This window comes from Amblyomma mixtum, chromosome 5 (assembly GCF_055824585.1).
Source record: "Amblyomma mixtum isolate Tamu chromosome 5, ASM5582458v1, whole genome shotgun sequence".
NCBI lineage: Eukaryota > Metazoa > Arthropoda > Arachnida > Ixodida > Ixodidae > Amblyomma > Amblyomma mixtum.
In genome coordinates, this window is record NC_143016.1 from 51,151,479 (window position 1) to 51,222,110 (window position 70,632).

The following is a 70,632-nucleotide window of genomic DNA, read 5'->3' on the forward strand; positions in this document are numbered from 1 at the left end:
TTTAATATGCGCACTTTTCTCCTCATTAAATAACAATGAAGGGGCCATCTTGAATACTGTTTCTGGCCTTCCTTGCATTCAGTCTTGCAGGGGTGTTTCGCAATTCAACAACTGCAGTTCGGCTGGTCTTTACCGTCGCGAATGCGGGAGAGAAGTGAGTATGAAGGGTCGGAGGAAAGCGACCATTGAAAGAGCTTGGATAGTACCACACCGAGCAGCCCAAGAACCAGGGTCACAGTACAGCAACTAAAAGACCAGAGATGTTGGCCACGGTATATAAGCAGATAACAAATTGCTGGCGCGCGCGCGCTTCACAGCCGAGCGGGTTGGCAGGCCGGTACGCATGCTGGCAGACAGGTAGGCAAGCATGTAGGCGGGCAGTGGTCACAGTGTCCTTCAAGACCAGGCTAAAGGAATCTGCAAGCAAAAAGAAAGACATAGAAAGCCACAATCTACAAGGAATATGGCGCGGAGGGATCCGACTCCATTCGGAAAAAGGAAAACACTAACTCCTCAGTATGTCACCGAGAAACCGGTCGACAACACGTTCCTACACTACAAGGAAGAAGAAGCGTCTGCTGCAAAGGTGGCGGCGATGCAAGCGTTTTCAGAGAGGGGAAGGGGGGGGGGGAGGGCACTTGGTTTCTCTGTATGTTTGCTGAATGTTGGTTTTTTGTGTTCACACGATATGTCGGCGCATGTGCCGGTTGGAGGCAGCGGTCGTCGAGCGCTCTATCTCGCATCGACCTTGAGTGTCGACAAGTGTCTCGGTCGTCGGGTCGCGTTTTTGCGGACCAGACGACCCCACGCGCCGTCGAAAGCTTCGGCGTGTGTACGGGGTGGAGCTCAGCGAAAATAGCTCCGTCGACACCAGCAGCGCTCGGAACCCGCGCGTGGGCTTTTTGAGTGTGCTTGGAGCCAGCAGGCGTTCTTGAAGGCCGGACACTTGCTCCCTTATTTAGAGCGGAGATGAATATTGGATAACCATGCCAGGTCGGCAGGCAGGGTTGTTATTTGGTAGCGCCAGCGCGACTAGATCTACGTGATTTTGCTGGCAGACAAAATTAGACGAACGTGAAAGAGTGAAAGTCTTCAGATACTTCTCTGACGTACAGTATGAGACATTTATTCGGTCGGGTCAGAAGCGCCAAAACGGCCTTAACATGTTAAAGATGTGCTTATCCTGGAAAGTCTAAAAGCGCTTCAGTTCGACTGCTTGATCCCTATCGTTCTTTCCACGTCACTAATCGTGACGAATTCCTGAATTGTATTACTGTATAAAAATACCCGTTTTGAGAAGCAATATCCCCTGTTAAAATGAAGAGGTAGGTCTGTAGTAATGCGCATAATAACGTCTCGCCGCTGCCTGGGTTTGGTCCAAAAGTGAAGTTTAATTTCTCATCCAAGAAAAATATGTCCATTTACACGTCTTCTTCACACTAAACAAGAACAATACAGGGCTAGTACACACATTTGTAACAGCTGTAAAAACCCGCGGCTTGTTGCTGTCCTTAGTCTTCATGCATTCAAAGCACATTCACAAGCACTCTCAGAAACCGTCTACTCGAACGGATGGCCAAAGGACGAGAAACTGAGAAGGCCCAATAAATCGAGTATCTATGTGTTCCTTCCCCCCGACAACATAACAGAAATTATAAACTATGTTTTGTTTCATTTTCCTCAAGTCGCATGGTTTATATTTGCGCTTGTAGATACGAAACGACGAACAGTGCTCGCTGCACATGGTGGTTTCAGCCATGCAAGGGTATTTATTGCAAATTCAGTACATTCCATTGTATTTCCTGAGGAACTCGTAATTTTAGATCAACTTCCACTTTAGAAAAGGAGCTGGGGAGAATACCCTACCCCTGGACGCCTGCGTAGATTTAGATTTAGAACACTTTTAATATCGGCTGGAGTAACAAGTTGAATATTTTATCTTGTAGTGTTTTGCGCGGAAAGAAGGTCTGAAAATATGCAAGGATTTCCGCTGGAGCGCACCCAACAAATCTGTAAGAAAGCACTTCTGAACGAGAAACAGTTTATGAACGCAATTTTTTCATATATTTTAAGGATTCGCTATAATGGTCAGTATATCCGCATATCTCCTGTCGACAGGTTTGTGTTTTGGTTTTTGTTTTTCATTTTCCCTATCGTCGAAAGCGTTCCCTGCTGGTTTTCTGGGCTGTCTTAACAGCTCGACGCAAGCGATGGAAAACCTTTAAAAGAAATATTTTGCTACAGATAGGAAGAATGGACCATTTCCTTCGATATTTTCCTGACAGTACCTTACAGTTTTCCAGAATTCAAAATTTTTGTTTATGAATGTTGCACATGAATCTGTGGAGCTATTGTACAGAAAAGCTTTGTCTAGTGATCTTAGAACGCAATACAAAATGAGCAAGGATCGAGGGAGCCAAGTCCGCTAGCCAACGTTTCCACAAGACAGGGCTTCTTGTCAAAATATTGGCTAGAGCAGTCGATACTTGTTCATTTCAGAATTGTGTTGAGAAGAATCCCATCTGCCTGCCTTCTTTCTATCATAGATCCTAGTACTAGATGTGCATGAAACGAATGACCGAACAAATGAACAAATGAATAAGTTAATGTATTTCCTGACTGGAAATTTTCATTGAATTATTTAATCATAATTACGTACTATCGACAGGAAAAGTGAATAGACCAAAGAACTGGAATAAATTTTAAACCTGATACTGTAATAACAGTCCACATGTCTGCAGATACGGAGTATTCTAGGCCGCGCCTGTTGCTCGCATAATTTTCAAACTGCAATGTAAGCTGTCCTGGAATAAACCATTAAAGTTTCTTTTGTGGTGCATTTATTTTTATGCCGCTGTTACCTAAATATATCGGCGAACATTTCTGAGTCCAACACCGCATCGCTAGATTTTGAGATGAGCAAAGATAATTATTCAGTCTAAGCTAAGCCGCAGATGAGCTCAACTTCTTTAGGGAAGTGCATCTTACAATAAATAGAGGAACACAAAAACGTCCACGGCCTAACACGGAGATACTGCCTGACGTGGCGACACGTACGAGCACTCCTCCGTGTGTTTCGTTCTTTTGTCCGAAGCGAATTTTAGCAAACCTGAAATGGCATTTCAGCAGCAATAAAAACCCGATCTACCGTTTGTCTAGACTTAATTTCATTACAAGCTAACTATTATTTTCCGCATTTGTTAGCAGCCGTTCTTTCAGTTCACTGCAGTTTCGTAATTAAAAAAATAGAACCCAAGGGACAGTTGAAGAGGTAAAAAAATCTCTGCCTCTCCCGTAACCGAGAGAAGAGTAAGCATGAAATGTTTACGGGCCTAATGTCATCTCGGTGGACACCCGAACCGCACCGTACAGGAAGGGAGGAACGCCACCACCCGTTCAGCGCGATGCCTTGCCATTTGAACGCAAGGTTTTTTGAGGAAAGGAAATGGCGCAGTAATTCTCTGCCATCTCGGTGGACACCCGAACCGCACCGTAACGGAAGGGAGGAACGCCACCACCCGTTCGGCGCGATGCCTTGCCCTTTGAACGCAGCGCTTCTCCCCCGGGCCCCTGTGCGCCTGCGCGGCTTTGCTTCGATGCGCGAAGCCCCTAAGAGATCACGTATGACAACGAAGTGTATCGTGGCATTTATGTGCTTTTCGCACGCGTTATTAGAAATCGGAAATTATAATTCCGTGCATTATCAAACGCACACCTACTGATATCTTGATAAACATTGCGAAGGCACTGGCAGCAGTTATTTTTTGTGACTCCTTTGGAGACCAACCGGCGCTTGCATGCCGGTCGCGTAGGAGGGCTTAGAGAGTCTCGTTAAGTCTCGTACGGTGCCCGGATGTTCTCGTTTCAGAGCCCGGATGACTGGAATTCAGTGCCCGTATGATGGCTCTCGGTCTCGGCGTGACGTCACCACACTGCCGACAACGGGTGCTAAAAGCATTTCATGCTTAAAAACCGCGCAGCGACGACGAAAAAAGAACGACAAGCGCTGAAGTGGCAGCGACGACAAATGGCAGTGCATTATACAGCTTCCATACCTTCTGTGGCCAAAGCAGTAGCTCTAATGTGAGTAACTTCCGCTACATTTTTCAGAATGAAATGCAAGTTTGACCCGTAATAAATTCATGCATTAAATATGCATCGGTTTGCACAAAACAAATACTTCACTGCCGTGGACCACACAAGAGGAATAAAAGATTTGTATTTATGAAATGCATTTTTTTTTATCGAAATACCTAAAAACCTGAGGGCGAAAAAAAAAGAACTGCGACAAAAAGTGCCTCCTATGCGGTTGGTGATCATGGTCAGAGTTCTTGCGCTAGCTGTAGTCCTTTCTTTGCCCCCAGAACGCTGCAGAGGTCTGGCATGTTCGAATCGCAGAAAGGGCACGAAACTACTTGTGATAACATTTAAATACTCTTCTTATGCTGACCAAGCCTCAATCTCAGCGTTCAAGTGGATTCATGGCCTTCATCACCTCTACGGTATGTTAGACTTCGGCTCACACTGTTTCGGACGACGTCACTTCTTAGACATGATGCAGTAATAGCAGAAATAAAGCGGGCAAATGAAAAAAAAAAGAACTTAGCAGCTATAAAGAAATTTACAGCACTGAGAGGAATGTTCTCGGGTTTTCAAAGTGGAATGTTCGGTTACTTTATTCAGTGAGCTCATCCAGCTGCTGTTCAAAGACAGCCCACTCCGCATCTAGCTGGAATTGGCGCCGTCGTTCACCTGTGGAATCGAGACAGCAGGACTGAGGGAAGCACTGTAGGCATGTCGGCGACGTTCGGTCCAAGGTCCTCAGCGTTCAGTGGCTTAGGTGCGCACGGCACGTGTCGCATTGGGCACTGCTGTGGCATCAGCACATCTCTTTTCTGGACGCTAAGTGTGTGCGCAATGTTGTTCCTTTACTCAGGGGTCGATGGATACGGTGCGGTCAAGGCGGCGGTTTATTTCATTTCTTTAAATGGCCCTACAAGACTAAAACGCATTCATATGCACTCTTGAAGGTCATTCGAGAGGTTTGCTTAATAGAGCAGCTTGTATGCCTGTGGCAAAAATGCCAGTTTTAAACTTATGCGCTTTGCAGTAGCTTTTTTGGATTCGTGGGCAACTAGCGTTCGCCGTACATTTCTGGCTAAAATAACGCTTCGATAGACGGCACAGTGAAATATTCAGGCTGTCCGCTGTTCTGGAATTAACGTTTTTCTTGTGGACCAAGGCAACCTGCACTGCAAAACGGTTTGTCTTATGAAAGCCTTATTATTCAATATCCTCACGTAGGTTCCTCAATATCTTCGAGCAGAACTTAGCGAACTACAGAACCACACGTAGACCTAGTCGCAATACAGCATCTGACGTGCACAATTCAACCCACGTACTGCTTTGGCAGCCTACCCTCGCAATACTTGCCTTTCGAGCCCAGCAGCAGTTTAGGCTGCGCAATTCCTTTACGCGACCTGTGACGGTAACTAAATCTGCGCACGTACTTATTCTTGTAATGTTAGCCTGCAAAAAACTGTGGCAGCAAAAATTTTCATGATGTTGAGTTACGACTAAAATAAGCAGTAGAATTTTTGTGCTAATGATAGTACATGGCGGCATCTTTGTAAGGGGACCATACTTTATGGGATTACAGGTATTCTCGTCGTTTCATTTTCGCCTGGTTTCTCATGGTAAACTGACATATCCCGAAGGATCCATTGTAAAATGAGGCACAGATAGTGTGAAATAAAATATGTTTAGAACGGTGAAGCAGCAATGAGCTGCTGTGTGTCATTTGGCGACGGGCGAAAATTTCTTGGCGCTAACAAGTTATACCAATGTCACATTTGTTTCGACAATAATTTCTAAACACTCCTCTGTGTGTTTGGTATTCCTTCAAGAGCACAGCGCGAGAGAATGCCAGAAACAAAAATGAAACTGGTCATGCAAAACAGAGGTAGAAAATACAAGAATATGAAAATTCGAGACGAAAAACAAATACAAGGTAAGCAAATTTCTGAACCGCATGTCTAAAATTCCCGAATGTGGCGCAGAACCACCCTGAAATGAAAAAAAAAAAACGGTTTTCCCAAATTATAACCCTTATATGCTGTTCTTTTATAGTTATTTATACACAATGTTAACATGAAAAAATAAACAAGAAAGAGTGCAATTCCAGAGAAATCCTCATGTTCTTTCCTTAGGCCAGCAAAGTTGCTTGCTCGTTTCTATTTTTTTTTCCTCTTAATGTTTTCTGTTTGCGCAAAGGGATAAAATTAAACAGGGCACACGGTGACGAGATTTCACAGGAGATGTCTGCCGGAACATCGCCGACTCTCTCGTTCCAAGGCCAAACCATGATAGCAAAGTGGCGCCTGCAGATGTTCGCCTCTTAGCGCCTGTCGTACACTCATTTTCTATTTCTTTCCGCCGGGTAAAAACTGGAATACCTACATTTAGCAACGAACAGTGCATTAGTGAACAGTATCAAAGTCAAGGAGTCAAAGCGCTCGCCTCGCGCGAATCCTACGAAGTATCGTAAGCATAACTTTCGTCGAGCAGCATTACAGGCGCAAAAAACCGGGCCCGACGACAGCTGCGTTCCGCTACGCCTCGCTTCGCGATGGAGTGCTCTACCGAGCGGTCGAAGGTGATCAAAAAAAAAAAACATTAAAGGAAAACTGAGAAGCAGAAAATCAGGATCGCACCAGCAATGCAGCTGGCCGCCAATGTGCCTTGGCGACTGGGTGCGCGGCCAGACAGAACGTGCCGGACATTGGAAAGTGGTCTCACGAATGCCTAGCGAACGCAGCGGCTGGAGCAGCAGCAGCAGTGTCTTATCTTCCTTTCTGTCTCTCTCTCTCTCGGCATAGCGTACTAGCCACTTCGAAGACTGGGGCAACTGTGAATTCTAGAGCGTCCAATTTCAGCCGGGCATTCGCAGGGCAGCCGATCGTCCTTGGGGCGCGGATCACGCTGGAGCTGGGCAGCGGGATGTGTCGTTTCGGGCTGCTTTTTGTTAATTTCACGACCGAGTTCGTTTCGCGGTGCCTCGCCTGAATAGGAATCGCACGATTGTTGGCGACACTGCCGGATGAAAGGCAGCATTGCTGATGCTGCGGTCTAGCACGCTTGCGAGCTTTCTCGAGAATGCAGTGACCGAAGGGAATCCGACCCGGTTCACGTTTGGGACACGTGCCTTCAGCGTGAGACGACCAGCTTAGCGCAGCGGGAGAAAATTATTCCGGAGGAAACTGACGTACGGACCGTCGGGTGCTATTCGCAGCCACGGGTCTGCAATCCACTGCGTGGACGAAGGGTGGCAACGTGAAAATATTAGCAATATGGTACAGGAAGGGGTGTAAAGTGACGAGCCGAAGTAGGCTCTCGCCCTTTCGAGACACAGAAGCGACGGACCAGCGTCAGTTGGCAGACTGCAGTGATGTAATATAAGCAGAGATTTACATCATCTCGGAAGCTTTTAGTGAGCTGCGTCTTCTTTGTAAGATTTATGGTTGCGAGTCTGATCAAAGCTATAAGTAATCCTAGTGACCTCGCTTTGTAAAAGATGGCAAATTCCTTCAGTGTTTCGAGGAAGTTCGGGCTGCTGAACATCAGGCTAAGACATGAGCGATAATGGCAACGCATCTACTGCAGCTTGAGGTTCGAGCTTGCTGCCATCGATAAAAAAGCAGCTCCACGTGCCTATCATAGAGGGGGTCGAGACATAGCAAGGCCGCCATCAGCAGTTTTAAATGAAGATGCGCTTTCTCTCATCGCAACTACGACAGCAGAAATAAATAACAGAAAAATGTGCAGGATTTTGTCCTTCCACAGGCACGTGTATAGACGCTGTAATTGAAGTAGCTTCGTCATGCATCTCTGTAAAAAATGCTCAGTCCTGCTAATTTTTAGTAAGCTAATACTACCGAAAACGTTGTGTACGCTGCACTTAGATATATTTTAAACATTTATTGAATGAAACCCCGTAATTCGGCTCTTCTGCAATCGTCCAAGGGACTCTCAGGACAAGCCTACTTATTCTGCATTAATAGACTGCTGGATTTCAATGACGACGATTCCACTCTCGCTAAAAATGCAGCTTTTATAAGCAACAAAAGATCATGAAACCAAAAAGAGATGTCGCCATCGCATACGATTTCGCATCTCAAATGCGGTCATTTACACCGAATTTTGAGTGCGTGGATCCCAGACGCTTTACTACACCGCCATTCATTCAAAATGGCGGAAAAAACTCCTTCTGGCCACAGACATCACAAGTTTGAATCAAGCGGCGGGCAGATTATTAAATTCAATTTCTTTCAGCCATAATTGCATCTTTTGCTGCCGGACACACGTTTCCACAGCCAGAAAGAGCAAGTTGACTATTTAATGACTGCGAACCATAATTCTGTGGAGTTCTCTTGAGTGCCTTTTTAAGGTATTCTTTCAGTAAACACGCAAACGATAGAAAAAAAAAAAAAGAGGACGCTTAAGCGCCATTTTAAGAACAGACTCAATAGCGTCTTTCACTTTTTAAACATTTTTTTAATTATTCTAAGAGCAGTACACATCCCCAACACACACTAGTCTCATACACACCACACCGCTTTCACTTGGTGCCACTCTGAGTAGCTAGATCTAACTAACCGTTGTGGCATATGCGTTGCGTGCCCGCCTGGCACGCAGAGAGACTGGGTTCTGGGCCCAAAGCCCGGAAACAACGGCTTTTGGACAGAACGAGCTGTATACGCTATCGGTAAGAGCTCGAGGAACTCTGCAACATAGCGCTGATGTGTACTACACGCGTCCCAGTTTCTTTTCTTCCTTCGTCTCTGCCTAGTGTGCGTCTATGAGCATCGTCATAAACAAGTGCCATCTCGCATGCCTTTTCGTGTTGCTGCAGCAATTTAAAAAGGCTTGGTTATTTAGAACCTGCTACAAAGATGTATTCTTCGCTGATTACTTCACGGTCAGTATTCCTGGCTAGGAGAGTTCATTCATGATTCATCATGAGTAGTACCGCTGTTAATGGTGGCCAGTAAAAGTGGCGGAGGCAGAGTGAAAAGGGCTCAAAAAAAAAATTAAGAAGGAAAAGATCGCATGTATGCAATACGTATAGCCCTTCGCTGGATGGAAAGCATCGACTATCCGCAGACGCTTAATCACGGCATGTTGTTTCCAGCAAAGTTCCACCATCGCAAAAGGTCCTTTCAATGGCCACCTTCCAAGACTAATAGATACACTCCTTTTGAAATGTGCCACCTTTTATCGCAATGACGCAGAACCCTTATCTTTCACTACGCATATTTTCTTGGCACAATGTTTAGGCTTTCTCGTGGAAGGTATGCCATCGCGCCTGAGCTGGCCGGTATGAAAAAAAAAGCCACACCCGTTGCACGATTTGCATCGTTTTACAAATGTAGTTTCTTTTCCATGGAAAAATATTTATTGCTTCTGAAATGCAAAAATTTAACTCTAAAGCTGACAAAGCCAATCGCTTGGACAAAGCGCTCCATATTCGACACATAACAAATCTGCGGTTCTGATGCCTTTCTTCTGATGACACCTTTCTTCACAATCACTCTTGAAAACTAAAAAAATAATGCACCAACCTTCATTAAAACTTTATTAACATTTACTTCTTTTTCAAGGAAAAGGAGGTTCGTTTTGTTGGCCAGTTTTGGAAATATTCTCTTGAGGCGGCACTTTGTGACAAAAATATATGACAGTGGAAAACCGAAATTTGCGTCAGGTCTCGTGCATCTATTTTTTTTCCTTTGTACGAAGGACTTTTCGCTGTCTACTTACTTCAGTGAAGCGTCATTCGCCGCTGGCATATGCGGCAACGAAATCTAGATTTAAACGTCCAAGCTCGGGATTGCAGCTGAAGCAGACCGGCTGATGTCGGAGTTCGGGGTGGTGTGGTAGTTACTCAAAACATAGGCAGTATTGGCCACCTCAGAGGAAGAAAGCAAACATCAGCAAGAAACCATCAAAGCGCAAGTTACGGAAATGTAAATGAAGAAATCCAGACCTCAGTCTCCAAACGCCTAAGCAAGAGTCCGGGTTCCTATGGAAATCTGAAACTGTAGACCGATACAGAGGATTTTCGGGAACGACGAATTTGGTCCTTTGCTTCCTGCGAAAAAAAAATAATAATGATATTAAAATTAGCCGTGGCTCGACAGCACAACACCCGTTTGATTGTTGAAACTAGGTCGCCCAATCAATCCATCGACTCCTAATATGAATTGGAGTGATCCATATACATTTTATGTAAAGAGATGCGTAATGAAACTTATGGTTCCTTTACAATCACCATAGCCAAAATGTTTTTCGTCCATCTTAGGCTGTGCTAAGGGAGCTCACGTGTGTCACGCATGTGTGCTAAATACCTGTCCACCTTGACTGCCCTGTCAAAATTACAATCATAAAAATAACATGTATTTCACCTTGCGGCGGCTACTTGAAGACGCTCCGCAGATGACTGTGTTCATGACCTCAGGGTGGACAGCTCTGGTTTCTTGCTGAATGCGTCTTTCGCAACTAAAGCTAAATCGTGAAACCGTCGTGTTCTTGAGGCGTTCAGAGTATGTGCTTCGCAAGATTGGTGATTCCAAAGCGCACCACTCAGAAAGTCCTAGAAAGTACATGACCTTACGCTTCCCACTAAAGCGAGATTATCATAATCACCTTTAGGGTGAGAATTAGTCTATTCACTGAATCTACCTTTATTCCCCAAATGACCAAGGCAATAAATAAATATCATTGCCTCCACATTACTTTATGTAATGTATCACATTGAAAAGGATTTTTTAAAAATTTGTTGTTGCCGATTAAATTATTTCGCGAATTCCCGATAATGGGCACCTGGTCCATTTTGCGCAGAAAATGTGAGTTGTTTAAGAGATCAGCTCGAAAGCCTAGGAACAGTAGACAATTTTTCACAACGAAAAGCTGCTACAGCGACCTCATGCGCGAGTTTTATAAACGCCCCAAGTACAACTGCGGCGGAGGCGCTCCTCACGCCGGGCGGCCGCTTCGTCGTCTTTGCGGCTGGGATCGGAGCGGCCGTGAGCGGTTGTGAGCGCGAGGCTAGGCTGTTTATGGTTCGCTTGCCGGTTGAGCGGTTATGCTGGCTATGGTACTCTAGCATGACTACATGACTAGGCCGTGAACACCTCTCGCACATATGGCCGCTTCGCATTTTCAGCGTATCAGAGCGGAGGTCACGAGCGGAGTTGAGCTTCATTGCTATGGAACCGCCGGTTTAGTCGGAGTCAGCAGCCGAGATCCAGCGTGTTCGCAATCCTGAAAAAAAAAAAAACGTCGACAACGGCAAAATCGAGTTTGGGGTCCGTGTTAATTTTTTTCAGTGCCTTTCTGTAGCAGTTGTGTCTAAATATTTGGTTGAAAAGCCAGCTGCTAAAAGAGCTGCCAAAAACGATTTTTGAGGGCTAAGTTAGAACCGAAGCTGATGAGGTTATAGCTTAAGTGTGTACTATAAAATGTGATCATTGGTTGAGTTTTCGCTTCGACAAAGTGAAAACCAACTAGTTAAGTGTAAACTGCTCCCACTTAAGCACGACTGGTATATAATCCCAACACTCGCGCGAAAGCGTCTTGACGTATGGGACACGGATAGCACTAGCTGTTCAGTGTTATCAGTGTAAGGTAGAGGTATTATGCTGCCCCAACAAGCACAGATGCTTGTATATAATGCCATAAAAAATGATAATATTCCAAGTCTTGTTTGTCGATCGCTTCCCTCCTTACCTACTTTCACATTTTTAGAGTGGCTGCATAAACTTGCTTCCCTGTAGGCGATATTGCCTTCCCTGCCCTTTGCTACTTTACTTATTTTCGCTTTCCATTATAGAACGAGTGCGTAACACCAGAGGGTGTTCTTTACGGATTTCCTGATAAGGAAGATCAATGAACTCTGCCACAAATTTGCGGCAGGGTCGTAAGACAAAGTTTCAATCGATAAGATTAGCGCAGCATTTGCTTCGCAACATGATACGAGACAATCAATCATTGCTGTAAGCAAAGGTTATGCACGTGCTTTCGGCCTCATTTATCGAATAAACAGCGCAGTGGCCACATCTTTCAAGCATAATTATCTGGTTGCTGTATCAATTGCGTTTATTTTTATTTAGTTCTTTCTAAAATTTCTGCTTTCCTAGCGGTCAAAACGAAAAACAAAAATAAAAACTTCAGAGTCGCGCTCACAAACGGTTCCGGAATAACCCGCCGACGTTGCGGGGTCGGCAACCTTGACACCGTATAGAGAGATTGCATAGTCAAGTGCTGGATGTTCGTAGACCCCCTCCTCCTAGACTTTGCCTCTCCGCTGCTGCTACGTATGCCGACTGAAGCAGGCTCGTGCTGTTCAATCAGGGCACGCTCGAGCGCTGGCTCGAATTCGGGCTCCGAAGGAAACACTCCATCATGGCCCACAACGCAAGGGAAGATTTACCTTCGCGTACATCTCTATTCCCCTTTCAGCATTTCACGGTCCACAGGATATGTTTTCTTTTTGTTTCGTGTTTTTGCTTTCTTGAGGTCTGGCCTACTTTGCGTACTCTCTCTCCGCTCTCGTGTCCCTCTCATAAATGAACTGGACACAAGTTGACTCCAACTTTCTGGTCGAGATCAATAAGGTTAACGCAGCAGGTATATAAGCGCTCAGCGTGCAGTAAGTGCGCGACAGGTTGGCCTACACGACGGTATACACAACCCCGGAAGAACTACAGCCATGCTAGCGAACGTGAGTGTTTCCTACAATGACCTTTGCGAAAAACATTTCCGCTTGTTCTCTGCAGCATTGTATTTCCTCCTAACCTAAAATTCTAGGCTTCCGGCACTTGGTGGCGCAATATATTCGAAGTATAATATGTAACACAAATAATATTGTTAATGTTGCTGTTGCAAGTTAACATATATTGAAAAATTAATTGGTCAGTCACTAGTGTTGCAGCGCTACATGACGTTTCGGAAGCATTGCTTCCTATTTCCCACAGGGGAGCAACCAACTGGACCCACGTAGGGTCTGTAGCACATTGTAATGTTGCATAATAAGGCCGGGTGCCTCCAGCCGATCGTTTCATTTTGAATAAGAAAGGCGTAGCGCTCCGGCAACGTACATCCTAATATAGATAGTGGTCAGTGTTCAATAAATTTCTTCAAGCTATTTTTCCTGGCCGCACTCTGTGCCGTCAAACAACCGACTAGTCATGTTAACTTGTATAACATATTGGCTTGGTAGATATGAATTTCTGAACACTTTATTTTGTTTGATAACCTAACCTTCCAACCCAGTTGATAATGACTTTATTGTTCCCCGGATGAGCGAGCATGTACTTAAACATAGGTGCCCAGGAAGAATGTCCAAGGATCAAATTCAATTCAAAGTCCTTCAAGGAGGAAGCTTCACAGCTCACATCTTGATTTTTCAAGCGCTGAATCCATAACCCAGAAAATATTTACTTTTTAACATGATAAGCAATACGTATATAAAATGGTTTGCTTAGGAATGTTTTTCTATTCAGGGCAAACACTTGCACAAAATTTATCAAGCACCAATTTATTCTCTACAAAATTATTCTCTTGCCCATTCGTCTTGTGTCAGAAAGTTGCATGGAACATAAAGACAAAAATTTTAGATATCACTAGTACTGAGATGTAAGCAAGAATACTGCGCTGCATACCTTGAAAAGGTTGTATCTATTGGCTTTGCATACAAAATCCCGGAATATTCGAAAGTGGCAGACTGTGCTCAGCCAGACTATGTTTACACAGCTAAAACTAAGTCGGCATTTAAAGAGACCGCAGAAGTTTTCGGATGCTTCAACAGCGCAATCAAATAAAAAAATACTAAATAATGCACTCCAGGGGCACAGTGAAACGCGCCTTGTTGAAACATGAAGAAGCGCAGTACAACAGATTTTGAGATAACCTTTACAGCCAATTTTACCGGAAATATCGACTGCAAAAACCGGCGTGTGTTAACAGGGTAGCTTTTTCGTAGTGATCTGTTGTGGAAAATAGTTCGTCTTCCTTATTTGGTTTGTCGTGTTTATAGCGGTGAAAAATACATTTACATTAGATATCTGCGCCGCATTTGACACGCCTGCAACTACCACAAACGGGGAATTGTTTTGTAGCCAAAACGTATCTTTCAAAATGTCTTCATCCTTCCACCGGTTGAATACTTGCATCAACATACACTAGATATCTTACAAAGTTAATCATATTTTCATGAAGGAGGCAGACGCTGACGTCAGAATGCTGCTTTTATGTAAGCTGAATTCATCACGTGTGAGTAATACGAATGTAATGTACAAGACAAAACTTTAAACAATAATAGAAAATTGAAGTAACCGGCTCAATCTTTATGTTCAACGAAAATCGTACCGTTTTGACAAGACAAAAAAAAGTGAGGACAGGACAGGCGGTACAACTTCAGCAGCTCCGTTCGTAAAACAGTAAGAATAATCACGAAATAACAGCGCACTTTCTTTAACACGTTTCTAATGACAAATCTTTAATTTGCACTTGCACTGCTAATGCATTTGTATCCAGTGATTCTTACAGTTCCGCCAGGTAAAAGTGAAGACGCATTATTGAAGACAGTTGCGATTATTAAATACAATGTCGAAGAATACCTCCTCTTAGCAGCATGGTTAGCACTAACACGTGTCGTGTTTTTTGCAGGTACTTCCTTTGTTTCTTGTAGCTCTTGCGGCTGGACAGCGGTTTGAAGATCCAGTTGGGGTGAGCATAGAAAAAAAGTTTGTTGTACGCTATTCCTTGATACCAGCAACGAAAGAGAGGGGGCTTTTTGTGCTAGTACAGTGTCCCACTTCCCGTGCTTATATATATTTCAGACATTGGTGAGAAAGGACGGCTGAAAATATTTGAAAAAAAGAAAATATATATTTACCCACCTAAGCACAAGTCCTCAATCAACTTCCATATCAGCCTTGTCAAAAATGAAGGCGCTTGCAATCACTTGCTGGAAAACCAGACACAAGTACTTTGAGCAGTATTGCGCCTGTGTAATCAGCAAAAGTACAAGATGACTATTTTAAACGCATGCTGGGCAGCCAACAAAGCCATTCGTAAATTTTCAGAAGAAAAGCCGTGCTCAAAAAATTGTCCTTCTCTGTCTGTGTGTTCGTCCTTTCTTAGCGCTGTAAGACATGATGTTTATCAATATCTTCCCATTTCGGGCCTAATATTTCTTCCTGAAATATGTCCAACAGCCTCCGCAGCCGTACACATTCTCGTATGACATCACGAACGAATTCGGCACACGCCTGAGCCAGACGGAGAACGGAGATGCGAACAACGTCAAGACAGGCACATATTCCTATTCCGAGGCTAACGGCATCTTCAGGAATGTCAATTACATCGCCGACAAGGACGGATTCCGTGTAACCGTAGATACCAATGAGCCTGGCACCAAGTCCTCGGCACCTGCTGATGTCGTCATTAACTCACAGGTGAGCAGTACTACTTTTAATATAAAAATATGTCGCTTCTATTAGTGGCAATGCATTGAACTGCGGTCCCACACTGCTTTAGTAAATGGGATGATTACTGAAATGTGGTGAAATGAAGTGTCGCGAGCCCTAATCAGAAGTCACTTATTATTTCGGCTTATTACTTCCGCAAAAGAATCAGTCGGTCCAAACGACATTAGCAGAGTGATCAACAAAAGTTATTCCGGATTACAAAACCCTGCACAGCTTGGAAGAACTTACGCTTGCTTGTACCATCAGCAGATGTTGTCCCTCGTCGTTAGTGGCCGAGAGCGCAAAAAGTGGGCAGATAACCCTCGTTTACAGAACCCTCCGTGCAATTTGCTATTTCTGAGCTTAATGCATGATAAATAGAACCTTGGAATGTAAGCTGCTTTCGCAGCTTGAAATGAAGCGAGCTATTTATGCTGGAGGAATTGTTTACAGGTGGTTACTGACACCTCAGTAGCCATTTTAAGACCTTTACCGGAAGCCTGTAAAGGCGGTCACCTTGCTTTATGCACTCAAGAAGTACGGAAAAAGAATAGCAAAAGAGACAGGATATCATTGTCTTGGTTTTTTATAAGCTAAACATATTCTTACAGGCCGCCGACGTGCCACCACCCGCGGTGACGGTGACAAGGCCCGCAGTGGTGCTGACTCCCCGAGCTCAACCTCCAAGGCAGACACAGCCACCACCTGCACGATTCCTGGCTCCCATCACCATCGCACGATCGGCACCGCTTCAGTTCAGAGTACTCCGCCCGGCCACCACCGTCGGTGCGGGCCCGGCAGCCTCTGCCTTCAGGCCTGGCGGCGCCAGCTCAGCGTCGTTCACGCTTGGCAACAACCCGCCGCTCAGCTACACGCTGGGAAGGAGTCCGTGATCATTTGCTTTACGCCCACATATCTGCCGCTCACCCAGCACACATCTCAAGCGACATCATACACCGAACATTGTCCGCCACCCACCGCTCATAATACGCTTCGCAAATTTCCGAGACCTAACAAGGCAGGGCGTCCAGCGACATGGGCTGTAGAATAATGCTGCGCTCGCTCATTTCCTTCAGTTATTCTCGACTTCATCGCGTAATAAGCTTTGCTAGAAAGTCATATTACCTAAATATGTCAAGGAAACGCGCTGACGAGAGGTGACTGAGACATTTAAATTAATTCTTTGGAGCTTACATTCTTACATAGGTGCAAGTCAGGCCAAAGAAGTAAGTTCCCGCGGAACTTACCTTCTACTTCTCGCTACATATGCATGAAACCTGCTGCAATAAACTGCTTTTTGCAAATGTTCGAGCAATATGTGCTAACACTGATGTTTGGTGAATACACATAAAGAAACATCCACTCCGCAGAGAAGTCAGTGCCGAAAAAAGGGTCATGTGTTTTGAATGCGATGTAAGCAATTCATGTCCCTGCTCAAGCACAGAAAAACTTGCTCTAATTTACACCGCCTGCCGACAAATGACACTTTCCAGATCGCGGATTACGTGAAAAACATTCAATGTCTCCTTGAAGTTCTAACGATTTCTGTGAAGTGTCACGGGGAGGGAATATACAAGCGGAATTAAAAATGGTGAATCTAATGTCCTGCAAACAGCAGTATACTAGCTTTATGAGTACTCCGCAGTCTACACAAAGTTATTTTTTCTGTGCCGGCTATGACAACAGCCATTTTATGAAACAAAAGCACTTGGTTTCATTTGTTTACCAAGAACTCTATATCAAGGGGTGTCCGGTTGTGAAAGCTTCCTTGATCATCCACCACCTCGAAGTGCTGGTAACTACAGCTGCAAAGATCGCAAGCACAAGATAAATCACCGGAAGCTATATATACTTGTAAGTAATATGCTTAACACTGAATGTTCAACAGTCTCGCGAGAGAACAGCACTTCACATTATGTAACAGGCCTCTGGAAGTGGCAAGGAGATATATCGGCTTAAGGCAGGCAGTGACTGCAGACCCGTACAACTATATTGAAATACTAGAACGATTAAAATGGGATGGAGTGCATTTGGCAGGCACTCTAAGGTCACAAATAGCAAATTACCAGTGTTCCTCTAGAAAGAAGTGTATGAGTGTATAACAGCTTTAGTTACCAGTAATCACCTATGGGGAAGAAACCTGTAGGCTAAAGAAAAAGGTTCAAGATGAAATGAGGACAATGTAGTGAGCTATGGAAAGAAAAATCATAGGTGTAAAGTTAGGACAAGAGGAGAGCTGAGTGGGTGAGAGAACGAACGCGAGTTATATATATCATGGTCGAAATTCAAAGGAAGAAATTGGCATGAGGAGGGCATGTAATGCGAAGGCCAGATAACCGATGGTCGTTTAGAGCAACGGAGCGGATCCTAAGAGAAGGCAAGCGGGGCAGAGGGTGGCAGAAATTTAACTGGTTGAATGAGATCAGGAAGTTTGCAGAAATAAGCTGGCCGCAGCTGGCACACTACTAGATTAATTGGAGGAATATAAGAGAAGCATTTCCCTGCAGTTGGCGTAGTCAAGCTGATGATGATGATGCTGGTAATGATGATGACATATACTTCCATTTTCAGCTGCCATATATATGGTAGTGCTACACTTGGACAAAGTTCGTATACACACATAGTCGTCCGCAAAATTGCACATCTTGACAATGATAGAAAGTAAATAGAAAAAAATGCTTATTTCAGGCAGCTAATATTAGTAAAACCGCACGGAACCGACCGCTGCGCCTCAGTGGCTCTGGCGTTTGGCTGCTGGGCATAGGTATTCGGGACCAAATATCGGCCGCGGCGGTTCTATCTTCGTGGAGGAAAAGTACAAATATGCCGCTGTCCTGTGCAATTAAGCACGCGTTAAAAAATAACGATTCTCAGGCTGGGATGGGGCGCACATAGAAGGAAATATCGGCCGCCAAGCCGCGAGGATCCTACGCAGATGCGGGGCTAACAATACAAACATTCCACACACCATCATTTGGGTCCCCGACGCGGGCGTTGAGAGCAATGTCATGGTAGACACCGCTTCCTAAGTGTTCGCGAACCGGAGAACGGCTTGGCTGGTCAAACCCTTCAGCACTGTAGAATCTTAAGGGGAGCAATGAAGGTGTTGTTGCGAGTGCGGAAAAACTACGTGGCTCCCGCGGATAACCGCAACAGAAAGCAGGCCACCACGCTCAGGCGATTGCAAACAGACACATATTCGAGCAGAGTCACGTGTCATACAATGTGGCTGACTAGATACATGAAAAAGTGCGTGTGGTTGGGGGGCTACGCCGCGACGTACCACATTACCTGGGGCTGCAAACAGAGCCCTTTTTTACCACATTAATAGCCCTGGTCTAGAGCACTGGGAGGCCTTCCAGATCGACTCCAACCCGAGCAGAGAGCTCAAGCTGGTGACGAGGGCCAAGCCGGCGGCGGAGGCAAACGGGATCCCAGACTAAGGAAGACTGACTATCGAAGCTCTATATCTCTCTCTCCCCCCCCCCCAATGCTCCAATTCTTTCTAACTGCCATAAATGTTTTTCGTGCTACTACTAAAGAACACCAGATACCCGACATAAATCCGCAACTCTCCATTTCGGCGTCCTGAAAAGGAAGAGTATTTTTACACTATTGTAAATGTTAAACAATAAAAGATATGGCGAAAATCTGCTCTATTCCTACGGCAAGGGTATCATGTCTCTATAAATGACGGCTGATATTCAGCATTCTCAATAAAGCCATAATAACCGCATTTTCATAAATGTTCTTGTGATTTTCACGACCGCTGAATAAATTGCGATCATACGTTGCTTATTCGGATTTTCCTTTCGAGAATGCAGACTTAAAATTCTTTTTTGCGGTCCACAATTCCTTTCTATCTTTGCACGGAGAAATATAATGGTAAATAACGGAGGACACTTAAATTGCGAGCCCGTGCTAGGACAGCGACGCTCAACTCGGTGACAAAAAGGCACATCATATCGCCTCATCAAGAAGTTCATTCTGTAAAGATGATTTTCTTGCGATTTTTTAACGACTGTATATTTAAAGCTAGCAAGATATTTATATACAAAATTTAAAAAAGCCACCGTCAGTATGGATGTCGTCAGGAACATGTGTACGGAGGAGCTCAAAACTGTATGAACAAGTATAAAAGTGGTAACTTAGTAGTATATTTAGACATATCAAAAGCTTTCGATACGGTTGATCACACAATACTACAACAGAAATTGGAAACCTACGGTTTAAGAGGGAAAATTTGTGATCTAATTAGAAGCTATTTTACAGGAAGGAAACAATATGTTGTCGTGAACAATTTAGCCTCACTACCACAAAGCATTAATCTAGGTGTGCCTCAGGGCTCCGTGCTTGGGCCGCTATTCTTTTCCCTGTATATTAATGACCTTCCATCAATGCTGAAATATTCGAAAGCTGTAATATATGCCGATGACACTGCATTACTTTTTACAGGGGAAAATTTAGAGGCACTTAAATGTATAATTAATGAAGAGCTTAGTGAAGTTTCGCAGTGGTTTAAAAGTAATCGGCTAACCCTTAACACTGAGAAAATAAAGTACACCGTGTTTCACTCGCGCAGGAAGAACATGAACTACGAACATATATCTCTAACTATCGACAACACGACTCTGCTGAGGGTGCCTCAATACAAGTATCTAGGTGTCCTGTTCGCGTCTGATATGCACTGGAAAGAACAAATTAATAATATTTGCTCCAAATTAGCCTATGGTTGTCATATTTTACTAAAGGCCAGGGACTGCTTTGATCTTCCAATTCTACGCATTCTGTATTTCGCCTTTGTGCACAGTCAGTTATCTTATTGCCTGGAAGCATGGGGTGGTACATATAAAACATATCTAGATCCTGTTTCTCGCCTTCAAAAACGAGCTATTCGTATGATAACTTATTCAAATAATACATACCCCAGCAGGCCACTCTTTCAGCAGCTTCGTATCTTACCCCTATCAATGGCATATAAACTGAAGATAGCTGAAATAGTAAACAATGTAATAAAATCTAACAACCCCCTGCCCCTTAGTTTATTTAGATTACCAATGAAACAAACAAGAGCTGCAACCAACAATCTATTTAATTTACCACCTTGTTACAATATGTACGGCCGGAGACTCCTAGAATACAGCGGAGCCCATGTGTGGAATGAAATCCCTAATGAAGTTAAAGAAAAAAATAACTTTTCGGCATCTTTAAAACACTATTTAATTTCCACAGAAATGTAGGAATGAATTCAATTGTGTGTGTTAATCTTGAAGTTTTTTTATTTTACACGTTCTGCAGTAATATTGTACTTGTTTTGTATTTGGACCCCTCACTAGCCGTAAAGGCTATGGGTCCAAACAACAGTTTGTGTACTGTTTCTGAGAATAAATAAAGAAAAAATTCAAAAAAAAAAAACTGCGGTCCTATTGTCGCGCGCAGCTTTCGTTGCACTTTGGAATAAATATCACCGCGTATGCAGGGGCCAAATCTCGAAAACAACTTTCATAATTGCAGCATTGATAACATACCATCTTCCTGGCGATCATGGTTTCAGCACTGAATAGTCTTTCGTGTCGATGAATGAGAGCCAACGAACGAACAGAAGAGGTGGGGGGGGGGGGGGAGGTGGCTAGATGCCAGGACGAGGCGGCACGTCCGCACGCTGCCGCAGCAAGGACACGCGCACAGCTATGGACCTTCAAAGACAGCCTGCGGTCCACCGGATCGGAAAAGCATCATCGCTTCCTTTCCCCAGCTCGGCTGGCACTCCACGAGGAGATATTCACGCGCGGCCACCCCCACCTCATTTTCCCGTAACCGTGCAAGCGGATACGGCTCTGTGTCATTTAAATTTTATAGTGCTGAAAAACTCAGAATGCAAACAAAACGTACGAACACTACGCCTGAATGCAATGGTCGACACTTTGCAGCCCGGTCACTTGGACCGATCGTTCTTTAGCACGGGGGGATGGCGCATGTGTTCTCCGGGTCTCTTTTTTAGGTAAGTACATCCTGGTCAGAAGTTGGCGCCTTCACATGCCCAGGATTACGATCTCTGCTTTCGAATCTGGATTCAGCGTGAAGAGGACATAACCACGGACGTCCTTTATCAAATGGGAAGGTGGTGGCTCGCATGCGAAATAATTGTGACTTACGGGAAGGCTTCAGCCCAGCGCGCAATACAAATAGCTGGCCGAATCAAAACACCACGCAGCCATAACATTTCTCGATGGTATCGTTAGGAAAATCTTCGCAAGGTATGGACCCCCGTTTTCCGCCATACATATTCTGGCAATGGATCCGTTACCGAAGTCACAAGGGGTTGGTCGTTTTGGAAAGCTTTTCTGTTTTGAAACACTGCTTTCCCGCACTTCCACCAAAGCGTTTTGAGATGAGCAATGGTCGGCATATAAAAAGAGCAGTAACCACGGACAGCACGAGTCAGTTCTCATCCGTGTGCGCCTCCAGGACGAACCCGTTCTCACTGAAGTCATGTTCAAAAAGGTGCCGGATATTTGTCTGTGGACTTCACAGTGGTGTGGTACATCGCAGTGTTGACAGGATATTTCTGACGTTGCAGGTCTTGATCCTAGCGTGCTTCATTGTCTACGCTGCAGGCCAAGGTGTAGTCCAGACGGTAAGTACACTGCACACGGTCCGTACTTCTATAATCATTGGTCTCAATACGAAAGCACCAAAGATCAACGATATCTCCGAACGAAGTGATAGCAAAATTATCTAGCTTATCAGAAAACGTTGTCCCTAATGTGCACAATTTACTAATTCACGGTAAATGAGAAGTAATAATTGAACAAGCTGACTGCCCTACCAATTTTTCAGAGCGTATAAATATAAAAAGAATATAACTTATGTTTGTAAGATAAATATATATTGTTCAATTTTAGTCAATTACTTGTCTTTCAAGACAAGGTCACTTTCAATGCGCGAGAAATCCATCCGAACTAGGGAACTTTCGTTGGCTCCTTACGCACTGCCGCTAACCTGCCATTTGGATTTATCTGTGTGAGCGTGCATGATGATTTTCGTTCATAATGGGTCTCAAGGCTCCTAAGAAAGCCTACTGGTCCCGGCCTAGGCTTGCCGGCTACAGCGAACAACCTCTCTTTGCAATTCTTTGGAGAAAAATTGGTTATCTTTAGAATTTTACGAATGCACCTCATTTTAGAAACACTGTCGTTTACACCCATTACAGGTCTCAGATGGCCTGTATATCGATGTTTCCGTTTTTCATTGTTCCTTCTTCATGCTCTTCCGGTGTTCCCAGGTGGACCCACCTCCACAGCCGTACAGCTTCAGATATGACACCACCGACGAGTTCGGCACCCGGACTACGCGAGAAGAGACGAGTGACGAGTCCAACACCAAGGTTGGATCGTACAGCTACACCGACCCTACCGGCCTTACCCGCATCGTGCGCTACGTAGCCGACGCCGATGGGTTCCGCGCCACAGTGGAGACCAACGAGCCGGGCACACGCACTTCAAACCCGGCCGACGTGCAGATAACGTCCTCGTACGTTGAGCCACCCCCTTCTGCGTTCCAGGCCCCTCGCGTGGCCCTGCAGTCTGCTCCTGCACTGGTAGCCGTCCACGCGGCGCCGGCTGGAGAAGAGCACCACGCGGAGCCAGTAGCGGTGCACGGCGCCGCGTCCGTAGCCCTACATGCAGCCCCGGTGTCTTTCGCAACGGCTCACCACGCGGTTCCCGTTACAGTCACCCCTGTTCCCGCGCGCAAAGCCAAGAGTCGCCGGTAAATTGGAGGTAGTCGGGGCCGTACATGTAATGTTTTAGAGGAAACGGCGCACACTCCTTTAGGTCTTGTAGTTATGCCAGTGATGCTGCTGATACCGTGCGTAAGTAGTGAAAGTTTTCGTTGCGCGCATTGCTTTTTGTTGCGTATGCATTCCGGAATGTGATGGTAGTCTTGATATGTGCTCGTGTGTCTCGTTACAGCATCGGTAAGTGTTCTTTTCGCTGGTCCCTTGTGCTCCCTGTGTTAACGTTGTCATAATAGCCCGTTTCTAAGTGAATTGTTTATTTGTGATGGTATATAGAATGGCACAGCCTCGAATCCTTGCAAAGTAAACGCGCACCCACACGAAGCACACTCTCGAGACCAGGCGAACTACTGTTGCTCTTAACGGTGCTTACCCGAAAGACATGAGAGCCGATTCGTTTGAAAAGATTTGAAGATGCTTTACCAGCGTAAGGTTTTTCCTATTAGTGGTCTCTATCCCATCGGGTGCGCTTCAGGCAGACTAGTCATCAGCAGTAGCCTGCTTCGGCCAGGTTATACCGCCAGTAAAGCAGAGGGCTGCACAACGCATAAAAAGTGGGCCGTCTTGTGGGACTAGTTTCGAGCGCCTAAGGCCCTGTAGAGCCATATTGAGAAGTTTGGTATGCGCGACGTAGCTCCATGGCCCCATCCCCTAAATCTCTACTCTATACTGCGCTGTAAAATTTGCCAAACTCCATCTTCCATATCATTCCTTCACTTTTACATTGATGCTTACCTTGTGCGAGCGTCTGGCCACGTGAAGTGAAGGCTGGATTCCGTAGTAACTACCTTAAAGGTAGGAAGTCTGGGCCTCTTCTCAACAAAGGCTGCTTTGCTACAGTATTTAACAAGTTCGAAAACAATGAAAGTGTGAAGGGAATTGGGTTTAGTCATTGGAACAAAAAGAAAAAAGAATGCAATTCCCCAGTGGGGTGCTAACTTAAAAGTCAACGCCGACTTTAGCGGAAGTAAATCTACACAGTTGTTTTTGTGCATGATTGTCTCTTTATGCGGTTTATAGGCGTTCTTCCGTGTTTAATGTGCGTCTGTTATTATTAGGTGTTATGTGTGTCCTCATTAACTTGTCATTGAAAGATGTGTTTGGTTTTGTTAGAACTACTAAAAAAGTTCGCCTTTGTTCTGCGATGCCTCTTTCGAAGTTTGTTTTGTGTCTTCCAAACATGGTGCTAGCATTTTTTATTTTGTATTCCTGATGTTGTGCTATGTACATGTGTATTCTCTAAAAGCAATTGGTTTTGAACCCGTATAGTTATCTGCATTAACTATACTTGCTAACCGTCGCCTATGAGCACAAGTACACGTCTGAAAAAACGCTACGTGATATACTAATACATGGCGTTTCTCTTCCTGGCTCTCCTAGTCCTCACTTCCGAATATCTTTGTTCTTATATGTCTAATGATACTAACACCGTAACTTAAAGAGACTAACACCGTAACAAAACTAACACCGTGGCAATGCTTTCCTTTTTCTAACAAAAATGTTTCCCTCTCTTAAAATAAAGTGTCATAATGTGTTCTCCTGAGATGAGGTATTATAGTTACCTCGCATTCACTTTACATTTTTGTCCAGTTGTTCTAAAAATTCTAACAAATAAAATTTTTACTGCGACGAGCTTACTCGCATCATTGCAGCAGTTCTTCGTACTCCACGAAGCAATTACAGGACAAAAGAGTGAAATACATAACATACTAATTTTTCCTCACTTTTATGAGTATATCTGCTTTATTAAATGGGCATCTTTCTTTCTACCCTACTAAGAGAGCTAACAAGTTAACACTTTTACGCCTCCATAAATTGGATCATTGCACATCTGGCGAGCAAGCTAAAAATGAGTTTTCGGCTTTTGGTGTGTGTAAATTCTGAAACGCATGAATAAAATCTTCTGAAGCCTGAAAATTATTTTTTTGTGTCTTTTATTTGGATGCAGGCACTGAAACATTGTTGAAGTATAAAACATTCGAAACACCAACACGCTTGATGTGCTTGAAAAGTTACGGGATAAAATTAGCAACTTGTGCATATGACGTTCCAGGTACACAACCCGCCAAAATATCAGAAAAAGTTAAATTTTTTGTTCATTTACTACATGTGCAGGCTCTTGGATGGAAGCAGAGGGCCATTAGAATACATAAAAACAATAATTAACTAATCAGGACAAGCAGGTACAAATTTCTACAATTTTAGTCCCACTATGTAGCTGCCAGTAAATCCCCTTTCAATTCCGATATATTCCTAGAAAAAGAAAAATTTTAACTTATCAATCCAGGCATTATACGGTGTCAGTGAATCAGTATGATGATGTCTTGTATGCCGCGTTATTGCAGGGGTTACATAACCCAGTGCTTCATTTCCTCCTGATTGTTAGAAGGCAGGGATATAATTTCAAACTTCAGCTTTTTTCAGCGCGATTCAACAGCAGTTATAGAATATGCTGTCCTAAGTTTAGGGGGAGAGACCAGTCTTGTGAATCTAATAAATATAAACCTAACTGTTTTTATTACTAATTTCTTTGAGGCACTTGATATTTGAGTTAGTGTAAGGATCTCATGTAATGCATGCATGCTCCACCTTTGGTCTAAGAAATGAAACTTTGGAGTGTTTATTTTCACATCACAAGGCGCACTTTAGAACTTTGGCCTGAGGAAGCACAGCTTAAGGAAAATATAAGAACAAATTGTATTTTAAGCCATGTTCCACAACCATGTAAAAGCCATGGTAACGCCCCAGTATTTGTAGTTAGCTTCACGCAGTGATGAAGAGAATAATACACACAGAAAAATGCGTACGGAAGGCTTTTGATGAGTGATACGGACAAATACTGATTTTACAGCGTTATTATGCAAGCCCCATTAACTGCAGCATTTCAAAATGCTCTTAAATTTTCTTTCATGAACAATCTAATAATTTGGGCAAGTTGCACCTTCATACAAATTACAATCGTCAGAAAACAATCCAATGTGCAATACGTTTACTCTAAAGCACATGTGTTATACAGAGTGTTTCACCTAACATTTTGCACAATTTTTAAAAATAGGGTTTTTGAGTTAGAGAAGTGCTTTTTTCGCCCAGCATTGTCAGTGGTGTCGTATATCAGAATACAGCTAAGACCTACTAACTAGCAGCCCATCAGTTTTTAGAATTTAGAAAACGGGGTTGCCATCGGTGCTGTGGTTCAGAAAATCTTGGTTACATTGCACCGAAATACATACACTTTCGAGAAGCTTCCAGGCAAAGCAGCCACTTCACTGCCCGTAACTTCGAAATAGCAAAAATTTGCTTCACCACACAGCCGGGGGGAACCGCGTTTTCGGAATTCTAGAAACTGATATGGATATTAATTACTGTAGGCTACACACCTCTCAATAAAGTATTGTCACAAAATACACAACAATTCTGTGCAAAGGTATTTTTTAGCGGGAAACCTTTGATGAACTCAATTTTTTAATATAATAAAAGATTTCACTGTAACAATCAATACAGCCGCAGATCACCCGACGGCAGTCTTGCATTTTTCTTTCTGTTAAGGTTTTTGCTATCGTCAAAATTGTTCAATATTGGCTTCCGATGGCAGTCTTAAGAGTTCGATGCGATCTATGGAAACACTTCAAAAGAAACATTTTGCTACATATCAGAAGAATATTTCCACAAAATATCTTACAAATTTTCCAATCTTCAAATATTGGACATGATGGTTGAAAAGATAACTATTCAGTATTAGTTAGCCAACCTGCTAGATAGCTCGTCTTATTCTTATTGTGATGTACTACACCACTGACAATACCATTTCGAAAGAAAAGCGCCCTTCTAACCCGAAAAGCCTTTTTTTAATTGTGTAAAGGCTATATAGAGGAGGTCTAGGACTTAAAGGTTAACGGACGGTGGCTCAGTGGTTATGGCGCTCGGCTGCTGACTCGAAAGACGCGGGTTCAATCCCGGCCACAGTGGCTGAATTTCGATAGTGGCGAAATTCTAGAGGCTCGTGTACTGCGCGATGTCACTGTACGTCAAAAAACTCCACGTGGTCTAAATTTTCGGAGCCCCTCGCTGCGGCGTCCCATATAGCTTGAGTCGCTTTGGTACGTTAAACCAACATCAACCAAACCAAACCAAAGGCTAGCGGAGTACCCCATCTGATAACAACAAAATCTAACCGTGCTAAGTTTATTCTCGTAATGCATGACCGCGAGCATAAATGGACAAGATTTGCTCCCAATACAGGCCGCAGATGCAACTTTAAAACCACACCGTACATGTTTTCCTCTTTTATCTGTGCCTGATGATTAAACGACCCAATCGCGCCTTTTCGTAGAGCTGAAAACAAAAGTGATAGTAGTTTGGCTGCTAACTCGCGAGGCATAATAACTTCTGGGCCATTATGCCAATCTCAAACGCTTTCTTTTACAGAGCAAGGACCAGCGGTCATCTTCCCTTCGCATTACATGCCCTGCCCAAGCCCATTTCTTCCTTTCGATTTAGACTAGGATGTCATCAACCGCGTTTGTTCCCTCACCCACCCCGCCCTCTTCCGATCTCTTAACGTTACACCTATCATTTTTCTTTCCATAGCTCACTGCGTTGTAATTAACTTAAGCTGAACCCTCTTTATTAGCCTCCACGTATCTGCCCCATAGGTGAGAACCGGTAAGATGCAGCTGTTGTATGCTTTTCTCTTGAGGAATATTGGTAAATTGAAATTCATCACCTCACCAAACCCGCCATAAGCATTCCACGAAATTCTTATTCTTCTAGTTATTTCCCTCTCATGATCCGGATAAGCGGTCACTACATGACCTAAGTAGACGTATTCTCTTTGCACTTCCAGAACTTCACCACCGACTGTGAACTGCTGTGCTTTTGCGAGACTGTTTATCGTTACTTTGGTATTCTGCATATTAATTGTTAGACCCACCGTTCTGCTCTCACTGTCTAACTCATTGGACACGGTTTGCAGTTCATATCCTGAGTTACTTATCAAGGCAATGTCATCAGCAAATCGCAGCTTAGTAAAAAATTCTCCATTAACTATTTTGTTTTTCTCACTTGCACGAAATTGCATGGAGTCTCCGCGTAATATTCCCAATGTGAAGGCATCCCACGTTTTATTTGAAGTGTACAATCAGTGTCCTAATCACGGCGTTAAGTATTGGTAACATACCAAAGCCACAACCATTTACTTTGATCTACCACACACCCAAACGCAGTTTGATCAACAAGTCCTTCTTTGTGAGCACGCGAGATAAACAGAAACAAGTAATATGACTCATTGCGTGCAAATACACCTCTAATAAGCAGCTTTCTTACTCACATACATGCTAGCCGCTACCAAGAATGCAAGGTCGTTGAAGCCAAGCGACGAGTACAAAGGTTCATTCAACTGCGCAGACACGCACCGGAGCATCTTTCATGGACAACCACATTTAAGAAAAGCCGAGAAAGAGAGCGTGAATAAACAATTAATATGCAAAAGAGGCCGGAGCAGATTCTGTGAAAATAGACCGCAAGTACCAACCACATCAAACCACTGAAGGAAAGAAAGAAATGGGGAGATCGAAGAACTGCCCAAACAAGAATCACTGACTTTCCCCCGCCATGCGAAACGACGCACGTCCAATACCTGAGGGGCGAGGGTGGTGCAGTATCGGGTGGCGTCCACTCACTTTTATGGTTCAGGTGATTAGAATCTTCGTTAATTTTTCTATCTTGTGATAGCCCCTCACACTCACTACGCTTTCAAGCGTTTACGGAATGCATCTTGGGTCGGGTATAAAAGCGTGTCTCTTCACTCTGGAGGGTCAGTACCGTTCTCATCTCGAAAGAGCAACACCACTCCTTCAAACAACCACCATGTTCGCCAAGGTGCAGTGAAAGACCGTCTTTGAAACTCTCGCGTTGGCTAGTTATTCTCCATCGCTGCGTTGGCAGGAAATCTGATGGTATACTCACCCACATTATATCCATTTGCAGGTCCTCCTCTGCTGCCTTGTGGCTATTGCTGCCTCTGCTCTGGTTGAGGAATTCGTGAGTTGCGACTTGCGTTTAATCCTTCTTTTAATGCGGACTATACCTAATTTGATTTCAAAGCGTCCAAAGCGAGTGTTCTGAGGGATTGAGTGGGTTGCCAAGTTTAGATATGAAGAGCGGTATTTTCTCAGAGCTGTGATGCTTCAACAGCAAAGAACATTAGTATGCCTGCGTTTTAACAACATTCCTAAACCTCCCTTACGAAAGCATTATCAAGCTTCGTATTTGGTATGAAGAGAAAGTAAAAGTTTTGCGTTGCTTTTGTAAAACCTTATTACATGTTTAGTTGCTTTCCATAAAAGTTAATTACACTGTATCCTCATATTGCACAAGGTATCAGGGCGTGACCCACGTCCTGATGTCTTCGGGGTTAGAGCGCTTAGCCAAAACTTCATTTACTTATTCTGACTGCTGAAAAATGAACCGCAAATATTTGGTGCAAGCGTTTTTTTTTTAGAAGCAAGCAGTTAAGAACGCCTTTTTCGCCCTAGCTAGAAGTACCTTGGCCTAAGTAAAGTCCCAGCAACGCAGATACACTACCCATGCACGAGCGTCACTATCCCTTCGTGTAGGTGAGGTGTTTTTTCGAGGTGAATGCAAACAACAATGATAAAATCATCTGCCAGCTACTTCCAACTCCAAATTTCTCCCACGCGCTGCCCTCTGCATAGCAATTTCCGTGCATTCATGCGTCGTTTATTCGCTAATCTATTTGTGTTGTGGCATTGTGTATTGCACAGCTTCACCGTAAGATCAGCGCGTGCTGTGTATGCCAGTTAAGAAAGGTACAAGTGTTTTCTCGTGGTTATAATATTGCCAGCGTAGGCTGGCTTTTCCTTGTATGCACGGCAGATGTGCGCGGTTTAACTAGTTTAATGCTTTGGTCGTTTGATATTAGCTTCTTTTCTTTCGCTGCATCACAAAGCCAATCGAGGCTTAGCTTTCACAGTTTCCCAAACGATAGATGTATTTGCCTCAGAGCGTGTAAAAGCTGCCAGTGAGCTAGCAGACTGACTATTCATACATGCAACCATGCGCATAGCGCCTCTCAACACATCGCAATGCATACGCATAAAAAGCCTCCTACTGTTTACATTATTTTTGTTATACCAAGCGAAAACACGCTACGAAGCAGAACAGAGTCGAGGTCTAGTTGGTCTTGCGATGATGCAATACAATCAGAGGTGTTGCGGTGGAAATAAATTAGCGTAAGAAGCGAATTAAGACAGCAACTGCCGCAAAGCAAGCGGGCAGGAGGGACAAATTTAGAACCGGAAGTAGCTGCAGCAGACGACCTTCCCATGATCCTCTGCGCTGAATCTGGAAACTCACCTCACCCATTGCTGTGAACGTTATCTTTTCCGAAAATGCAACATTGACTCAATACAGCGGCATGTTGCAGCGGTAACCAATAGAAGTTTTGAATTAGGAGACCAGAGACACTGCGCGCAATTTTGTATATGGGAATGAAGAAAGGCAGTGAAACTGATGCCCTCGTTTGGTTTCACTCTTACAGCCACCCCAGCCATACAGCTTCAGCTACGACACCACCGATGAGTTCGGCACCCGCCTGACCCGCGAGGAGAGCGGTGACGCCAGCAACAACAAGGTCGGTTCCTACAGCTACACCGACGCCGCAGGCATCGCCCGTACCGTCAGGTATACCGCCGACGCCGAGGGCTTCCACGCCACTGTTGAGACCAACGAACCCGGAACCAAGACCTCCAGCCCAGCCGACGCTCTTTACACTTCCGCCGCCGTCGAGGTCGCCCCAGTCGTGGCCAAGCCTGTTGCCGTCAAGGTCGCCGCCGTGAAGCCAGTTGTTGTCCAGGCTGTGCACCCAGCCCAGTATACCGTGGCTGCCACCCCCTTCACCTACGGCCACCACTTCGCCCCAGTTGGTCTGGTGCGCCCAGCTCCCTACATCATCGGCAAGGCTAGGGCTTAAGCCAAGATTCTTCGTATGCCACCAGGACACATATAATACCAGTCGACCTCACACGAACACACATACCTTTCTCCTATCAGGCAGCTGAAGTCAAAGCCCTCAATTGACAGCAATATTTTGTTGTTGCTCACTACTGTTAACGTTCGTCGAGAAAGTTTATCCGGTGTTACCGTTGAAAAATGGATTCTAAATAAAGACAATTTATTTCAACTGCCAGCATTCGTGTGTCAGTTTAGTGACGAACATCGTAGATGTGCTTTCTCCTGCGATGAAGTATTATGGGTACATCGCATTCACTCTAGTATATTGTTGGCCAATCTGTTCTCAAAATGTTCGAAAAAGAGGCTTCTCATCGTGATCGTACATGCACCATCAGCAATTCTTGTGTCCTTCGCGAAGCAGTTACAGGACATAGCAGAGTAAAATGCTTAACACAATACTTTTTACTGACCTTTAAAAGTGTACCGGCTTTATTAAATGGGCTTCTTTGCATCCTATTACAAGTGCTAACAAGTTAACGCTTAATTAATAAATGGTATCATTGTACCACCAACAGGAAATATACAGAAAGCTTTCGGCTCTCCATTTTTGTCTGTAAATTATCAAACGCATTTGTAAAAGCTGCTGAAGCCAGCGAATTAAATTTTTGTGTTCCCTTTTCGCGTAGGTACTGAAACATTGATGATAAATAAAGCATGCTAAGCGCCACACTCTTTATGTGCTCGATATGTTATAAAAAAGAAAGCAAAAAGTTACAGCCGTAATCACAGCACCCTCTGCCCTTGACACTTCAGGCCTACAATCAAACAAAATATCTCGAGAAGAGCTAAACAATATCTTTTCCCTACGGCCCATGTGTTATATTGCAATTTACCAACTGGTAATGTGCGGTTTTTCTATATTTATGGCGGCAGGCTCACACAGTAAGTTATTATAATGAATCAAGTCCCATATCGTGCAAAAGTATATAGTATGCACTTAGATATTCGCTACGCAGGCTGTCTCACCTAAAATTGTAGGGAATTTTTTTTAAAATAGGCTTTTTCAGTTAGACGACCGCTTTTTTCGGGAAAGCACTGTCGGTGTAGGTCTTCGGAGTACAGCTAAGACGTGCCAACTAGCAGGCTGGTTAACTAATATAGCACACACACAAGCGCTTGTGTCTGTGTTTCGTCTTCTTGTCCGTGTTTTTGTTTGCGCTATAACATTTCTACTTTAAGATGAACGTTTTTGCCATCGTCAAAATCGTTCCCTATTGTTTTCCAATGGGAATCTTAAATGTTCGATGCGATTTATGGAAACACTTTAAAAGAAAGATTTTACTACATATCAGAAGAATGAGCCATTACATCGAATATTTCCACAAAATATCTTACAATCTTTCCAATTTTCAAATACGGGACATGATGGTTGAAGACATAACTATTCAGTATCAGTTGCTCAATCTGATAGATAGGAGGTCATAGCTTTATTCTGATGTACTACACCTCTTACAATGCTATTCCGGAAAAAAACACTCTTCTAACTCGAAAAGCCTTTTTTTAAATTGTGTAAAGGGTTAAGCGAAACACTTTATACCAGTATTTAACACCCGGTAATGTTTTTTTTATATACTTCTGTTTGCAGGCGAATATAGTAAATGATTTTGATCGATCAATCAGCATATCTAGTAAAAGTAGACAAACACATGCATGAAGTATACAGGCGTTCTTGAAGTCAAAGGCTAACGAAAAGTGGCTCAATTGATATGGCGCGCGGCTGCTGACCCGAAAGACACGCGTTCGATCCCGGCCACAGTGGTCGAATTTCCATAGAGGGGAATTTCTAGAGGCCCGCCTACTGCGTAATGTCTGCGCACGTTAAAGAGCTCCAGGTGGTCGAAATTTTCGGAACCCTTCGCTACGGTGCCCCTTATATCTTGAGTCGCTTTGGGACGTTAAACCCCCATAAACCAAACCTATACTTGTATTTACTCGCATATAGGTCTATCCTATACATTGGGCTCGCCGAGAAATTAAGAAAAATTATTCGAATATAAGTCGACCCATATCTTTTGAAAAGCATGCACATACGACTTAGGACAAGCGCACACTTCGTCTGACTTTAATCTCTGAAAAGCGAGCAAATATACAGAAACCTAGGCATGCGCAGAAAGAAACCTGATGTGCAATCGACAAAAGTGTTCAATATATCAAATCTCAGCTTTAAAAAGTTTCACAGATGTATGGCTGACACAACTTTTTCCTATTTTTCTTATGTGGTATACCTCCAGAATCTCCCGTGCTTTACTACCACTGCTCCTACTAAGACCGCCAAAATATACTGCTTCCTAAGCTGTCTGCCACGTAAGACCACAGATATGAGCAAAAGAGATTGCGGGTACACACACCAATTCCCTGTGTGCACCCCCATGATGATGATGAAGACCTGCGTCCCGAATATAGGTCGAGGTTTTTTGGTCACGAATATGGTCGATAACTAATTATGGGCAACATTTCTGAAAAAAAAGGTTGACCTATATGCGACTAAATACGGTAACCAAAGGCTAACGGAGTACCCCTCTGATAACTACAAAACCTAACCGTGCTAAGTTTATTCTCGTACTACATGACTGCGAGCAAGAATGGACAAGGTTTGCTCCTAATGCAGGCAGCAGATGCAACTTTAAAACCGCACCGTACAGGTTTTTTGCTTTTATCTGTGCCTGCTGACTAAGCGACCCAATCGCGCCTTTTGATACAGCTGAAAACACAAGTGCTAATAGTTTGGCTGCCAACTCGCGAGACATAATGACTGCCGTGCCATTATGCCAACCTCAGACGCTGTCTTTTCCAGTGCAAGGACCAGCGGTTTTCTTGCCTTCGTATTACATGCCCTACCCAAGCCCATTTCTTCCTCTTGTTTCGACTAGAATGTCATCACCCATGTTTGTTCGCTCACCTACTCTGCCCGCTTCCGGTCTCTTAAAGTTACATCTACCATTTTTCTTTCCATAGCTGGATGTTTTGTCCTTAACTTAGGCTGAACCAAAATCCATAGCCTCCAAATTCCTGCTCCTTATGTGAGTCCCGGTAAGATACACGCGCTGTATACTTTTCGCTTAAAGGATATTTTTAAATAAAATTTCATGACCTCACAAAACCCGCAATAAGCATTCCACCCATTCTTATTCTAGTTATTTCCCTCTCATGATCCGGATAAGCACACACTACTTACCTTAGTAGAGGTATTCTCCTATCACTTCCAGCACTTCGCTACCGATTGTGAACTGCTGTGCCTTTGCGAGAGGCTGTTGAACCCTACTTTGGTATTCTGCATGTTAATTTTTAGACACACCGTTGTATTCTGCCTGTCTAGTACATTTATCATGGTTTGCAGTTTATCTCCTGGATAACTTAGCAAGGCAAGGTCATCGGCGAATCGCAGCTTACTTGGAAATTCTCCATTAACTATTTTATTTTCTTACTTCCACGACATTGCATGGAGTCTGAGTGTAGCATTTCCAACATGAAGGCATCCCACGATTTCTTTGAAGTGTACAATCAGTATCCTAATCACGGAGCAAAAGTACTCGTAACATAACAAAGCCACAACCATTTAATTTGATTTACCATACCACCAAACGCAGTTTGATCAACATCTCCTTCTGTGTAAGCACGCGAGATAAACAGAAACAAGTAATATGACTCATTGCGTGAAAAGACACCACTAATAAGCAGCTTTCTTATTCACATACATGCTAGCCACAACCAAGAATGCAAGGCCTTTGAAGCCAAGCGACGAGTACAAATGGTCATTCAAGTGCGCAGACACGCACTAAAGCAATTTTCACGGGCATCCACATCTAAAAAAAGCCGAGAGAGAGAGCGTGAAAAAATAATTAACATGCAAAAAGAGGCCAGAACGGATCCTGGGAAAATAGACCGCAAGTACCAACCACATCAAACCACTGAAGGAAAGAAAGAAAGGAGGAGAGCGAAGAACTGCCCAAACAAGAATCAGTGACTTTCTCCCGCCATGCGAAACGACGCACGTCCAATAACTGAGGGGCGAGGGCGGTGCAGTGTCGGACGGCGTTACTCTCACTTTCATGATCCAGGTGATTAGTATCTTCTTTAATTTTTCTATCTTCTGATAGCCCCCCACGCTTACTACGTTTTCAAATATTTCGAGAATGCATCATGGGTCGGGTATAAAAGCGCGTCTCATCACTCTGGAGGGTCAGTCTTATTCTCATCACGAAAGAGCAACACCACTCCTTCAAGCAACCACCATGTTCGCCAAGGTGCAGTGAAAGATCGTCTTTGAAACTCTCGCGTTGGCTAATTATTCTCCATCGCTGCGTTGTCATGAAAACTGACGGTATACTCACCCCCATTACGTCCATTTGCAGATCCTCCTCTGCTGCCTTGTGGCTATTGCTTCCTCTGCTCTGGTTGAAGAATTCGTAAGTTGCGATTTGCGTTTACTTCTTTGTCAGCCGGAATATATCCAATTTGATTTCGAAGCGTCCAAAGCGAGTGTTGTGAGGGATTGACTGGGTTTCTAAGTTTAGATATGCCGTGCCGTATTTTCTAAGAGCTGTGATGCTCCAATAGCAAAAAACATTTGTATACCTGCGTTTTAACAACATACCTAAACCTTCCTTACGAAGGCATTATCAAGCGTCTTATTTAGCATGAACAGAAAGTGTGAGCCTTGCGTTGCTTTTGTAAAACCTAATTTCATGTTTAGTTGCTTTCTATAAAAGTTAATTACTGTCTACCCTCATATTGCGCAACGTATGTGGACGTGCGCCATTTCCTGATGTCTTCGGGGTTAGAGCGCTTAGCCCAAAACTTCATTTAATTATTCTGACTGCTGGAACATGAACAGCAAATATTTGGTGAAAGCGTTTTCTTTGTTTTACAGCTACTTCTGATTCCAAATTTCTCCCACGCACTGCCCCCCGAATAGCAATTGCCGTGCATTCGTGCATCGTTTATTCTCTAATCTAATTGTGCTGTGGCGTTTGTGTATTGCAAGCAGCACCATAAGATCAGCGCGTGCTGTGTATGCCAATTGCGAAAGTACAAGTGTTTTCTCGTGGTTATAATATTGCCATCGTAGGCTGACTGTTCTGCGCATGCACGGCAGTTGTGCGCGGTTGAACTAGTTTAACGCTTCGGTCGTTAGATATTAACTTTTTTTTTGCTGCATCACGAAGGCAACGAAGGCTGAGCTTGCACAATTTCGTAAACGATAGAAGTATTTGCCTCAAAGCGTGTAAAAGCTGCCAGAGGGTTAGCAGACTATTCATACATGCAACCTTGCGCACAGCGCGCCTCAACACATCGCAATGCATACGCATAGAAAACCTCCTACCGTTTGCATTATTTCTGTTGTATTTCATGCGAAAACATGCTACGAAGAAGAACAGAGTCGACGTATAGCTGGTCAGGCGATGATGCAATACAATCGGAGGTGTTGCAGTGGAAATAATTTAGTGTAAGAAGCCAATTAAGACAGTGACTGCCGCGAATCAAGCGGGAAGGAGGGAGAAATTCGGAACCGGAAGTAGCTGCAGCAGACGACTTCCCCATGAGACTCTGCGCTGAATCTGGAAACGCACCTCATCCATTGCCATGAACGTTATCTTTTCTGAAAATCTAACATTGACTCAACAGTGCGGAATGATGAAGCAGTAACTAATAGAAGCTTTCAATTAGGAGACTATATGCACAGTGCGCCATTTTGGATAAGGGAATGAAGAAAGGCAGTTAAATTCATGCCGTCGTTTGGTTTCACTCTTACAGCCACCCCAGCCATACAGCTTCAGCTACGACACCACCGATGAGTTCGGGACCCGCCTGACCCGCGAGGAGACCGGTGACGCCAACAACTTCAAGGTCGGCTCCTACAGCTACACCGACGCCGCCGGCATCGCCCGTACCGTCAGGTACACCGCCGACGCCGAGGGCTTCCACGCCACCGTTGAGACCAACGAGCCCGGAACCAAGACCTCCAGCCCAGCCGACGCCCTTTATACTTCTGCCGCCGTCGAGGTAGCCCCAGTCGCTGCAGCCCCAGTCGTGGCCAAGCCTGTTGCCGTCAAGGTCGCCGCCGTGAAGCCAGTCGTCGTCCAGGCTGTGCACCCAGCTCAGTTCACCGTGGCTGCCACCCCCTTCACCTACGGCCACCACTTCGCCCCAGTTGGTGTGGTCCGCCCAGCCCCCTACATCATCGGGAAGGCCAAGGCTTAAGCCAAGATACTTCGTACGCCACCAGGACACATGTAATACCACTCGGCCTCACACGAACACACATACCCTCTCCTATCAGGCAGCTGAAGTCAAAGCCCCCAATTAACAGCCATATTTTGTTGTTTCTCACTAGTGTTAACGTTCGTTGAGAAAGTTTATCCGGTGTTACGGTTGAAAAATGGACTTTCAATAAAGACAATTTATTTCAACTGCCAGCATTCTTGTGGCAGTTTGGTGACAACCATCGCAGATGTGCTTTCTCCTGCGATGAAGTATTTTGGGTACATCGCATTCACTCTAGTATATTGTTGGCCAATCTGTTCTCAAAATGTTCGAAAAAGAGGCTTCTCATCGTGATCGTACATGCACCATCAGCAATTCTTGTGTCCTTCGCGAAGCAGTTACAGGACATAGCAGAGTAAAATACTTAACAGAATATTTTTTACTCACCTTTAAAAGTGAATCGGCTTTATTAAATGGGCTTCTTTGAATCCTACTAGAAGTGCTAACAAGTTAACGGTTAATTATTAAATGGTATCATTGCACCTCCAATGGGAAATATACAAAAAGCTTTCGGCTCTCCATTTCTTTCTGTAAATTATCAAATGCATTAGTAAAAGCTGCTGAAGCCAGGGAATTAAATTTTTGTGTTCTCTTTTCGCGTAGGTACTGAAACATTGCTGATGAATAAAGCATGCTAAGCGCCACACTCTTCATGTGCTCGATATGTTATAAAAAAGAAAGCAAAAAGTTACAACCCTAATCATAGCACCCTCTGCCCTTCACACTTTAGGCATAAATCAAACAGAAGATCCTGGGAAGAGCTAAACAATATCTTTTCCCTACAGCCCATGTGTTATATTACACTTTACCAACTGGTAATGTGCGGTTTTTCTATATTTGAGGCGGCCGGCTCAAACAGTGTCTCTTTATAATGGACCAAGCCCCATATCGTGCAAAAATACATATATGCTTAGGTATTCGCCACGCAGGGCATCTAACCTAAAATTTTAGACAACTTTTTTAAAAATAGGCTCTTGCAGTTATACGCCCGCTTTTTTCGGCAAAGCACTGTCGGTGTAGGTCTTCGGAATACAGCTAAAACGGGCCAAATAGCAGGCTGGTTAAATAATATAACACACACGCAAGCGCTTGTGCGTGTGTTTCGTCTCTCTTGACCGTTTCTTTCTTTCCACTATAACATTTCTACTTCAAGATGAATGTTTTTGGTATCGTCAAAATCGTTCCCTATTGTTTTCTGATGGCAATCTTAACAGTTCAATGCAATCTATGGAAACACTCTCAAAGAAAGATTTTACTACATATCAGATGAATGAACCATTACCTCCAATATTACCATAAAATATCTTACAACTTTTCCAATTTTCAAATACTGGACATGATGGTTGAAAAGATCACTATTCAATATCAGTTACCCAATCTGATAGATAGCAGGTCCTAACTTTATTGTGATGTACTGCACCACTTACAATGCTATTCCGAGAAAAAAAGCACTCTTCTAACTCGAAAAGTCTTTCTTTAAATTGTCTAAAGGCCTAAGTGAAACACTTTGTATCAGTATTTAGGATCCGGTAATGGATTTTATATACTGTTTGCAGGCGAACATAGTAATTGACTTTGATCGATCAATCAGCATATCTAGTAAAAGTACATAAACACATGCAGGCCATATACAGGCGTTCTTGGAGTCAAAGGCTAACGAACAGTAGCTCAATTGATATGGCGCTCGGCTGCTGACCCGAAAGACGCGGGTTCGATCCCGCCCACAGTGGTCGAATTTCCATAGAGGCGAATTTCTAGAGGCCCGCCTAGTGCGTAATGTCTGCGCACGTTAAAGAGCTCCAGGTGGTCGAAATTTTCGGAGCCCTCCGCTACGGTGTCCCTTATAGCTTGAGTCGCTTTGGGACGTTAAACCCCCATAAACCAAACCTACCTGTATTTACTCGCATATAGGTCGACCCTATACATTTCGCTGGCCGAGAAATTAAGAAAAATTATCCGCACATAAGGCGACCCATATCTTTTGAAAAGCATGCACATACGACGTAGGACAAGCGCACACTTCGTCTGACTTTAATCTCTGAAAAGCGAGGAAATATACAGAAACCTAGGGATGCGGAGAAAGAAACCTGATGTGCAATCGACAAAAGTGCTCAATGTATGAAATCTCAGGTTTATAAAATTTCACAGATGTATGGCTGACACAACTTTTTCCTATTTTTCTTATGTGGTACACTTCCAAAATCTCCCGTGCTTTATTACCACTACTCCTACTCAGAACGCCAAAATATACTGCTTTCTAAGCTGTCTGCCACGATAAGACCACAGATATAAGCAAAAGAGCAATGCGGGTACACACAGCAATGCCCTGTGTGCACCCCCATGATGATGATGAAGACCTGCGTCCCGAATATAGGTCGAGGTTTTTTGGTCACGAATATGGTCGATAACTAATTATGGGCAACATTTCTGAAAAAAAAAAGAAAGGCTGACTTATATGCGAGTAAATACGGTAACCAAAGGCTAACGGAGTACCCCTCTGATAACTACAAAACCTAACCGTGCTAAGTTTATTCTCGTACTACATGACTCCGAGCAAGAATGGACAAGGTTTGCTCCTAATGCAGGCAGCAGATGCAACTTTAAAACCTCACCGTACAATTTTTTTGCTTTTATCTGAGCCTGCTGACTAAGCGACCCAATCGCGCCTTTTCATACAGCTGAAAACACAAGTGCTAATAGTTTGGCTGACAACTCGCGAGACATAATGACTGCCGTGCCATTATGCCAACCACAGACGCTGTCTTTTCCAGTGCTAGGACCAGCGGTTTTCTTGCCTTCGTATTACATGCCCTACCCAAGCCCATTTCTTCCTCTTGTTTCGACTAGAATGTCATCAACCATATTTGTTCGCTCACCTACTCTGCCCGCTTCCGGTCTCTTAAAGTTACATCTACCCTTTTTCTCTCCATAGCTGGATGTTTTGTCCTTAACTTAGGCTGAATCAAAATCCTTAGCCTCCAAATTCCTGTTCCTTATGTGAGTCCCGGAAAGATACACGTGTTGTATACTTTTCGCTTGAGAGATATTTTTAAATAGAATTTCATGACCTCACAAAACCCGCAATAAGCATTCCACCCATTCTTATTCTAGTTATTTCCCTCTCATGATCTGGATAAGCACACACTACTGACCTTAGTAGACGTATTCTCTTATCACTTCCAGCACTTCGCTACCGATTGTGAACTGCTGTGCTTTTGCGAGAGGCTGTTGAACACTACTTTGGTATTCTGCATGTTAATTTTTAGACACACCGTTGTACTCTGCCCGTCTAATACATTTATCATGGTTTGCAGTTCATCTCCTAGGTAACTTAGCAAGGCAAGGTCATCGGCGAATCGCAGCTTACTTGGAAATTCTCCATTAACTATTTTATTTTTCTTACTTCCACGACATTGCATGCAGTCTCAGTGCAGCATTTCCAACATGAAGGCAGTCCACGATTTCTTTGAAGTGTACAATCAGTATCCTAATCACGGAGCAAAAGTACTCGTAACATAACAAAGCCACAACCATTTAATTTGATTTACCATACCACCAAACGCAGTTTGATCAACATCTCCTTCTGTGTAAGCACACGAGATAAACACAATCAAGTAATATGACCAGTTGCGTGCAAAGACACCACTAATAGTCAGCTTTCTTACTCACATACATGCTAGCCACAACCAACAATGCAAGGCTGTTGAAGCCAAGCGACGAGTACAAATGGTCATTCAAGTGCGCAGACACGCACTAAAGCAATTTTGACGGGCATCCACATCTAAAAAAAGCCGAGAGAGAGAGCGTGAAAAACAATTACTATGCAAAAATAGGCCGGAACGGATCCTGGGAAAAAAGACCGCAAGTACCAGCCTTATCAAAGCACACAAGGAAAGAAAGAAAGGAGGAGAGCGAAGAACTGCCCAAACAAGAATCAGTGACTTTCTGCCGCCATGTGAAACGACGCACGTCCAATAACTGATGGGCGAGGGCGGTGCAGTGTCGGACGGCGTCCACTCTCACTTTCATGATCCAGGTGATTAGTATCTTCTTTAATTTTTCTTTCTTCTGGTAGCCCCCCACGCTTACTACGTTTTCAAATATTTCGAGAATGCATCTTGGGTCGGGTATAAAAGCGCGTCTCTTCACTCTGGAGGGTCAGTCTTGTTCTCATCACGAAAGAGCAACACCGCTCCTTCAAGCAACCACCATGTTCGCCAAGGTGCAGTGAAATATCGTCTTTGAAACTCTCGCGTTGGCTAATTATTCTCCATCGCTGCGTTGTCATGAAAACTGACGGTATACTCACCCCCATTACGTCCATTTGCAGATCCTCCTCTGCTGCCTTGTGGCTATTGCTGCCTCTGCTCTGGTTGAAGAATTCGTAAGTTGCGATTTGCGTTTACTTCTTCTCTGTCAGCCGGACTATACCCAATTTGATTTCAAAGCGTCCAAAGCGAGTGTTGTGAGGGATTGACTGGGTTTCTATGTTTAGATATGCCGTGCCGTATTTTCTAAGAGCTGTGATGCTCCAATAGAAAAGAACATTTATATGCCTGCGTTTTAACAACATTCCTCAACCTTCCTTACGAAAGCATTATCAAGCGTCTTATTTAGCATGAACAGAAAGTTTGAGCCTTGCGTTGCTTTTGTAAAACCTAATTTCATGTTTAGTTGCTTTCTATAAAAGTTAATTACAGTCTACCCTCATATTGCGCAAGGTATGAGGACGTGCGCCATGTCCTGATGTCTTCGGGGTTAGAGCGCTTAGCCCAAAACTTCATTTAATTAATCTGACTGCTGGAACATGAACAGCAAATATTTAGTGCAAGAGTCTTCTTTGTTTTACAAGTAAGCAGTAAAGAGCACCTTTGTCGCCCTAGCTAGAAATACTTCGGCCGAAGTAAAGTCACAGGAACACAGCTACACTACGCATGCAGGAGCGTCACTATCGCTTCGTATAGGTGAGGTGCTTTTTCTAAGTGAATGCAAACAACTATGTGAAAATCGTCTGCCAACTACTTCCGATTCCAAATTTCTCCCACGCACTGCCCCCTGAATAGCAATTGCCGTGCATTCGTGCATCGTTTATTCGCTAATCTATTTGTGCTGTGGCGTTGTGTATTGCAAGCACCACCGTAAGATCAGCGCGTGCTGTGTATGCCGATTGCGAAAGTACAAGTGTTTCCTCGTGGTTATAATATTGCCAGCGTAGGCTGGCTGTTCTGGACATGCACGGCAGTTGTGCGCGGTTGAAGTAGTTTAACGCTTCAGTCGTTAGATATTAACTTTTTTTTTGCTGCATCACGAAGGCAACGAAGGCTGAGCTTGCACAATTTCGTAAACGATAGATGTATTTGCCTCAAAGCGTGTAAAAGCTACCAGAGAGTTAGCACACTATCCATACATGCAACCGTACCCACAGCGCGCCTCAACACATCGCAATGCATACGCATAGAAAACCTCTTACCGTTTGCATTATTTTTGTTGTATTTCATGCGAAAATATGCTACGAAGTAGAACAGAGTCGAGGTATAGTTGGTCATGCGATCATGCAATACAATCGGAGGTGTTGCAGTGGAAATAAATTAGTGTAAGACGCCAATTAAGACAGCGACTGCCGCTAATCAAGCGGCCAGGAGGGAGAAATTTGGAACCGGAAGTAGCTGCAGCAGAGGACTTCCCCATGAGCCTCTGCGCTGAAGCTGGAAACGCACCTCATCCATTGCCATGAACGTTATCTTTTCTCAAAATATAACATTGACTCAACAGTACGGCATGATGAAGCAGTAACTAATAGAAGCTTTGAATTAGGAGACTATAGGCACTGTGCGCCATTTTGGATAAGGGAATGTAGAAAGGCAGTTAAATAGATGCCCTCGTTTGGTTTCACTCTTACAGCCACCCCAGCCATACAGCTTCAGCTACGACACCACCGATGAGTTCGGGACCCGCCTGACCCGCGAGGAGACCGGTGACGCCAACAACTTCAAGGTCGGCTCCTACAGCTACACCGACGCCGCCGGCATCGCCCGTACCGTCAGGTACACCGCCGACGCCGAGGGCTTCCACGCCACCGTTGAGACCAACGAGCCCGGAACCAAGACCTCCAGCCCAGCCGACGCTCTTTATACTTCCGCCGCCGTCGAGGTAGCCCCAGTCGCTGCAGCCCCAGTCGTGGCCAAGCCCGTTGCCGTCAAGGTCGCCGCCGTGAAGCCAGTCGTCGTCCAGGCTGTGCACCCAGCTCAGTTCACCGTGGCTGCCACCCCCTTCACCTACGGCCACCACTTCGCCCCAGTTGGTGTGGTCCGTCCAGCCCCCTACATCATCGGCAAGGCCAAGGCTTAAGCGAAGATACTTCGTACGCCACCAGGACACATGTAATACCAGTCGACCTCACACGAACACACATACCCTCTCCTATCAGGCAGCTGAAGTCAAAGCCCTCAATTCACAGCCATATTTTGTTGTTTCTCACTAGTGTTAACGTTCGTCGAGAAAGTTTATCCGGTGTTACGGTTGAAAAATGGACTTTAAATAAAGACAATTTATTTCAACTGCCAGCATTCTTGTGGCAGTTTGGTGACGACCATCGCAGATGTGCTTTCTCCTGCGATGAAGTATTTTGGGTACATCGCATTCACTCTCGTACATTGTTGGTCAATCTGTTCTCAAAATGTTCGAAAAAGAGGCTTCTCATCGGGATCGTACACGCACCATCAGCAATTCTTGTGTCCTTCGCGAAGCAGTTACAGGACATAGCAGAGGAAAATACTTAACAGAATATTTTTTACTCACCTTTAAAAGTGTATCGGCTTTATTAAATGGGCTTCTTTGCAGCCTACTACAAGTGCTAACAAGTTAACGGTTAATTAATAAATGGTATCATTGCCCCTTCCATGGGAAATATACAAAAAGCTTTCGGCTCTCCATTTCTCTCTGTAAATTATCAAACACATTAGTAAAAGCTCCTGAAGCCAGGGAATTAAATTTTTGTGTTCACTTTTCGCGTAGGTACTGAAACATTGATGATGAATAAAGCATGCTAAGCGCCACACTCTTCATGCGCTCGATATGTTATAAAAAAGAAAGCAAAAAGTTACAGCCCTAATCATAGCACTCTCTGCCCTTGACACTTTAGGCATAAATCAAACAGAAGATCCCGGGAAGAGCTAAACAATATCTTTTCCCTACACTCTATGTGTTATAATACAATTTACCAACTGGTAATGTGCGGTTTGTCTATATTTAAGGCGGCCGGCTCAAACAGTAACTCTTTATAATGGACCAAGCCCCATATCGCGCAAAAATACATATACGAGGGGGTACCCAAAAGAAACCGGAATAATTTTTTGAATCGGCACAGCTTCTGTTTTACCGCGTTTTGCCGCTAGGAGTGTATAGAACGAACATTTCAGAGTCAGTAAGCCGAGTGCCGTCGCTGAAGGAGGTCAGGCTAGTTTAGGCTGAGTTTTAGAGTGACGACTGTTTTGTGTGAGCGTCGTTTTTGTAATGGCTGATTTTCATGAACAGCGTGCGCCGGTGAAATTCTGATTTTTTCTCGACAAAAGTGGAACGGAAACTCTTGAAATATTCAGAAAGATGTTCAAGGACGATGCTATGGGGACAACTCAAGTGTTCCTGAATTAAATCCTGAATCAAAGCAACAGTCATGCCAATGCAAAACTTCAAATTCACCTCGCCTCAAGGAAGCTCGCCAGGTGAAATCAAACCTCAAAACAATGCTGATTTGTTTTTTCGACGTGAGAAGAGTCGTCCATTCAGAATTTTCTCCGTAGGGTCAGAGAGTTAACAGGCTTTCTGCTTGTATGTTTTGAAAAGATTGGGCAACAGTGTTCGGTGGAAGCGGCCTGATTTGTGGCAGACGGGTGACTGGTTTTTCCACCACGGCAATGCCCCTGCTCACACAGCCCTGTCTGTACGACAAATTCGGACCAAAATGGCATGACCTCTGTTCCTTAACCCTCATACTCACCCGACCTTGCCACGTGCTACTTTCTTTGTTTCGTAGAATGAAAAGACAGGTGAATGGAAAGCGTTTCGCTGATGTTGCTGAGGTGAAGAAAAAAACGACGGAAGGACTGTCAAGCACCACAAAAGATGAATTTAAACAATGTTTTGAAAAATGGAATGAAAGATTCGACAAACGTATCATTGTAAGTGGAGAGTACTTTGAAGGATATTGAAGGTCTATGCTGAAAATGTGAAAAAATAAGTTCAAACAAAAATAAGTCCGGTTTCTTTTGGGTACCCCTTCGTATGCTTAGGTATTCGCTACGCAGGGAATCTAACCTAAAATTTTAGACAACTTTTTTAAAAATAGGCTCTTGCAGTTATATGCCCGCTTTTTTCGGCAAAGCACTGTCGGTGTAGGTCGTCGGAATACAGCTAAAACGTGCCAAATAGCAGGCTGGTTAACTAATATAACACACACACACAAGCGCTTGTGCGTGTGTTTCGTCTCTCTTGACCGTTTCTTTCTTTGCACTATAATATTTCTACTTCAAGATGAATGTTTTTGGTATCGTCAAAATCGTTCCCTATTGTTTTCTGATGGCAATCTTCACAGTTCAATGCAATCTATGGAAACACTCTCAAAGAATGATTTTACTACATATCACATGAATGAACCATTACCTCCAATATTTCCACAAAATATCTTACAATTTTTCCAATTTTCAAATACTGGACATGATGGTTGAAAAGATAACTATTCAATATCAGTTACCCAATCTGACAGATAGCAGGTCCTAACTTTATTCTGATGAACTGCACCACTTACAATGCTATTCCGAGAAAAAAAACACTCTTCTAACTCGAAAAGTCTTTTTTTAAATTGTCTAAAGGCCTAAGTGAAACACTTTCTATCAGTATTTAGGATCAGATAATGGATTTTATATACTTCTGTTTGCAGGCGAACATAGTAATTGACTTTGATCGATCAATCAGCATATCTAGTAAAAGTACATAAACACATGCAGGCCATATACAGGCGTTCTTGGAGTCAAAGGCTAACGAACAGTAGCTCAATTGATATGGCGCTCGGCTGCTGACCCGAAAGACGCCGGTTCGATCCCGCCTACAGTGGTCGAATTTCCATAGAAGCGAATTTCTAGAGGCCCGCCTAGTGCGTAATGTCTGCGCACGTTAAAGAGCTCCAGGTGGTCGAAATTTTCGGAGCCCTCCGCTACGGTGCCCCTTATAGCTTGAGTCGCTTTGGCACGTTAAACCCCCATAAACCAAACCTACCTGTATTTACTCGCATATAGGTCGACCCTATACATTTCGCTCGCCGAGAAATTAAGAAAAATTATCCGCATATAAGTCGACCCATAACTTTTGAAAAGCATTGCACATACGACGTAGGACAAGCGCACACTTCGTCTGACTTTAATCTCTGAAAAGCGAGCAAATATACAGAAACCTAGGCATGCTAAGAAAGAAACCTGATGTGCAATCGACAAAAGTGCTCAATGTATGAAATCTCAGCTTTAAAAAGATTCACAGATGTATGGCTGACACAACTTTTTCCTATTTTTCTTATGTGGTACACCTCCAAAGTTTCCCGTGCTTTACTACCACTACTCCTACTCAGAACGCCAAAATATACTGCTTCCTAAGCTGTCTGCCACGATGAGACCACAGATATGAGCAAAAGAGCAATGCGGGTACAAACAGCAATGCCCTGTGTACCCCCATGATGATGATGAAGACCTGCGTCTCGAATATAGGTCGAGGTTTTTTGGTCACGAATATGGTCGATAACTAATTATGGGCAACATTTCTGAAAAAAAAAGGTTGACCTATATGCGAGTAAATACGGTAACCAAAGGCTAACGAGTACCCCTCTGATAACTACAAAACCTAACCGTGCTAAGTTTATTCTCGTACTACATGACTGCGAGCAAGAATGGACAAGGTTTGCTCCTAACGCAGGCAGCAGATGCAACTTTAAAACCGCACCGTACAAGTTTTTTACTTTTATCTGTGCCTGCTGACTAAGCGACCCAATCGCGCCTTTTCATACAGCTGAAAACAAAAGCGCTAATAGTTTGACTGCCAACTAGCGAGACATAATGACTGCCGTGCCATTATGCCAACCTCAAACGCTGTCTTTTGCAGTGCAAGGACCAGCGGTTTTCTTGCCTTCGTATTACATGCCCTACCCAAGCCCATTTCTTCCTCTTGATTTCGACTAGAATGTCATCAACTATGTTCGCTCACCTACTCTGCCCGCTTCCGGTCTCTTAAAGTTACATCTACCATTTTTCTTTCTATAGCTGGATGTTTTGTCCTTAACTTAGGCTCAACCAAAATCCTTAGCCTCCAAATTCCTGCCCCTTATGTGAGTTCCGGTAAGGTACACATGTTGTATACTTTTCGCATGAAGAATATTTTTAAATAGAATTTCATGACCTCACCAAAACCCGCAATAAGCATCTGATAAGCACACACTACTGACCTTACAGACATATTCTATTATTACTTCCAGCACTTCGCTACCGATTGTGAACTGCTGTGCCTTTGCGAGAGGCTGTTGAACCCTACTTTGGTATTCTGAATGTTACCTTTTAGACACACCGTTGTGCTCTGCCTGTCTAATACATTTATCATGGTTTGCAGTTCATCTCCTGGGTGACTTAGCAAGGCAAGGTCATCGGCGAATCGCAGCTTACTTGGAAATTCTCCATTAAATATTTTGTTTTTCTCACTTCCACGACATTGCATGGAGTCTCAGTGCAGCATTTCCAACATGAAGGCAACCCACGATTTCTTTGAAGTGTACAATCAGTATCCTAATCACGGAGCAAAAGTACTCGTAACATAACAAAGCCACAACGATTTAAATTGATTTACCATACCACCAACCGCAGTTTGAACAATATGTCCTTCTGTGTAAGCACGCGAGATAAACAAAAACAAGTAATATGACTCATTGCGTGCAAAGACACCACTAATAGTCAGCTTTCTTATTCACACACATGCTAGCCACAACCAAGAATGCAAGGCCTTTGAAGCCAAGCGACGAGTACAAATGGTCATTCAACTGCGCAGACACGCACTAAAGCAATTTTCACGGGCATCCACATCTAGGAAAAGCCGAGAGAGAGAGCGTCAAAAACAATTAATATGCAAAAAAAGGCCGGAATGAATCCTGGGAAAATAGACCGCAAGTAGCAACCTTATCAAAGCACTCAAGGAAAGAAAGAAAGGAGCAGAGCGAAGAACTGCCCAAACAAGAATCAGTGACATTCTCCCGCCATGCGAAACGACGCACGTCCAATAACTGAGGGGCGAGGGCGGTGCAGTGTCGGACGGCGTCAACTCTCACTTTCATGATCCAGGTGATTAGAATCTTCTTTAAATTTTCTATCTTCTGATTGCCCCCCACTCTTACTACGTTTTGAAATGTTTCGAGAATGCATCTTGGGTCGGGTATAAAAGCGCGTCTCTTCACTCTGGAGGGTCAGTCTTGTTCTCATCACGAAAGAGCAACACCATTCCTTCAGGCAACCACCATGTTCGCCAAGGTGCAGTGAAAGATCGTCTTTGAAACTCTCGCGTTGGCTAATTATTCTCCATCGCTGCGTTGTCATGAAAACTGACGGTATACTCACCCCCATTACGTCCATTTGCAGATCCTCCTCTGCTGCCTTGTGGCTATTGCTGCCTCTGCTCTGGTTGAAGAATTCGTAAGTTGCGATTTGCGTTTACTTCTTCTGTGTCAGCCGGAATATATCCAATTTGATTTCAAAGCGTCCAAAGCGAGCGTTGTGAGGGATTAACTGGGTGTCTAAGTTTAGATATGCCGTGCCGTATTTTCTAAGAGCTGTTTTGTTCCAATTGCAAAGAACATTTATATGCCTGCGTTTTAACAACATACCTAAACCTTCCTTACTAAAGCATTATCAAGTGTCTAATTTAGCATGATCAAAAAGTTTAAGTTTTGCGTTGCTTTTGTAAAACCCAATTACATTCTTAGTTGCTTTCTATAAAAGTTAATTACAGTCTACCCTCACATTGCGGAAGGTGTGAGGACGTGCGCCACGTCCTGATGTCTTGGGGGTTAGATTGTTTAGCCCAAAACTTTATTTAATTATTCTGACTGCTGGAACATGAACAGCAAATATTTGGTGCAAGCGTTTTCTTTGTTTCACAAGTAAGCAGTAAAGAGCGCCTTTGTCGCCCTAGCTAGAAATACTTCGGCCGAAGTAAAGTCACAGCAAAACAGGTACACTACGCATGCACGAGCGTCACTATCGCTTCGTATTGCCATGTACGTTATCTTCATCCAACATTGACTCAACAACATCCAACATTGACTCAATAGAGCGGTATGATGCTGCAGTAAGAAATAGAAGCTTTGAATTCGAAGATTATAGACCGTGCGCAATTTCGGATAAGGGAATGAAGAAAGGCAGTTAAATTGATGCCTTCGTTTGGCTTCACTCTTACAGCCACCGCAGCCATACAGCTTCAGCTACGACACCACCGATGAGTTCGGCACCCGCCTGACCCGCGAGGAGACCGGTGACGCCAACAACTTCAAGGTCGGTTCCTACAGCTACACCGACGCCAACGGCATCGCCCGTACCGTCAGGTATACCGCCGACGCCGAGGGCTTCCACGCCACCGTTGAGACCAACGAGCCCGGAACCAAGACCTCCAGCCCAGCCGACGCTCTTTACTCTTCCGCCGCCGTCGAGGTCGCCCCAGTCGTGGCCAAGCCTGTTGCCGTCAAGGTCGCCGCCGTGAAGCCAGTCGTCGTCCAGGCTGTGCACCCAGCTCAGTTCACCGTGGCTGCCACCCCCTCCCCCTACGGTCACCACTTCGCCCCAGTTGGTGTGGTCCGCCCAGCCCCCTATATCATCGGCAAGGCCAAGGCTTAAGCCAAGATATTTCGTACGCCACCAGGACACATGTAATACCACTCGACCTCACATGAACGCACATACCCTTCTCCTTCAGGCAGCTGAAGTCAAAGTCCTCAATTTACAGCCGTATTTTGTTTTTTTCTCACTACTGTTAACGTTCGGCGAGAAAGTTTATCCGGTGTTACCGTTGAAAAATGGATTTTAAATAAAGACAATTTATTTCAACTGCCAGCATTCGTGTGTCAGTTTTGTGGCGATCATCGCAGACGTGCTTTCTCTTGCGATGAAATATTTTCGGTAGATTGCATTCCCTCTGTTATATTGTTGGCCAATCTGTTCTCAAAATGTTCCAAAAAAAACCTTTTCATCGTGATCGTTCACCCATCATCAGCAATTCTTGTGTCCTTCGCGAAGCAGTTACAGGACACAGCAGAGTAAAATAGCACAATATTTTTACTGACCTTTATAAGTGTATCGGCTTTATTAAATGGACTACTTTTCATGCTACTGCGAGTGCTAACAAGTTAACGCTTAATTCATAAATGGCATCATTGCACCTCCAACTCGAAATACTCAAAAAGCTGTCGGCTCTCCATTTCTAACTTTAAATTATCAAACGCGCTAGTAAAAGCTTCTGAAGCCAGCGAATTAAATTTTTGTGTTCTCTTTTCGCGTAGGTACTGAAACATTGATGATGAATAAAGCATGCTATGCGCCACACTCTTCATGTGCTCGATATGTTATAAAATGGAAAGCAAGAAGTTACAGCCGTAATCATAGCACCCTCTGCCCTTGACACTTTAGGCCTAAAATCGACCAGAAGATCTCGGGAACAGCTAAACAATATCTTACTCCGTACGGCTCATGTGTTATATTACAATTTACCAACTGGTAATGTGCGGTTTTTCTATATTTATGGTGGCAGGCTCGCACAGTAACTCATTATAATGAATCAAGCCCCATATCGTACAAAAGTAGATATACACTTAGGTATTCGCTACGCAGGGTATCTCACCTAAAATTGTAGGCAATTTTTTTATATATAGGCTTTTTTAGTTAGACGACCACTTTTTTTGCGAAGCACTGCCGGTGTAGGTCGCCGGAATACAGCTAAGACGTGCCAACTAGCAGGCTGGTTAACTAATATTGAATGTTTAACTCTAACTATTACTGTAAGATTTTTTAACTGCTGAGATGCGTGTACCATACCATATGTACTAACGATGTAAGTTTTTCGGTCATCGAAAACACGGTTAACTTCGCCGCTGTGGAACAAAAAATTCTGGCTATATCACGCCAGAACACATTCGTTTCCGAGAGGCTTGCACGTAAAGTAACCTCTGTAGTGCGCGTAACTCATCGCAACAGATACATTTTGTTGAGCCACAGCGCCAAGGCCAACCGCGTTTTCGCTAGTCGTCCCAAGCGCCCTACAGTTCCCGAGGTCACCAGTGCTCGCAACCGAAGGTCTCCCCGTGGAACCACCATTTTGAGCACAACTGCGGCAACAGTTGAGTCCTGTCGTGCTTGCTGCCCTCTGACCATCCTAAGCGCCATTACCGGCAGAGAAGCGTTAGCATTCCACCGCTGACCCGGCTGAAGAGCAGCTGAAGCTGACTGTTTCTACTTCGAGTTGAGGGGCAGGAACACCGAAGAAGTTGAGATATTGAGGCTGATGCATGCTACAGGTAGGATTAGCCTTGCGGATAATGCCGGCGATCGCTCCACCGTAGCAACATTTAATTGTTAAATAAGGTGCACAGATCAGGCGCATACCTGAGACACGGCTGAGCTACATAGATAAACACACAATCATCCATAATATAAAGTATTCAACTCCTGCTGTCACCATCTGGAGTACAGATCCGAGTCCTGGAGCAACTTTATAATTAGGCGAGCAGCCTCCTTTGCACTTGACGCATTCCCGCGCGGGTAGCCAATGCACTGAAGTGAGCTGTGAGGGGCTCCTGTCTTCTTGAGCGAAGTTAACAACGCACTGCTTTTCGCGTTGTACACTGGACAGCCCATGAGATATTATCCTATTTCCCGACACACACCACATGTGGAACATAACTGAGACGATGACAGGCCTGTCTTATGCATCCAAACAGCGGTGTGAACGGAGCCAGTGCGTATGCGATGTAGTAAAGTTGCTTGGGATCATTTCAGAACTTTGGCTTCACGTGGCTTCTTGGGTGAACTCCGCAGGGCACTGAAATGGATGAGGCACTGTTGCTCTAAAGAAATTCTTTCCATCTTGAGGGCCTTTTGTTGATGGATTACCTGACAGCGCTTTTTGGGCGGGGCTGTCCGCCACCTCGTTCCCTATGACTTCTAGGTGTGAGGTGTGAGATTATGCACCATGCGTAGAGAGCTAAGAGACAAGGCGTCAGTAGGAAACCGATCCTCTAACCTTTTAAGGCCAGATTTTGAATCCGTCATGATCACAACATGGTTCAGCAGGACAAGGCCCTTGCTTCCATATACTCACCTCAATAGCAACAATTTCAGCCGTTGTAGACGAAACGACTTCAGCAAAGCGTACAGCCAGGCAGTACTCAAAGAAGGAATTTGAAAAGGCGCTCAAATAGATCTTCTGATCTTGTCCACAGACTCATCAGCGAAAATTTGAAGACGTTTGACACGCTCTGTTTCAAAATGTTCAAGTACGAGCAGAAGCGCTGCTGAACTGCGCTTAGCGCGTGTGAGGAACAGTTACCGTACAGCCGAGGTTCGCAAAGGACCAGCCGCTTACTTCAACCGCTTCAAAGACCTCAAAGACTTCAACCGCTTGTTTTGTCTCGGAACACCAAGACCTAGGGAACTATTACCTACGCCAACAGCGACCGCCGGGAGAGCGCAGAGCGTACCCTTTCCTCTAGAATTCAGCTCCCCAACGAGGGCGTTGCCATGTACGTCGAGGATGTGACGCGTCTTTGCCATCGCGCCGATCCGGCCATGCCTGAAGAAAAAAAGCTGCGGCACCTGATGCGCGGCGTAAAAGACCAGCTCTTTTCCGGCCTCGTGCGGAACCCGCCCAACACCGTCGCGGAGTTTCTGGCCGACGCCGTGCACATGGAGAAATTGCTGCAGCAGAGATACCATCAGTACGACCGGCAACTGCGTCCAACGTCGACTCTATCAACGTTGGAGCGGTTCGACCATGATCCCAGGATGAATCCGGCCTCCCTTCGCGAAATTATCCGTTCCGTGGTCCGCGAGGAGCTGCAGCACCTTCAAGCAACCTTTGCCCCTCGCGTCGATTCCGTCACCAGCGTCATCCGCGAAGAAGTCCGGCAGGCACTCACTGCACAAGACGCTGCAGTTGCGCCGGCGTCGCAACCGACTCCATACGTTCCCTCGCCGTATCCGACTCCTGTCCAGCCTGTCACGTACGCGGACGTCGTGCGGCGCGCGGCCCCACCTGCTGGGCCTTCGCCTTACACCGCACCATTGGTCGCGGTGCACTCTGCCCAGCCGACTCCTTACTGGGCGGATCGGCGCCAGGCACCGCGGAAGACTGACCTCTGGCGCACTCCGGATCAACGACCGCTCTGCTACCACTGTGGTGAGGCCGGCCATCTCTACCGGCGGTGCCCCTATCGCGAAATGGGACTACGCGGCTTTTCTATCGACAGCCCCCGTCCACGCCCTGGAGAGCGCCCTCAAGATATCGCCGAGTATGTGACCCGTCAGCGTAGTTCACCGTCTCCTCCGCGCCGCGAGTCGCGATCGCCTTCTCCACGCCGGTCTTCGCCCTCTGGGTCCCGTTTCGCCTCAGGACAACGTGGTTCCTCGAGCCCTCGTCGGGAAAACTAGCTCCGGCGGCCTTTGGAGGCGAGGCCGCCGAACACCGTTCCGACGCAAAGCTTCCACCGCAGCAGCAACTGAATCGCCCCGACGTCGCACGCCGCATCACTGCACAGTTTTCCCCGACGCGTCTCTCGTATCGCCGCGATGCCGCAACCCCAATCGCCGACCCGGTTCCGCCGCCGCACCGACCCAATCGCCCCGACGCCGGACGCCGCATCGCCGAGGAGTTTCCCCCAACGCGCCGCTTGAATTGCTCCGAGAACGCAACCCCAGTCGCCGACCAGCCTCCGCCGCCGCACCGACTGAATCATCCACAACAGCCATCGACGGGCCGCGCCGAAGGCAGGGTCTCCTTGGATATCCCTGTTCTCGTCGACACAAAGGAGGTCAGCGCGTTGGTCGATACGGGCGCAGATTACTCTATCTTTAGCGGACGGCTTGCGACGGCCCTGAAAAAAGTGACGACACCCTGGGACGGTCCCGACATACGTACGGCAGGCGGACATCTTGTCGCACCACTCGGTATGTGTGCGGCCCAGGTTACGGTTCGAGGCTGCACATTCGTTGCCACTTTTCTCGTTCTGCGCGAATGTTCTCGCGATGTCATCCTTGGCATCGACTTTCTTCGCGAGCACGGTGCTATCATAGACCTCCCGAATCGCTTGGTGACGTTTTCTACCGCCATGGCCACAGAAGAACCTGCGCACCAGGGTTCTCGGCCCGCCCTGCGAGTCGCCGACGATAATGTTACGGTGCCACCACGTGCCAGCATTCTCGCTAAAGTTACCTGTGACGAGCCACATAGGGGACTCCGGGTTGTCGAGCCTAATGTCTCCCTCGTACTAACTAAGGGAGTTGCGGTGGCACGGGGCCTTGGATCCCTTCATGACGGTTGTACAGAGGTCCTTGTCACCAACTTCTCCAATGAGCATCGACACCTGTTTCGTGGCACAGCCATTGCTTATGTCGACCATGTCCAGGAAGTGGCCGAATGCTTTGCTTGCGAGGAGGGTACACCTAGAGCTGACGCCGAAGCGGTCACCAACGTAGACATCAATTCAGGCCTTCCACCCGCTGAAAAGAGGCAACTCCAGGACCTCTTGCGCGAGTTTGGTGCGTGTTTCACGTCATCGTCTAAAGTGCGACAAACGTCGATAGTCAAACACCGCATTATCACGCATGATGGAGCCCGACCCATCCATCAGCAGCCCTATCGTGTGTCTCCTCGTGAGAGGGATGCTATCCAAACACAGGTCGAAGAGATGCTCACAGACGGCGTCATCCAACCGTCAAGCAGTCCGTGGTCGTCTCCTGTCGTCCTCGTGAAGAAGAAAGACGGGACACTACGATTCTGTGTCGACTACAGGAAGCTCAACAGTGTGACTAAGAAAGACGTGTATCCGCTCCCGCGTATCGACGACTCCCTCGACCGACTTCGTCAAGCCAAGTACTTCTCTTCGGTCAACCTCAGAAGTGGTTACTGGCAGATAGAAGTTGATGAGAGGGACCGTGAGAAAACCGCCTTCATCACACCGGACGGGCTGTATGAATTTCGCGTCCTCCCATTCGGGCTCTGCTGTGCTCCCGCCACGTTCCAAAGAATGATGGACACCGTTCTCACAGGTTTGAAGTGGCAGACCTGTCTTGTTTATCTTGATGATGTCATCATTTTTTCCGCAACGTTCACAGAACATCTGCACCGCCTCAGGAGTGTCCTCGAAGCCGTTCGATCCGCCAACCTCTCCCTCAAACCAGAAAAATGCCACTTTGGGTTCACCGAATTGAAGTTCCTCGGGCACGTCATTAGTGCTGATGGAATCCGAGCTGACCCAGAGAAGCTTGCTGCCGTTGCTGCCTTTCCGGTCCCCGCCCACAAAAAAGAAGTCCGACGTTTTCTGGGCCTGTGTTCCTATTATCGCCGGTTCATTAGAAACTTCGCCCAGCTCGCCAGCCCTCTGACGCTCCTAACCCGTGATGACACGTCATTTTCCTGGGGCAACGAACAACAGACTGCCTTCGACGAGTTACGACGCCGACTCCAATCACCGCCCATCCTGGCACATTTCAACGAAGATGCCGACACGGAGGTGCACACGGATGCGAGCAACGTCGGTCTTGGCGCCGTTCTAGTTCAGCGGCAAAACGGTGTCGACAAAGTAATTGCCTACGCCAGCCGCGCACTGTCGCGTGCTGAGTTGAACTACTCTACAACGGAAAAGGAATGCTTAGCGGTAGTCTGGGCCGCCGCCAAGTTCCGCCCATACCTGTATGGCAGACCGTTTTGTGTCGTCACCGACCACCACTCGCTGTGCTGGCTGAAAAATTTAAAGGACCCTTGCGGCCGCCTAGCACGTTGGGCATTACGCCTGCAGGAATTCGATTTCACCGTCACCTACAAGTCAGGCCGGAAACACACCGACGCTGATAGTTTGTCACGCGCTCCCGTCGAACCTCCTCCGCAAGACACCACCGACGATGATAGCTTCCTTGGAGCGGTCAGCACGTCTGAGCTCGTTTCCAGACAGCGTGCCGACGCCGAGCTGAGTCTGCTCATCGAACATCTCGAAGGTGGGTGCCCTGAAATACCACGATACCTAGCTCGTGGACTATCATCGTTCTGCCTGCGGAGAGGCGTGCTTTATAAAAAGAACTCTACTTCAAGTCCGACAACTTACCTGCTCGTCGTACCGTCTGATCTGCGGGATGAAGTCCTCCTTGCCTGCCATGACGAACCGACTTCCGGCCACCTTGGAGTTACACGCACCTTATCCCGAATCCGGCAGAACTATTACTGGCCCAACCTAATTTCAAGTGTCAAGCATTATGTCCGGACATGCCGGCAATGCCAGCGGCGTAAAAAATCCGCGCTCAAGCCTCCTGGACTGCTTCAGTGCATCGAGCCGCCACAAATGCCATTCGACAAAGTCGGCATGGACCTTCTGGGGCCATTTCCCCTCTCGTCGTCCGGCCACAAGTGGATCGTAGTCGCCACAGACTACTTGACCCGCTACGCTGAAACGAAGGCCCTTGCGCGAGGTACTGCCGCCGAAGTTGCCCACTTCTTTATGCACGACATCGTGCTTAGACACGGCGCCCCATCGGCCATCATTACTGACCGAGGCAAGGCGTTTACAGCCCGACTCCTCCGAGACATCTTAACGCTTAGCCATACTGCTCATCGACCAACAACAGCGTATCATCCCCAAACCAATGGTCTCACGGAACGGCTCAACAAAACATTGGCGGACATGATCTCGATGTACGTCTAACAAAACTTCTGATTGGGCTAGATGGTGCATAGCTTATTTTGAAACGAAATCAAGCGCACAACAACACGCACACAAGAGAGGAAAGACACAGGACAGGCGCTAACTTCATCTGATTTATTTGCAGGTAAGAGAGCTCTCTTATCTGCTCTCTTACCTGCAAATAAATCAGATGAAGTTAGCGCCTGTCCTGTGTCTTTCCTCTCTTGTGTGCGTGTTGTTGTGCGCTTGATTTCGTTTCAAAATAAGTCGATGTACGTCGACGTTGAACACAAAACCTGGGATGAGGTCTTGCCGTACGTCTCCTTCGCATATAATACCGCGACGCAGGAAACCACCCAGTTCACCCCGTTCCGTCTTGTGTATGGTAGAGATGTCCGCATGATGCTAGACGCCATGCTGCCGTACGGCGACGCAGACCTCCCCCCTGAAGCAGGCCACTTCGTGGAACAAGCAGAGCAGGCCCGCCAGCTGGCCCGCTTGCACATCAAGGACCAGCAATCCGCCGATGCCCGACACTATAACCTTCGGCACAGGGACGTGCACTACGAGCCGGGCGACCACGTGTGGGTGTGGACACCAGTGCGCCGCAAGGGATTGTGCGAAAAGCTCATAAATAGGTATTTTGGCCCGTACAGAGTCCTGCGCCGCCTGAACAGCGTCAACTACGAAGTTGTCCCCCATGGAACTGTGGTCGTCGGCCCTCAGCGTTAACGGCCTGAAATCGTGCATGTAGTGCGCTTAAAGCCGTACTTTTCGCGTGACTGAGCGCTGTGTTCACGCTGTGTTTCCTACCTTTTTCCCCTTGCCCCACGTGTGAACTTGACTCTTCCCGCATGTCATCTAGCGCGCATTGTATAGTTCCCCTCACCCCTATTTTTCTTCTTTTTTTGCTCCTCCTCCCCTCACTGTATATACCCCATTCCACATCGAGACGATGTTTGCTTTCGCGGGAGGGAGTAATGCCACGCGCCTAACGCGCCGCGCGGCCTCCGCGCTGGGTCGAAGAAGACGACGAAGCGGCGGTGGGCTCTCGAGGCGCGCTGTTCTGTTCTGTGTCGTGGAACCTGGCTCGATAATTAAAAGAAGGCTCCCAGTCTTGGGTTCTTCCCGACGTCTACCTTCACGGCTACTGTGGTCGTGACAATATTCAGTGCCAAGTAAGCTCTGGAATCAGATCTGTTTCGGAGCCACTTCGGAAAGGCTCACTCAGCTACCGTGTCTCTGAGGCAGCCAAGTTGCATTAGCAACCTTTGCGAAGCGACAAGGCTAAGAGGCTTTCACAGTTACTCATGAAGTACTCCACTGTTCGCTGGCACCTACGGAACTCCAAGGGTTCCTCTTAGGCCCTTTCGGTGCACTACTGAGTAAGGGTTGTTTCCACATTGCTCACTTAGTATTGTACGGATCATATCCAGACGCGAAGATGCAGATGAGGCTATCGAGCCCATTCCAGCTAGTCGCCACCGTAGGCGCGAGTCAATAACGACGCCCATAAATCGCATGTGCCCGAATTGGCGAACGTATTCTTCTTCGTATGCCTGCAAACAGGACGACGACCGATTCTTCCACTGACACGAGACCATCCCACACCTTGAAAGTACTCCTTTACCGAAAGTAGGGCCTCTCGAGTTATCAATGCTAATCGCTTGTGTTGGTAACCGGAAAACCAAAGAGAATTGTCATCTGCATATATCGACATAAGAGTATCCCTCCAATTTTTTCGCTGTGAATCGAGAAGACCAGCCATTACAACGTTAAAGAGCGGGGGGGAAAGAATACTTCCCTGAAGCACACCTAGCGATACGGCCCTTTCGATACTTATGGTACTCTCTAACCGCACTCCAATTCCACGGTCACTGACGAAGCAGTGAATGCAAATGTCTTGTAAACTATTCACTATTGAGGTCTGAATGACTTTGCGGCTTCAAGCAAAATGGCGACTGCGGAAAGGCCGAAAGCTCCCTGATGTCCAAATGTGCCGTACGAAGTCCTAGACGCTATCTTGCGCACTTAAGTCTCGACGGAATCCAGTCATACATGTTAGCAGGGCCTTGCCGTCCTCGAGCCACCGGCGTTCCCTTGCAAGCTTCTCCATCCGCTCAGCCACACAGGATGTCAAGGACACAGGACGATACGAGGCCAAGTCCGCCATCTCTTTGCCGGGCTTCAGCCCTGGAACAACAAATTCCACTTTCCACGGTGTAGGAACGTCGCTAGTTTCCCAAGTTCGATTAAGGTAGTTTAGGAACGCCTTCCTGTTCTCCAGAGGCATGGTCCGCATCATTTGGTTGTCTACGCCATCGGGACCTGGTGTACGCAGGAGCCACAGACCGCTGAACGCCGTCTTAAGCTCCTTAAGCGTGAACTGGGCGTCTATGACAGACGTGCAGGAAAGAAGTGGAAGATACAGACAAATTACAAAATTTGCATGCAGAAACGCAATTAAGAATTCTGCTAAAGACGCAAGGCTTCTGCTTGAGCATTGAAAGGGCTTCGAAAGGCTTCCACAGGCGAGATTTTCCTGCAAGAGTGCCAATGAATGCAATATTCTCGTCATCGGTGAGAATACAGACTAACCAGCACAGAAGGAGGCGCATAGCAACCTCGAGAGCCTTTTCGTGTGTCTGCGATTGGCTGAATTCAGCCTATCGAAGTCCGTCTTTAAGGCTCTGCCGTCCTTTTTCAACATGAGTTGTCGCTCCGCTCTTCTGCGCCTTGAGCTTTAAATTTTTCTGAGCTTTAAATCCGAGGAAGGAAAATGGTCAGGTAACTTGACTGCCGTAGTTGCTCCCACCCTACTTGAAACGTTTTGTCATTAACACCACCTGAAACACATGCTACGTGCTCTCTACTAGTTCCAGCTGACAACACGGCAGATTCCAGAACCACGCTTAAAGGAACTCGGCTGAGCCGGGTTATACGGAGCGAAGGGCAACCAAACGAGTGGCCGATGTCGGCGCGGAGACGTTGGCAGCATCCGCCGCCCTTTTGCGCTTGAAATACTCTGCCATACTGCCGCCTCAACTGTGGTTGCGGCGCACGCAAGCTCACCTTATCAATCCTCCGACATGCTTTCGGTACTGTCACCGCTTCTCGGCTTCTTTGCATGCGTACCAAACGCCCAAGAGACTCACCTCTTACATCCAACGTTTCCTAAAGGTGAGTGCTTTACGACCGCTACAGCAATTATTCGATCCCGTCCTCTTTTCTGACCGCATCGACGTCGTTAAGTTCCCTCCTCGCCAGCCGCCACGCTTGGCCTCGCATCGCTGGAGGCTAGGCCTATCACCGGCAGCGCACCTACCCCAAACGCCATAGAGGTGCAAGCGCAGGGCGACAGCCTCGACCCTAAAACGTCCGAACCCAGTGAGTGGACCGCTGTACTCAGCGCATACCGGGTTCGAGAACCAAGCCCGAAAACTCTGGTTGCACCCCCCCCCCCCCCCCCCCAGAACACCGTGTCCGCCGTCTGTTCTCAGGCCGAGGCTGCCCCTGCGCTTTTTAAGCCGACGTACCGCGCTCAACAGCAACCGCTGCGCATGTCGCACGCAGTTTCGCAGGGATGCAAACAACTTGCTTCACTCCCGCCCGGTACTATACGGGTAGTTTTTTGACCGAGAGGTGGGCTCGCTTTGAACGGAGCCATGGCGCAACCACTTATGCAAGCCCTGCAGGTCACCGCCGATGGTCGAGACCTAGGGGATTTTCACCTGCGGATACACCCTACGAACAACACATTCACCGTCGCTACCCTTCAGGACACAATCGCCCTGCACCTCACCCCACAGCTGTACGCGGAGTCACCTCGGAAGCCTACTAGGCGGAAACCCCGGAGCAGATGCTCCGAGACCTACAGACCCGCAACCCGGACGTTGATATTTTCGCGGCCTGCAGAATGGGGAGGACCCTCTCAATATTGATTACTTTTGCGCACGGACTAGTCCCTCATACGATACGCTACATGAGTGTGGTGTATAGATGCACGGCGTACAAAGGCAGTCCAGATGCCTGCACAAACTGTCGTCGACCGGGCCACAGATATGACGTCTACCCTCGCCCCAAGACTGGTCTCGCGCGCGGTGTGAGGACAAGCATGACTCGCAAGCTGTTCCTTCCTGCATCCCGATCTGCATTTTCTGTGGGGGCGAGCACCTCACGGGTACTCGCTCGTGCAAGGCAAGAAAGACATCCCACTCCGAAACAACAGAGCCCACTGCCACAGAAGACTACCAAGAAGGACTGTTCCCCGCTGCATAGTACCCTCCTCACTACCTCCACGTGGGCATCCAAGGCCGCCAGGACTCATACCTCGACCTCCCAGGACCAGGAAGTGACTGCTCTGCGGGAACAGGTAAGGCAGCTCAAGGTAGCCATCTCTACCTCCACGCTTATTGTGCCCCCCACTCCTCCACCCCCCTCCTCTCCACCCGCCTCGCCGCCTGTCCAACCTCCTTCGAAAAAGAGGAGGCCTGATGAGAGGCCACCGCAACCCATAGACTTGGAAGTTAAATTTCAGGACTTCGCCGAAAACTTACAAGCCAGGCTCGCAGAGCGCATTGCTGCACAGGTCACTGCACGGTGCCAAATTTTGATTGAAGCTACCATTGCCCGTTTAATGAATACTGTCATCACCAGCATCAGGGCCAAGGTAGAGGACCGTTTACCTCCCTTTATTCCTAGACACTCACCGGCCTCTCTCCCACAGGGCCAGCCCCCACACCCCTCCTTCGCCCCATGCTGTAGGGTGGAGGTACAGGTACAGCCCGCGTTATCAAGTTGGGAGGACTGCGAGGTCATGCTCTTGTCTCTGGACCCGACATCGTAGCTTCCTGCGTAATTTGGGGTGCCGACGTCATGAACAAACGCCAAATGAACGTTTCGACGTAGAGTGGGACCGTTCGGTGGTCCAGGGACCCAAGGTCGACATACTTGCTTCAATAAAGTTTTATTGCGTAAGCAATACTGCGCCAGGTTTCGAGCCGTCGCGTAGCTCCCGGCGGAGGCCACGGTCGACCTTTAGCCGCAGCGAGGTCAAACAGATGAAGCGCCGTCGCCATAGCAACTGTTTCAGCCGCGCTCCACCAGGCGGCAGGTCCGTCGCTGCGCCGCCGCCGCTGCCACGCGCCTAGTCGCGCGCTCTCGATGCTGCTTACGCAACTTGCTCGGTTTAACTAGAGCTAAACCTCAGCTAATTTAAGGCGGAAGCCTTTAATGCCTCATCGTTGTGATGATGATGATATCTACTTTATTTTCCGCCAGATAAGGAAGCCCCCTACTCCCCGTCCCCGGCACGCAGGCCTTGGTGACGGGGGCCGGGACCTCCGCGATTAGAAGCAGGCGAAGAGGTCATGATTCCTCGCGGCTTCTTCCACCAGGCGGATGGCTTGTTGCTGTGAAGCAGTGGCCTCGCTCCGCAGCAGGGCTTCCCAGTTTTCTCTACAATTTATGTTTTCGTTAGCCCCTGCGAAGCTAGCGCATTTCCAGATTATGTAGTCGACGGTCCCTCTCACCCCACAGTCCCTCTCACCCCACACTTATCGTTTTCTTTGTTATCTCTATCAACATGATATGCCCAGACCGGGTTTACGAAGTTCCCAGCTTGGAGGCGTAGCCATGCGATTGCTCCCTATTGCTTAGACTTTTATCCGGTGGGCACCAGTCTCCTCTGTAACCTATAATTTTCAACAATTTCCGTATAATTCTGCAGACGCTCGTCCATGTTCCGGCATTTGGGCGGCTCCACAGCTACCCGGAAGTAGAGAGCTCGGGCTAACTCGTAGGCCGCGTCGTTGCCAGGAATGGATCCGTCTGCGGAGTCAAAATTAGGCTAACGTTTCTGTTTAGCTGTCTACTGGGCAGAATCCTTGCCGCTTCCGGCGAGATCCTACCCTTTCCAAAATTATAGTTGGCAGTTTTGCTATCGCTAATTATAAAATTGGCTTTCGTTCCAACGCAAGCGAGCGCTATCGCAACTTCTACAGCTGTTTCCGCGTTGCGGCTTCTAATGGTGGCTGCCGATACGGGGCCACCGCGGCCGTCGACCACTGAGGCGACCGCCGCACCCGACTTGCCACTTGCTGCATCCACGTACGCAACGGACCTGCTGTCCATCGGATCGAAGCGTCTGATTAGTGCTTCTGCTCTCATCTCCCTTCTTTAAGTGTTGAATATGGGATGCATGTTACGAGGGAGTGGGGTAATGATTAGATTTTCTCGGAAGTCCTGCGGAATGCTTGATTTGACTCGTAGTCCCCTATCTGTTTGCAGGCCTACCATTTCAAGGATGGCTCTGCCTGTGGTTGTTCGGCTAATCTTTCGAGCTGTGAAATTCTGACAGCCTCCGCTATTTCGTCCCAGGTATTGTGCACTCCCATAGAGAGCAGCTTCTCTGTGGAGGTGATAATCGGTAAGCACAGGGCCCTTATTATGCACCGTCGAATGAGGGAGTCTAGTTTCTTCTTCTCCTCAGCCCTAATGTTTAAGAAAGGTGTGGCATAACTCACGCGGCTTATTACGAATGCTTGAGTTAGTTTAAGCAAGCTTCTTACTTTCAGGCCTCGTCCTTTCAGCGCGACCCTTCTAAATATGCGAAGGGCTTGCGTGGAAAATCCCTCGAGCCTTTTGATTGCCCCATCATTATAACCATATTACTGAATAAATAGCTCTAAGATTCTGATTCGATCTACCTTTGAAACTGGTTTCCCCTCTACTTTATTGTCAAATTTCCAGTTGTGCTTGCATCGGAGTGACTTCGGGTCATAGACGAATAATTCTGATTTTTGCCGAGAGCAAGAGAGATCCCTACTGGCAGCATAGTCGACGACAGTGTCCGCCGCAGCCTCCAGGCGCTCCTCGATACTCGCATCGCTCCCCTGGTTAATCCAGAGGTTGATGTCATCCGCATCCATACTGAAATTTAGCCCTTCTATGCTCCGTAGAGCTTCGGGAAGATCCCTCATTGCCATGTTGAAGAGGAACGATGAGAGAACCGAACACTGCGGCGTGCCCCTGCTCCCTAACTTCAGTGTGCGGGACTCGATGTCTTGGAACTTCATGCAGGCAGTTCTGCCTGACAGAAAGTCCTTGATGCAATCGTATATTCGCGCGCCTACCCCAATTTCATGGAGACCTCGGAGGATTGCTTTGTCTTTGACATTATCAAAAGCCTTTGTCAAGTCTAGGCCGAGAATTACTTTGGCATCTCTAGAACGCGAATCGATTATGTCATGTTTCAGTCGGAGCATAACGTCCTGCGTGCACAAGCCCGGTCGGAAGCCGACCATCTCGTGCGGTCACAGATCGTTTTGCTCCATGGACTGGACTGCACACTCCATCAATTTCCCCATGCATGAGGTTAGGGAAATAGGTGGTCTTAAATTTTCCAGTTTCGGGAGTTTACCCGGCCTTGGGATTAGAATTACATTTGCAGACTTCCACTGTCGAGGCAGGTGGCCTTTAGTCAGAATTTCTTGGATGTACTCCGTCAGAGCGCTGATGGAATCGTCGTCTAGGTTTCTTAAAATTTTGTTAGTTATCCCGTCAGCGCCCGGGGCCGATTTCGTTTTTAGTCACAATGTTTCTGCCCTGACCTCCGCCTGCGTGATGGGTGTGTCGAGCTCCTCGTTGGGAGCGCCGTCATATTCTGGGAGGGTGGTACTATGGGTATTACCAATGTACATGTTGATTAGTTTGTACATAAATTCCGAATCTAAATAGGAGTTGTCGACAGAAATGTCACACTTTTCAATTGGTCGAAATGGTCGTGACGTCACAGTGCGCGAATATCCTACGGGGCCAATTGTACTTTGGCTAGTAACCATGCAACCAATGAAAGGAATGGTATAGTGATGCTCCAAGTGGGTCGGAATTTAGTTAAGTAATTAATTAATTTATTAGAATAATTAACCTTTCTAGACAGACCAGAGAAATAAATAAACCGATTAGGAAATTGGTCGAGTCGTGGAATCGAACCTGGGTCTCCGGTGTGCGAGATGAGCATGCCAACTACTCCGCCATGCCAGCTCGATGGTTTGGAATGAACAAAGGCGCGTCTAGTGAATACGGTCTCTTCTTTCACTCCCATCTTCCTCCTTCGCCTTCCGGCGAGGTTCAGGTGTCCACCGAGATATGCGAGACAGATACATTTCCTTTCTTCAAAAACCAGTTTACCGACGAGCCAGGCGTAGAGCCGAACGGGCGATGACGTTCTGTTCACTCCCTGGCGGCGTTGCAAGACGCTGTCGTGTTCCACTCTTACAGGCGAAGCTCAACACCTTAACCACACATCAGTGACACAAGCAGTACCACCGCGCTTAAGGCTTTCGCCTCACCGCACTTTAGGTCAATAAAGTGCCCCCCCTGAACTTTTTTCCCTCTCTCTCTCTCTCTCTCTGTCTCTCCTGCCACATGTTATCAGGCATGCGACACAACTGGCGAAGCGAGCGCAGGCGAGCGCAACGACGAGGCAAGCGGTGTGACGTCATACGAAATGGCAGTGGCGGCTCCGCGGTGAGCCCGCGGCGTCTGCCAGCTGCGGCGGTTGCTATAATAGGCAAAGGCTCAAGGTCGGTCTCTGTGCCTCCTCGGAGCACAGACACAGTGAAATCGCAAGCTCGTGGCCAGTGTAGCTTTCTCTGCAAAACTTTATGAAGCAGATTTTATGGGTACATATCCAGTCAAGGAGCTGCCGCTTGGCAGGGCAGCTTCCGAAAGGGCCAATTGGAACACTAGCTTCTTTCAGAAATAGTTTCAGTTCAGCTAATCGACTTATAATCCCAGCGCAGAAGTATCGCATTACAAATGGCACTTTTCGAAAATTCGCTGCGAAGGCGGTAATCATAGACTCAGAAGAATTCATCAGCTGTAGGAAGTCCACCAGGGTGCCAGGCGGCATGGATGGTTCATGTGAACGCAGGGCTCCGAGCAAAACGCGCAGAAGGTCGGACATACATTGATTTTTGCTCTCCTCATTTTGCACAACGCATTGACTCATACGTCAGCAAAACGCACTCTTGGCCACGGTAGCTGATTTTGTCGCCGCTTGTGAGGCATGAGAGAGTCCTCCATGCCATCGAATCTGGCTGTGACCTGGTCGCTCAGGAACATGGACACACTTTGCTGAAGTAGCTCGAACAACCGACTCAAACAAGGGACCTTGTCGTCATGCTGGAATCAGATCTCTCAGGGACACTGCTTGTTTCCGCGACACGAACAACCGCCTCCAACGCAGGGAACTCGCCACTTCCAGGCTCAGACGTCTCAGTAGGTTGGGTTTGGGGCCCAGGAATGGAAGTTTAACGGTGTACGGAGCGCGCACGGAAGGGGCAGCCACCGAAAAAGGCTGGACGGTAACAACCGCAGTTAGCACAAGCAAAATCTGCTTAGCAGGCTTTAAAATCATGGGTATCGTTGCCGTTTGGATCCTTCGTGCAAGCTTTGACCACATGCCCAAAACAATTGGCATCTAGCACACTGGGGGGCATTTCAGTGAACTCGGTGACTGCATGTTTTGTGAATCCTAGGTCAATTTTTTCGGTGTTTTCTGTGTTGGAAGCGAATGTCAGCACAACAAAGTTACTAGTTTTCACTACCCATTTCTTTTCTTTAGACTACAATTGACACAGGACCCGTCTCACGTGCAGAAAACCTTGCGGTTTCAGGTTATCTAGAAGGTAGCTTCCTCAATACCACTTTCGTAAGCCCTGAATAACGCATAAGTTCCTCATTTAGGAATCGGTAAACCGGACTTAAACTCTTAAGTCACCAATCTGAGAGCACTGCAGAAAGCTATCAACCTGAGATATCCAGATGCAGAACCCGTTGAGTGGTTAATCGGCTGTGAATCGGAGCTGATCCTAGCAGTGATTGAATCGCTGCGAAGAGCATGATGGCGTTTGCTCTCTTAAATCAATCCCTTTGTCTGTGGGCAAACCTATCACACGGATAAGCCTCCCGTCGGAGGCGGATTTGCCTCCGTCCACACACCAATTTGAAGCCGTGGTTGTCCACGTCAGCCATATCGGCCGCTACCTGATCACTGTGCGCGGCCGTTGATTCATCCTCACTGAGCGATGATTACTCGCTAGACTGGTGGTCTTCCCCATGGTCTGGCCGCTCCCCGCCCCTCTGAAGCCACAGCCGCCTCCTGTAAGCTGGCCTCATTCGGTTGGCACGGTGCATTTAGAAATGCCGGCGCCGGAGCAGACGTACCCTTCCCTTAGGGACAATACCATCTGTAAAACGCTGCTGTCTTCAAAGCATTTAAATAAAGTTAGGCAGCTAAACAGAACTGAGGAGACTACAGATCGAACAACGTCTTCGTCTCCCTCTCTCCCCCGAAACATCTACTCATCTTAAGTCTCGCTCAACAACCTGTGAGTGTTTTCACGCGGTCCATTAGCCGACGTCGCACCTGGACTTAGTGGCGGTGACAGCCCTGTCTTCTCGACCACCTGCCTAATCGGCCGTTTTCCACTAATAATGAATGTTCCGGCCTGTCAAGACGGTGCGGCTTCCGCCGCATGTTCTGTGCTTACCACAACACCCACGCTGCCAGTAGTCGTCATTATTGTTCCAGCCCGGTCTTTCATGCCGTCCCGCAAGCATCCACTGCATTGTCTCCGTCTGGCATCAACTTTCCAGATCTCTGTCTTCCGCATACCCAGCACGTTCGGCGGCAGCCCCATACAGGCTTCTTTCTCCGCACTGTAGTCGCACAAGGGTGGCACCTCTCCACACCACCCGTGCAGACAGCCTTCGTCGCCGACTTTGCTCTTTTGCCCACCGAGATTCTTATTGCCACTCACGCTCGGAGCTCAAGTGCTTATGAGTTCGTGACCACCGCCTCTGTCTCGGACACCACTCTGCATACAACCTCACCGCACCACTACCAGATTGTTCTTCTTCCTTGCGGTTTCCATGCTCAACGGCAATAGGGGGGGGGGGGGGGAGGATGAGGGGAGCGTACAGCCTACTGCGGCAGCCCCGGCTAACGACGACGACGGCACGCTCCTGGTCGCTTGACTGGAGCGCAATTCGAAATCCGGCGCCTACACGATCGGATGTCGGCAGGGCGTCGTCTAGGCTTGCCGACAGCTCCGCTCCGTCCTGGCTAGGAGAGAACTCTTCTAAATAAATATATTTGTGGACACTGGATACCGTCGGCAAAACTAGAGAGAACGTTAACTACATTCGAATCAGCATGAAAGCATGGATTTTTTGCTTAGGAGGAGGTGACGGACAGAGGGCACTGTCGCGGGATGGAGCTCTCGCTCTAGGCGAACAGGCGACGGTACAAACCATGTACGCTTTTTCTCGACGTTTACACCCGTCGCATAAGTACTTACGCGCTAAACACTCTCCCTATTGCCAATGGAGCCTAGTACAAGGCAAATATAGTCACTACATGGAGACAACTGGCGCACATGAGAACGGGCAGCTACTTAACTCGTTCCTGTACGCCGGCGCTAACAGGGGTACAGATGGCAATGTTAGAAAGAAAATAGGGCTTTTCATTTTATTTTTGTCACTCCCACTAAATTGTGATGAGCCTCCGTAAAAAATTTCAAATCTGGAAGCATTCCACGCATTCTACAGTCAGTGGCCCAATCGCGATGCAAATCTGTTGGTAACCTAACAAAGCTGTAACCTTTTACTTTAGTTTACCGCACCAAGTAATGAAATTTTATAACCACATTTTTCGGCTGTATAAGTAAGGTATCAAAATACGATTAGTATAAGTCTCATTGGGTGCAAAACACTCCCAATAAACTTTTTTCTTATCCAAAAGCGTACTACCCGCAACTAAGAGCAAGACAGCATTTAAGCACACCGACGCACAAAGGGTCATTGAATTCCGCATACATACTTTGGAGCACTTTTCTCTGGCATCTACACTGAAGAAAAGAAGACAAACAGTCCACAAGTACCGGCCGCATTGCACCGTCAAAGGAAAGAAATAAAGAAAGAGAATAAAGAGCTGCCCAAACAGGAGTCAGTGACTTTCTCCTGCCTTACGAAACGGCGCACGTCCAACACCTGAAGGGCGAGGGCGTTGCAGTATCGGGCGCCGTCCGCTCTCACTTTTATGATACAGCTGATTACTATCTTCATTAATTTTCTGCCTTGTGATAGCCCCTCACACTCATTGCGCTTTCAAGCGTTTACGGAATGCATCTTGGGACTGGTATAAAAGCGAGGGCCTTCGCTGTGGAGGGTCAGTCTTGTTCTCATCTCGAAAGAGGAACACCACTCCATCAAACACCAACCATGTTCTCCAAGGTGCAGTGAAAGATCCTTGTAACTCTCTCAGCGGCTAACCTTTCCCAATCGCTTCAATGGCATGAAACCTCACGATATACTCACCCATATTACTTCCATTTGCAGGTTCTCCTCTGCTGCCTTGTGGCTATTGCTGCCTCTGCTCCGGTTGAGGAATTCGTGAGTTGTGCTTGGTGTTTACATCTCATTCGTCATCGCGGGCAGCGTTCAATCTCGACATAATTTTTAAAACTGAAAAGCACAATTTCTGAGGTATTTAACTCGTTGCTGAGCTTAGACAAGTTCTCCTGCATTTCCTAAGAACAGTGACGGTTTTACAGCGAAGAAAATTCGTACCTCTGCAATTTTACAGCATTTATAATACTCTTTTACGAAAAACAACAGCAAGTTTCTTCTGTAGCAATGTAAGCACCGCTACACGTGAACAAACAGTACCTTTCTTGCACAAAACCAGATTACAATTTTTGTTGCATTGTTTATGACTTACCAACCGCCTATCTTCATAATGCCCAATGTATTAGAAGGCGTGCCAGCTCCTAATCTTTTCTTTAATACACACCTCAGCTTACAACTTCATTACCTAATCTGATATCTGGAAATTGATCAGGAAATATTTGTTACAAGATTTTTAATCTTTTGCAAGCGAGCAGTTAAGAAGACCTTTGTCGCCTTGACTGCAAACAAGTTTGCGGAAGAAAAACCGCAACAACAAAGATGTTCTACGCACGCACGAGCGTCGCTGTTGCTTCGTATTA

At 46.3% G+C, this 70,632-nt stretch overlaps 7 protein-coding genes across 7 annotated transcripts in view; all 7 read left to right on the forward strand.

Moving 5' to 3' along the window:
- The first annotated feature begins 12,746 nt into the window (after nt 1-12,746).
- Nucleotides 12,747-16,550, forward strand: LOC149342111 (uncharacterized). Its single transcript, XM_089542095.1, has 4 exons — nt 12,747-12,778; nt 14,725-14,784; nt 15,276-15,515; nt 16,139-16,550. The coding sequence occupies exons 1-4, from the start codon at nt 12,767-12,769 to the stop codon at nt 16,418-16,420; spliced, it is 594 nt and encodes a 197-aa protein (XP_089398221.1). The 5' UTR covers nt 12,747-12,766; the 3' UTR covers nt 16,421-16,550.
- A 5,344-nt stretch (nt 16,551-21,894) lies between these two features.
- On the forward strand, nt 21,895-25,158 carry LOC149342112 (cuticle protein 16.8-like). The gene is made up of 3 exons (XM_089542096.1): nt 21,895-22,031; nt 22,108-22,164; nt 22,813-25,158. Exons 1-3 carry the CDS (start codon nt 22,020-22,022, stop codon nt 23,299-23,301), a joined length of 558 nt encoding a protein of 185 aa, XP_089398222.1. The 5' UTR covers nt 21,895-22,019; the 3' UTR covers nt 23,302-25,158.
- A 4,032-nt stretch (nt 25,159-29,190) lies between these two features.
- LOC149342113 (cuticle protein 10.9-like) lies at nt 29,191-31,315 on the forward strand. Its single transcript, XM_089542097.1, has 3 exons — nt 29,191-29,202; nt 29,311-29,364; nt 30,884-31,315. The coding sequence occupies exons 1-3, from the start codon at nt 29,191-29,193 to the stop codon at nt 31,313-31,315; spliced, it is 498 nt and encodes a 165-aa protein (XP_089398223.1).
- Nucleotides 31,316-35,588: 4,273 nt separating this feature from the next.
- On the forward strand, nt 35,589-37,557 carry LOC149342114 (cuticle protein 10.9-like). Its single transcript, XM_089542099.1, has 3 exons — nt 35,589-35,600; nt 35,709-35,762; nt 37,111-37,557. The coding sequence occupies exons 1-3, from the start codon at nt 35,589-35,591 to the stop codon at nt 37,555-37,557; spliced, it is 513 nt and encodes a 170-aa protein (XP_089398225.1).
- Nucleotides 37,558-41,830: 4,273 nt separating this feature from the next.
- LOC149342115 (cuticle protein 10.9-like) lies at nt 41,831-43,968 on the forward strand. The gene is made up of 3 exons (XM_089542100.1): nt 41,831-41,842; nt 41,951-42,004; nt 43,522-43,968. Exons 1-3 carry the CDS (start codon nt 41,831-41,833, stop codon nt 43,966-43,968), a joined length of 513 nt encoding a protein of 170 aa, XP_089398226.1.
- Nucleotides 43,969-49,160: 5,192 nt separating this feature from the next.
- LOC149342116 (cuticle protein 10.9-like) lies at nt 49,161-50,531 on the forward strand. The gene is made up of 3 exons (XM_089542101.1): nt 49,161-49,172; nt 49,281-49,334; nt 50,100-50,531. The coding sequence occupies exons 1-3, from the start codon at nt 49,161-49,163 to the stop codon at nt 50,529-50,531; spliced, it is 498 nt and encodes a 165-aa protein (XP_089398227.1).
- A 19,334-nt stretch (nt 50,532-69,865) lies between these two features.
- Nucleotides 69,866-70,632, forward strand: part of LOC149342117 (cuticle protein 16.8-like) — a 1,406-nt gene continuing 639 nt past the window's right edge. The window contains exons 1-2 of the mRNA XM_089542102.1: nt 69,866-69,877; nt 69,983-70,036. Of these exons, the coding sequence (XP_089398228.1) occupies nt 69,866-69,877; nt 69,983-70,036 (66 nt within the window). The remainder of the gene's footprint in view (nt 69,878-69,982; nt 70,037-70,632) is intronic.

What these genes read in the sequence shown, in the direction of transcription:
- LOC149342113 (XM_089542097.1), top strand. An exon ending in CTGCTCTGGTTGAGGAATTC is followed by an intron (nt 29,365 to 30,883) that starts GTGAGTTGCGAC and finishes TCACTCTTACAG; the next exon opens with CCACCCCAGCCATACAGCTT.
- LOC149342111 (XM_089542095.1), top strand. An exon ending in GGTTTGAAGATCCAGTTGGG is followed by an intron (nt 14,785 to 15,275) that starts GTGAGCATAGAA and finishes TATGTCCAACAG; the next exon opens with CCTCCGCAGCCGTACACATT. An exon ending in ATGTCGTCATTAACTCACAG is followed by an intron (nt 15,516 to 16,138) that starts GTGAGCAGTACT and finishes ATATTCTTACAG; the next exon opens with GCCGCCGACGTGCCACCACC.
- LOC149342115 (XM_089542100.1), top strand. An exon ending in CTGCTCTGGTTGAAGAATTC is followed by an intron (nt 42,005 to 43,521) that starts GTAAGTTGCGAT and finishes TCACTCTTACAG; the next exon opens with CCACCCCAGCCATACAGCTT.
- LOC149342112 (XM_089542096.1), top strand. An exon ending in GCCAAGGTGTAGTCCAGACG is followed by an intron (nt 22,165 to 22,812) that starts GTAAGTACACTG and finishes CGGTGTTCCCAG; the next exon opens with GTGGACCCACCTCCACAGCC.
- LOC149342116 (XM_089542101.1), top strand. An exon ending in CTGCTCTGGTTGAAGAATTC is followed by an intron (nt 49,335 to 50,099) that starts GTAAGTTGCGAT and finishes TCACTCTTACAG; the next exon opens with CCACCGCAGCCATACAGCTT.
- LOC149342114 (XM_089542099.1), top strand. An exon ending in CTGCTCTGGTTGAAGAATTC is followed by an intron (nt 35,763 to 37,110) that starts GTAAGTTGCGAT and finishes TCACTCTTACAG; the next exon opens with CCACCCCAGCCATACAGCTT.